This window comes from Balaenoptera physalus (assembly GCF_965194825.1).
Source record: "Balaenoptera physalus genome assembly, chromosome: 3".
In the NCBI taxonomy this organism is placed as follows: Eukaryota; Metazoa; Chordata; class Mammalia; order Artiodactyla; family Balaenopteridae; genus Balaenoptera; species Balaenoptera physalus.
The window spans coordinates 96,137,341-96,209,429 of NC_138890.1; the positions used below are offsets into that span (position 1 = coordinate 96,137,341).

Here is a 72,089-nt window from a genome sequence, read left to right on the forward strand (position 1 = left end):
TTTGTGTCCACCTAGAGGGGTGGGATAGGGCAGGTGGGAGGGAGACGCAAGAGGGAGGGGATATGGGGATATATGTATATATATAGCTGATTCACTTTGTTATACAGCAGCAGCTAACACAACAATGTAAAGCAATTATATTCCAATAAAGATGTTAAAAAAAAAGAAAAAACTCTCTGGGAAATAATGAGGTAAATGAGAGTAATGGAAAGAAGTATCAAGAAAGGATGAGTTTGAATCTCTGAAGATGCCTTTGGTTTGTGTGTATATTTAGAAAAAATTTAATATAGAAATTTCTGTTGTGAACTGTGTCTTAATATATTTAAAACAAAATTTAGAGGCCTTATGCAACTAAAAGTTACTGGATTCGATTTCTTTTAAAGCATTATATATAATCTAAGCTACTTGAGGGCTGGGCAAATAACTATCATTTTTATTTCCCAATGTATCAGGCCAGTGTGCTCCATGTAGTAAGTGATCATTAAATCATTGATGAATTGAATAGAATTTACTGAAGTTTCCAAAAGTAAAAGAGATTAAAAGCAATTATATAAATGTTAATAATGACAAGGTGAATTCAGGAAATCTTTCCTTTATTTGAGATAAATAATCTATTTTCTATTTGGTTTTTCTATATGGAAAGTGCCCTTTAAAAATTCTTGGGTTTTAGAAGATTTATCCTTGCTTTAATTTTTCCTGTGTCATTTAGTTACTTTTAAGATCTAAGAACAGTAGGAGTAGAAATGGGTATCTTTTTTTCAAAGTGAAGCATTTTAAAACCCAGCGTTTATAAATAATTAATGCATCTTGGCATAGAATTTAACTGATGCACACAAGAGCTGGCCTACCCAATGAGGCTGACTTTTTCCTAAGCTTTGAAGGCAATAATAGCTGTAAGCTTTTTGGGTAAAGAGAAAAAAGAAAGAAAAGCAAGCCTCCAAGTAGGGGACAGCTGTGTTTATGAACCCTGAAGCTCAGCCGATAGATACTTTTGCCTAAAACAAGGCCTGCTAACCGTGGACACATAAACCTAAATCATGTTAGCCCGCCAGCTTTGACGGTGAGACACAGCTGCAACGCAGAGCCTGATTCAAACAGCAGCCTTGGCGGGTTTTCGTGTTGCTTCAGCTCATATCCATGGGTATGCACTCTGCAAGGGAGCATGCTGAGGACAAAAAGCATGCTGCCTGGGTACAAAGACAAAAGAAAGAAATGAACAGAAAATAAAATCTAGGTCTCCACTAAGGAACACAGCTTGTTAAAGGTCCCTTCCTGATATCCGTCATATCAAATATCATCCCTCACTGTGTCTAATATTCTTTAACCCAAAATTTTGGACAACAGTATTTGTTTAATGGCAATGCATCGGTGACAAACTACAGTTAAGTCCAAGGTGATTTCTTTTTATACCATATCGTTTTTATGTCTACAAAAGATAAATATTTTGCATATATCCTATATATTATAGACTATATATCCTTTCATTTTTAGTATTCTCCCATGAAGTAACTAGTTATTCCCCACCATTATTAACTGAGATACCACGAAAATCTTAAGGAACTGCATTTCAGTAGTGATCTCTATTTTTTAATAGTTGAAACCTGTCTTTAAGCCCAACTTTTGTAACCTATAGAAGAAATAAGGTCTTGGGCCCTATGACCCATTTTTTAAAACCACATCCCATCATAAGATAAATATCAAAAGATGAACCAGAATTAATACCAGAAAGTCTACCAACCTCACAATCATAATTTCAAATATCTCACAACCTCAAAACATTTTCCATCTGGAAAGCTTGTTTTTAATATTCCCACCACTTCCACAATATTTTAATTTCTTTGAGATCACCAACGCATTGATCTCTTCACTTTCTCAGAGTCCATCAAGACTGTCATGTTTTCATTTCTCTCACTGTCCATCTTAGATCCCATTGTTATTCATTTTAATCTTCACTTGCAAATACTCCCAAATGCCTTGTCTTCCATTTTTTCTTTTGCATTCACTTGGCAAAACCTAAACCTAGTTATACCCAATTATAACATAAACAGCTTAGTGCCTACACAACAGTCATTCCCCATTCCCTTTCAAAAAGAAGTCTATTTATTATTACTCCTATTATTATTATCACCATACTATTCTTCATGAGCAGGTAATTTAGGAAAGGCTGACTCAATCCCAGATGTAGGTTCTGACTAGACTAAGCTACCATGTTTTCCCATTGCTCTTGCTGGGGAGTGGCTGAAGCTTGAAAATATGACAGAACTTCCGCCAATAAAAGAAAGTTTTCTAAGTGGTTTCCAGAAACTCTTACAAAGAGATAGTGGTGTTATGGTACATCTTTTTTTGCCTAGATGTCTGCATATGGCTCCTAAAACTGGGGCAGCCACTTTGTATCCATGAGGGAGCTAGTCTTAGAAAATGCCAACATTTGGAGACTAGCCAGGGAAGTTGAATGAACTTTGGTTAATATAAACCACTGATTTAATCGACCCTGGACCAATGCAATGTTGGGACTTTTTAATTGAGAAAATAAATCTTCCTTACTGGTTTATTTGGGATTTTGTCTTGTTTGTGGTCAAAAATATTCTGAGAAACCTGAAATAATAACTATTAAGTAATCACATACCTGGTTTCCCTTTCGAATTATGATCAATAACTTTGAATAGACATTACGTACCACTGAGCACTGAGCAATCCCATATCCTTCTTAGTAGTTTTGCTTTTCTACTGGCTCAAATTGCTATTTTATGCCATCTAGCCCGTGCCTTTTTAAAAAATATTTCCTTATCATTTTCTTAGCTCTGTTCTTACTGATTATGTTATCAAAATCAAATGTGCAATCTCTCATTTTTTCATGACTAATTTTTCAATCCTCTCAGTGTCTGCATTCAACTTCTCCTTCCCTCTTGTTGCATCTAAAGAAAATTTTGTGCTCCTATAAAATATCAAGCCTTCCCCATTGAATTCAAGGTCCCCATAATCCTTGCTTTCTAAAGGACTTCGTTTCCTTCTCTAGGTTCCATTTCTTCACTCTTGTTTTCTATATTGTAACTACTTGATCTCAAACTCAGGATTAAACTTACTTTTTCTGGCTTAAGTCTCCATCATTTAATTGATAGGAATCTAGTAAAGCCACCAATAAATTTCATGTTCCTAAACTCATTATATACTTCTGTCATGTTATTAAAATTTTCAGAAGTATCTGATTCAGTTAACCACTCCATCTCTCCTAAAATATTTTCCATTTTCCTTTCTCAGCCATTGTGTCACTAACTCATGGTTTTTCTCCTTTTTTAAAAAATTCTTTTGTGTATCCTTCTCCACTAAACCTTTGAAAGTTGAAGTTTCTCTGAGCTCAGTCTGGGGCCCTCTACTCTTCTAAATCTATACACTCTCCCTAGGTGACTGGTGACCCCAACCATCTCCAAGACTTTTTCAAAATCAAATATTACTTGCACAGAAACATACCTACACTTTTTCTGCAGTCTGTAATCTATGTCAAGAACATGCATAACAGAACTCTTTACAAACTCTGTACATTGAGGTTCCTTGGACTGTGATCTTATGACTTTTATTCTCTAAATCTATATAATCTCCCTAGGTAATTTCATTTTCCACCCCACAATAAATATTTTCTTTATGTCGATAATGCACAACATTTTTATCTCTAACCAAGATATGGATTTAGATATCATTGCATTTTGGCAATACTCAAATGCATATTTTACTACCTCTGTGTTCCTGACCCAGACCCAACTGTCTACTTGAGATCCTTACTTGCCCATCTCATTGACATCTTAAGGTCAACATGAGCAAAATGAAAATATTGATTTGGTCAATATTGGTCAGCTTCCCCTCCCCCACAAAATACTTACTTCAAACCTAATCTTCTGTTAATTTTCCCTATCTCAGTTAGAATACTACAATTGACCCAATTACTAAGGCAAAAAACCTGGGATTCATTTTGACTTCTCTCTTTTTCTTTATCTCCCCCTCCAATCTATCAATAGGTCCAGTTGGTTTATATGTCTAAATCGTATCAAGTATCCTTTACTTAATCCATTTCATTTCTCACCACCTTAGTCCCATACACCACCTACTTATTTCAAAAGCCTCCTAACTAGTTTCTCCAATTTTCTCTTAATTCACTCCAGTCTAGTTTCTATCTAACAGCCAGAGGGATCTTTTTAAACACAAATTAGATGAGACAACTTCTCTACTTTAAAAACCTTTCCATAGCTTCCTATTTGCATTGCAGTTATAATAAAACCCAAACTTCTTGCCAGGCCTTTATAGCTCTGCATAATCCAGCCCATGTTGGCTTTCTAACTTTGCACTAGTCTCTTCTAACTCGTTAAACCCCAGGCAGCCTGGTGTTCTCTCAGTTTCTATAATGGTTCGAATTAGTTTCCATTTAGGGAACTTGACATTGTAATTCCCTGGAATGCTTTCCCACCATTTTTTCACACATCTGTCTCTTTTCATTCCTTTAAGTCTCATTTTAAATGTACCCTCTTTGGGATGCATTTCTTAAATTCCATGCTAAGTAGCTTACCCTGCCCCTACCAACACTTGTCTAACATAGCAACTAGGTATTTGTTTCACAGGACTTACCAAAATCAGTAATCATTTTACCCATGTTTGTATACTGGTATATTGTCTGTCTCCCTTATTGGAATATAAACTCTATGTGAGTGGAGATCTTGTCAGTCTTTTCACCTTTAGGCAAAGTGACTAGCACATAGTAAGTACTTAACAAAATTTTGTGGAATTAGTGACTAAATATTGACTCAATAAAGTTATCCATGGCCCAAAGAGAAATGTGAGCTGATAAACTTGTTTACATAAGACCTTTATAGCTCTCCCTGAAAAATCCTGAGATACTTTCTAACTTCTAAGTCTTAAATTTTCATGCAACTTTTTTTTTGTTTGTTTGTTTTTTTAATTAATTTATTTTTGGCTGCGTTGGGTCTTCGTTGCTGTGCGTGGGCTTTCTTTTTAGTTGCGGTGAGCGGGGGCTACTCTTCATTGCCGTGCGCGGGCCTCTCATTGCGGTGGCCTCTCTCATCTTGGAGCACCGGCTCTAGGTGCAGGAGCTCTAGAGCGCAGGCTCAGTAGTTGTGGCGCACGGGCCTAGCTGCTCTGCAGCATGTGGGATCTTCCTGAACCAGGGCTTGAACCCGTGTCCCCTGTATTGGCAGGCAGATTCCTAACCACTGCGCCACCAGGGAAGCCCCATGCAACTTTAAAAATATTTTAATACTCAGAATTATTTATATTTAAGCCATGTCTCATTTCAAAAAGAAACTTCAAATCCCTGAAGTACCTTTTCAAAATAAATATAGACAAACTTCAAATTGAATAAAAACTTGGGAGATTGCTTCAAAGTGAAAATAATCTATAACAGCAATAAGTATTACTATTCTTGAGAATTATAACTATTAGTGAGAATTGGCTTCATGTAGATACTATGCAAATAACTACTACTTGCACTATGCTATATGGTTGTCACAGTAAGCTTATGATGTGGTATTATTATCCCAGTTTTTCAAAATAGGGATACTAAAGTTTATAAAAATTAAGTAATACCCAAGGGCACACAGCCAGTGGCATATGAACTCTGAGTGCTGAACCTACTATGTTGCATTTGGCACTCTGCTATGTTGCTTCTTAACCAGGAAGGAAAATACAATAAAAAACAGGTGTGGCAGGGCTTCCCTGGTGGCACAGTGGTTAAGAATCTGCCTGCCAATGTAGCGGACACGGGTTCCGGGAAGATCCCACATGCCACGAAGCAACTAAGCCCGTGTGCCACAACTACTGAGCCTGCGCTCTGGAGCCTGCGAGCCACAACTACTGAAGCCAGTGAGCCACAACTACTGAAGCCTGCGTGCCTAGAGCCGCTGCTCTGCAACAAGAGACGCCACTGCAATGAGAAGCCTGCGTGCAGCAACGAAGACCCAACACAGCCAAAAATAAAAAAAAAACAAAACAAACAGGTATGGCAGATTCTACACATCCACTTGCATCCTTTTTAGCTTGCTTTTCTGTAAAATAGAGGCTGTAAAGCTAAAAACTACAATCCCCAGACTGCTTTGCAATACCAAGCAGAAGTTTGGCAATAGAACGAAGCAAAAATGAGTCAGCCTCTGGGCAGGGAGATCTGATCTTCTGGCATGTATAATCAGAGGTATGTTTTTCTGGGGCAGCTGGAGCAGTTTCTGTTATCAAGTTCCTAGTGTTATAAGTGTTAGGTGACAAGCCATAGTAGCAGTAATGTTTCTCTGTGAACAGTTTTTTCTCTGGCTCTTCTGGGGATTTTATGAACTAACTATTGCTAATGAAATTATTTAAAATGCATTGTTCTGCACACAAGCACTGCGACTGATTCAGTAATTGTTACTACAAATAAGTAACAGGGACTAAAATATGGACTTGACTTAATGGAGAAAGTGGAAAGATGAAAAGTCAACTCTTAGATACTTGACACTGGAAAATAGGTCACACTTCAGATACAATGGAAAATATTTGGTCAAATTGTTATCTGATGAACTTTGTTGAAGCAAACTATACACTGACTGCGGCTGTACTGTTGGGAAGAGTGAGGACTGATTGGAATGTTGGCTAGTGCCAGCTCTATTGCCACCTTCAGGAAAATTCTACAAGAGCTAGATGTACCCAGGTGAGAGGTAGATAGCTTGGAAGCACAGATGGGAGGAAAGGCCACTTTCGTAAGAGAAACACTCTCTCCCTACAGTCTAACATCTATATTGCCAGAGAATCCCCTAATTTGGGGCCTAAAAACAAACAAACAAACAAACAAATTTCACACCCTAAATAGAAGCCATCGCAATGGCAGCAGAGCAGCAACCTTAGCAAGAGATAAAACTGGTAGGCAGCCAGGCAAATGCAACTAGTATGAAGGCAAAAATGCGATTAAGGATTTGGCCTTACCCCATATATATTATTTTAAATTACCTCAAGGCAATGACCATTAAGTTAAGGGAGGAGGAATGGGCAGAAGGTAAAGGCTATTCAGTAAACAGAATATTCAAGATTAAAAACCTTCACTAGGTAAGATCTTTAGCTACAGTTATATCTACAGGATACTGACTGGGCACAGGTAATCTACTAACTTTCGGACAAAACAGTAGGTGACCAAACACCCAGTCTGGATTGCAAAATCTTGTGACTGTCATTGCTCCACTAAAAAAGGTATGAAACAATTCCCAGTCTCCCCCAACACACAATAATAGGCAATTGCTTTTGAAAAGTACAACAGCCTGAAGGATCAGACATGTGCAGCATCTCAGCAGAGCCAGGGACCATAAAAATGGAATGAGTGCAAGACTGGCTGACCCAGAGCTTACTCTGCCACTAGTTCGGGGAGGCCTTGCTATTCTTATCAGCAGGATTTGAAAATGTCTATGGATGTTACTTCTCTGTATTTTCTTAATCCTATCTTTTTCCAAATGGAAGGTTTCATAATTGTTAATCTATATTTTCTCCAATATTGTGCATATTTTGGGGACAGTTTACCTTTTAGTTAATAAACTGCCAGACAGCCAGGAACTACACATGGCCCTACTGGTGAAATTACCTATCATCAAGATTACATATCTTAAACTTTGAGTTGGACTCAGCAACTAGAAGAGAATTTGAGATGTCTTCATTGGAAAAGAGGTGGCTCTATTCAAGATAGCAAATGTTGTTAGTTCCCTACCAAATACCCATTCCCTTCTTCCTCATTATAATTCCTATTTTTTGTGTGACTGATTTGACTGATAGGCTATAGCAGGAGTGACGGTCAGGAATTTTTGAAACCAGGTCATATGAAACCTTTTAGTTAGACAAAGTTTAGTAACGACATGCTCCAGTAATGTAGAAAATAGAAAATGGTCCTAATGAACTGATATATCAGGCAAAGGAGATTTCCAGGAAGAATGTTGAAAGTGCCAATTGTTTTCTGTTAGATGCATAGGATAAGATACAGATAGAGAAAGAATGAGCTAAAAAAGACAATATTCAGTGTTTTATAGAATTTAGAGGGAAAAGAAAAGAGATAGGATTTATTGGGCTCAAAAATAGAACTGTTTATCATCTCCAGTCTTTGTAGGCAGCAAGAGGTTTCTCAAAACAAGAATTGTCTTCAGGGCAAAACTCAAACCCAGAATATTTCTAATAACACGTACCAGGAGGATAAATTTCAGTTCAATGGTGCCTTTAGAGCACACTTTACTGACACCTCAGAAACATTTCTGGTAGGGCCTTAACCAACACAAAAAAGCTTCTATGACTATCACAAAGTGTCTTAACAGAAAATAGGGCTCCTAAGAATATTAAGGATATAATTCCACACTATTGAGGCTTTCAGCCTAAAATAAAAGAAAAAAAATTGTGGCGATGCTTTTGTCTAATAGAGTGAACCCCAGTAAAACTGGACTAAAAGGAATAGAGGCAATTCACAATAAAAAAGAGCCCTTGGGGACTCCAACCTTCTAAAAGCAGCAAGTAGGCTGAGAAAGCTACTCAGCAGCAAACATAGGCCAGTTCTAAATGAAAAGAAGGGAAGTGTTAGAGAGCATAGCCAGAAAAATAGAAGGCAGACCCAAGTGTCAGACTCATTCTCGGGAAGCAGGACTCAGCCCCAATCAAGGAACTGGTGACATGTGCTCAGCTAGATTTCAGACTTCTTGTGGATGAGTGACTGCTATGTGCCTCCTGTCAGACCCCGCTCCCTTTTAAAATCGGAGTTGTTGTTTGCTTTGCAAATTTCATACCCTTGTATCACCACTGTAATATTGAGTGTGTTGAGTAGATAACTTACTGAGTTTATTGAGCAGATAACTTGTCTCTTTAGTTCAAAGATCTCCCATTAGAGAAAAATCATGCTTGAGAAACTGCATTTGAGAAACTGGACCCTCATCATCCCCTGAACATCATTTAAATGATGAATGCTACACTTTAAACCAATGTCATAATGGAATACAACTTGGGGGGATATTGTAGAGGAATCAGTCTATTTTGCATGTGGAATGAACGAACATGAATACTGGTAGCAAGAGAACAGACTGTGGTAGATAGTCTTCAGAAATGGTCACCACTGATCCCTTGTCTCCATGCCCACACTTGACAAGGTAGGCTGTAATTTCCTCCCCTTGAATCTGAGGACACTTTAGTTATTTTCTTGACCAGAATATGTGTCAGAAGCAATATTCAAAAACACCTGAGACCAGGTCATTAAAAGTCTTGCAGCTTTCATTTTTAACACTTACTCTTGGGATGTTCTCTCTCAGAACCCAGCTGCCAGGCTATGAGAAGCCAAAGCTATATGTAGGCATTTTAGCTGAGTTCCTGGCCAACAGTCAGCATCAACTCAGCCACCTGAGTGAGTCACCTTGGACTCTGAGCCCAGTTAAGCCTTCAGATGCCTCCAGCACCAGCCACAGTCTGACTGCAATCACATGAGATATCCCAAGTCAGGACAGTCAGTTGAGCCTAGTCAGTACACAGAAGCATATGTGATGATGACAAATTGTTTTAAGCTACTAAGTTTTGAGGAGGTTTGATGTGAAATAATAGATGGTAGGAACACCTGTTATCAGGGCCAACCATGTTTCTTCTGGTCTTTTCCTCCTTCCTTTTGCAAACAAAGGCATGATGCCTACAGCTGGAACAATCATCTTAAGCCCACGAAGGAAATACCAAAACATTTTTAGAGACCTTGACCCTGAATTCCTTGAGCTATAAATGAAGCACTATCAACCACAAACTTCCTGACTTCAAGACATTAGGAAAAAGAATCTCCTATTTGGGTTTTTGGTTACACACAGCCATGTACACAAACTGATACTCCAGGGATGAGGTGAATACACAAAATGATACCATAACGTGTTGTACTTCGCTAAACAGAGGCTGCTGGCTCAGCTTTGAGTTTTGTGGGCAAAGAAAAAGAATCAGTCACACAGTTACAAAATTGCCAGAGTATATAAAATAAAAAATCAAACTAGCTGTTCAATGGGAACCCAAACATTTCTGATACTGAATTGAAGTAAATATCTCTCATAGATCCTTGTAATAAAAAAAGATAATGGTGTGATGCAGTATACAATTTACTCATTGTTAACAAGTTAAATATGACATATCTTTCACAGCTATATATTTTTATAACATCTCTCTCATAATGCCAGACAATCCAAAGCAATTCTACAAAATGAAAAACAATGAAGTCAAGTTTTACAGTTGTTGGTAGTCCAAATTAATCTAAGAATAAAATTCAGAATATAGAGAAAGTGGTGGCCAGTGATTTCTACTATCAATCTTTATAAAAACCTTCTTGCTACTAAGCTGTTGATAAACCAATCTGATAAAATCCAGCAGTATAAATATTGCATATAATTAAAGATAGACACAAATGCTGATGTGGAGATAGAGTTAGCATTTTCTTACAAAAACTGAAGAGCCTAATTAGGATATGTACCTAGATAGAAGACTCTAATTCAATCTGGAGATTGGCTGAGATAGTAACCAGTAACAAAATAAGGGTTTTCTCTTAGAACATTTCTGTTCATTTCACAACAAAAATGGCAAACTGATATACTAATGATCAAGCCCACAGAGTATATGTCCAATAATTTTAACTTGGAAAAAAATTAGATTGGGTACTGCCAAGTGTCCTCTTGGACTGTATGTATATATGAACATGGTGTTGATTTGGATACAGGAGGTGAGGGAAATGCTAAGGATGACTTTCCCTCTGGTCTCTGTACTAGCAACAGAGTGACACTGAGTGACATTTATGACACCTTTATAACAAATGTATGGAATTTCAGAGCATAGTTGTGAGGCAATAAAATCATAGTATGACCTTATTTTCCTACTGTTTGTTTCCCTATGCCTCAATTTCCTCAACTCCTCAAATTTATTTTATCTTTTTATTGTATATACATTTATAAACAACCTTATCCTTTCTTTGGAAACTGAGATTTACATTAGTAAAAATAAATTTCCTAAACCCATATTCAGTAGGCCATTCTGCTTCTTTATAGCTCTTTGATTTGGAGCAAATTCTTCAAATTTTCTGAGCCTCAGTATACTTGTCTGCAAAATGAAAATAATAATCTGAAAGAGCTATTGTGAGGACTGAATGAATTAACAAGTCTAAAGCATTTAGCACACTCGTGTTGTTAGTCTGAACTATTAGTTATATGTGGAGAATAAGAGACTGTGGAAAAAAAAATATGGAAGACAACTAAGTTGAGGAAAATGATGGAGCCAGAATCCAGTACAAATCTGTTAGTCTCTGAAGCTCTGTTCTTAATCATGATGTGGTTAATCTTCAGACTGGTAGAGGATCTCAATCTGAGATTACAACAGAATCTTTTATGGAGCTTTCTAATTGTACAGATACTTAGGCCACTCCCTATACTGATATAACATGAATTCTTGAGTGTGGGATCAGCACATGTATATAGTTTTTAAAATTTCCATAGGCTACGAACCATCATACTTTCTTTTTTTTTTTTCCATCAAACTTTCTGCAGAAAAGAAATCTTGCTCTTTAACACTTCTATAAAGAGTCTCTTTGGTCCTGCTAATAGTTTTGACTTTCAGGTCCCCAGATATATTTGTTTTTTTATACCGTGTACGTCATAAAGGAGTTAAAAGTAAATAAAACTGTGAACAGATATCCAGAGTGGGTTTTTTTCTAGGAATAATGTTAAGTACCTCGATAGGCAACTAATTCAGGAACAATAAACAGTGGACCTTTATGGATGCTAAAAATAAGTTTGATTGATCTACCCCTCAAAGTCTATTTTACCATAGAGAGTTGAAAAAAGAAAAAAACTCAAAACTATGGGATATTGTGAAATTAAATTCACTTATCCGTATCTTGAAAACAGAATATTGAAATCCATTAGAAAAGATGAGCCAGAGAATTGGGATGATTACTTTTTGGAGCCCAGCTTGCCATATTCCAAGAAAGAAATAATTATCAACAGAAATGATATAGAGGTTGTCTTCTCTGGAAGCCTACACCTATTGATTTTACCTTAGATCTTAGGATTTGTTAAATCCATAGCTCTGGGCATGGTGTAATGCAAATTTGACAAGCCAAGGGCATCTAATTAAAGGTCACATGTTTGTTGCTTAGAAACAAGTAAATCTGCAGGCTTCTTGGACCTCCTTGACTACACTGGTGCTTGTCTACCTAAAATTTAGGTCATTTGTCCACAAGAAGCTATTGGCCCACATGAAGCCTACTGGGTAAAATACAGTTGGAATTTTAGGGAGGGAGATTAGACCCTGCACAGATGAAGAGTAACAACAGAGTCAGTGGGAAATATACATAAAACAAAGGGATAAGAGCTAAAGTCTGAAGCTTAAAGATTGCCATCCTTCCTGTTTTGGAGATAAAGGATTAAAAAACAAAACAAAAAAAAACAGCCTAATCACCCTATGTAAAGAACTTTCTTCAGGCTAGGGGGTGAACAGAGTCAAAGGATAAAATAAATTCCTAATCCTTTTTAAGTAATTAAAATAGGTATGGGGCCAGGTTGCCCTAAAAAGGACCCTGACAGATTAAGAGGAATAACTATCAGAGATATTTGCTTACTTTGCTTCAAATGCCTATTTGAGAAAAACTCCCTGAGTAATTTTGCCTTATCCCTGATGACATATCATGAGTATTGAAGGAACCTGTATAATTAGAATGGAGAGAAATCCAAGTAAAAACACATATATTTAGAGTCAGATGAAAAATAGAGCCAGAAACCTGGCTAGAGATCCTATACTATGCTCTATAATAGGATCTTTTAATGAAATATGCAGCATCCATTGTTTCTCAACCAGCCAGACATGAAAGTTTTGGGGACGGTCCCTCTTCTATCTTCTTCCCTTCTGCCTTTACCTCTTGCCTTGTAACATGCTATTGATACAGGCAGGCAAAATATATTATAGACTGTGGATTTAAAAATGTTCAACTTCTGATGTAGGGACTGATGTGAAATTACAGGGACTATCAAACATCTATCTTAGTAAATCAAGCATAGCATCTGTACTGAGAATAATTTTTGCTGGATTCTTATAAGTCACTGAGGATAAAGCTGTTTATGAAAGCCATCCTTGAAAGTGCTGGGATAGGCTGAGGAGTATTGGGGAAATAAGTATTCCAATCACACATGTTTATGAAATGGATTATTTTAAATACACTCATCCCTTCAATAATTTTTCTTACAAGTTCTTTTACCTTCCAACATGAAACAATTTTTCCTTTATTGCTTCACTTTAAAAAGTAAATTAGGTAAAACTATATTGAATAAGCAAAAATGAATAAAACTAAAACTAAAATAGAAAAAAAAGAAAGAAAAAAAAAGAGGATAGTTGATAAAAGGTAATAGATTATATCCTTGGTAAACAACTAAACTCCAGAACCAGCAAGAAGCTGACAAGGTGTAGGTTGAGTACCCAACCCAAGGATTTGATTTCACAGTAGTAGTTACTTACCTAATAATTATGAGAAATTAGGCAGAAAGAAGTGACTTGATTTTCTAGCCACATGCAGTGGTTGGTCAGGCTTCCAGATCAAGTGTAGAACGGCTATATACTCCAAACCTATTCTTTCCCTCCATTTACTCCCCTCCTGAGCTATGAATGCAATTACACTAGTTTCCATTGATCTCTAATTCTTGGTTAGGCTCTTACTAATAAAACAGCCAAAAGGAGGTACAAAAGGGAAAGGAGAATAATTAACATGTTTTCAAACATCAAGATATCACCAGCTATTTTATAATGTATATTTAGCTTTGTAGGTGAAAATCCTAACCATTTTACCAGCATGCTTGTTACACATCTAATGAAAATTTATTTACATAGCTAAATAAAATTTTGTGTACTATCTGGCACTTTAATCAAAGTGTGACTTATGATGATGATTAAAATAGTAGATTTGCAGTTCAGGAATGACTATATGAAAGTAATGAAATAAGAGTGTTTTTAACCAACATGTCAGAATTTCATATTCAGTTAAAAGATATTCTTTTTAAAGTAGTAACCTAGAGAAACTGTATATTTCTTATAAAGTTGCTGCCACAGCTTAAAACATTGGGTAACATCCCCTTTTAAAGACAAGTTGGAGATCATGTATGAAAATTATCATTGCTTTACGTTATCTTAATAGTTAGTTTTCTTATTTTCTGACAGATTTGATTCTTACTTCCATTTAGTTTTAATGCAAAAGTCAGTTTATAAATAATAGCAACTGTTAAATGAATTACCACTACTTCTAAGATGCTATATGATTTTCAAATATCACAAAATGTTAGGTATGGGGCTAAATATACTCAAAAACTATGTTCTGTTTTAATAACATTTTTAAATGAGGAAACTTCCTATAAGAAATCTGGAGTCTTGGCTTCTCTTCGAAATTAAAACTAAAATATTAAGCAACACTGGGTAAATAGTTCCTCATAATAACTATTAGTGGGAGCTGAACAAAGGCTGATCCCTTTAGAAGAGGAAATGTATTTTCTCTTTAGTTCCTGCTTACACAATATACACAAGTACACTGACATCAGGGGGACTCGGCTCACTGTGGTAAGCCAGTTAGCATATACGTAAAACTAAGTTGGCATTTTAAGTGGCCAAATACTCCAACTTACCTCATTGCTAGAGGATTACCTAACCTTGCCTTGCTGAACTCTAGAGTGGCCCCAGGGTTTGTTTTGACCAATAAAATGTATATGGAAATGAAATATATCACTTTAGGGCAGAAGCTTGTGAACTAGCATGCAGTTCACCACATGTGGACATTTAGCTACGAGGCAGTATTCCAGGCAGAGGTTTCTCCATCAGCCTTGGCCCTGGAGAAAAGACAATGAAGAGCAGAATCACAGTCCGTAACAAATGGGCAGGGTAATGAGAAATAAATCTTTGCTGTTAGCCCACTGTGACTTGGGGACCATCTGTTACTACTATATGAACTAGCCTATCCGGACACACACATTTTAATTACCTCCATGGCCCCTCTTGGCAAAGGAGTTTGTGACCCATACTTTTCCTATAAGTTCTCCTCTAATTTTTAGAATGTGAAAAACTGAAGCTCAATAGGGTTAAATACATGTTCAGAAGATAATGAAGTCAGTCTCTGTATCTAGGTCTGTCTTACTCCAAGGTCTACGCGCATACTTTAATTCCTTACTCTCCTATGTCATAATGTGATGGGAATGTTTTCACCGTTACTTCTCTCTCTCACAATACTGTAAATATATTAAATGGCTTTGAAACTCACTGGTTTCCGAAATATCTAATCAAAGTGGTATCATAATTTAACAAGGAAGTTGCTAAAATACAACTCTTTTTGACAGATTTTTCTAGAAATCAAATAAAATACATATGTTAATATGTAATTCTATAGTGTTGCGTTTATCTTGTAAACACAGTCTGTACCACTTTAAAAGTATTTTAAATCATATTTATTGTTTTGCATACAACTCAGACATTTTTAATATTCAAAAAACCCAAATGCAAAGTAATAAATTTGGCTTCTTTTCCCCACAAAAATGGGAAATACATCTTGGTAAATAAATTTTTAAATTATTTTTACACACCAGTTGTTTGTTGGGATTTATAGTTCCAGGAAAAAACAAAAACAAAAAACCTTGACCGGCCAAAAAAAAAAAAAATTAACTGATTAGTATGTAAACAGTTTACAATAATAAGGTAAGCAAGAAAGAAAAACTGATCAGAAAATACTGTGCTTTAAAGTAATTTTCAGATTTCTGTTATGGTACAATTTATTCCCAACAACTCTGAGCCCATTAAAAGCACTTCTACACAGAGAAATACATAACAAAATGATACAGTATTTATTGCAACAAGAAATTAATTAAAGGTTATCATAATATATGTAACTTAAATACCCCCCATTGATAAAGTGGCTTTTATTCCTTAAACATAGAAATTCTGCTCTTCATTGTAGAAAGATGAAGTCCTCTCATCAAAAGGCACATTTTTATCTGCAAGGAAAAAAGAAATGCTATAAATGCCCATCCTGGAACAAATTTAAACACATTTAAAAATATTCCCAAAGATTTGAAATGACAGAAGATAATGAAAGTATTTAAGGAAATGATAATGAATGGCACCAATAAAACACATGATTACTTTGTCTATATTAATTATATCAGATACTATTCTTCAAATTATAATTCTAACTTTTTCAAAGGAATTTTATATATAATTATTGTGGGTAATTAAAGGCTATTTCATAGTCATACTAAAGTTATATCCTTATATAATATTCATAAACAACTTTAGTTGACTTAAGTATGCAATGTAGTTATTTATGTATAGTTTCTATAAACACAATTGTTAACTGATCCTATGTCTAAACCTTCAGAAATGAGGATTAATTGAAGCTGCAGGCCTGGAAGTATATTCAATGAAACGAATAAAAAATACTTTTAATATTTATAATACAGTTACAAAATTTATCCATACAGAAGATAAAGTTTTCTCTAAACTATCTAATGGCCAAGTTTGCCCATTTTCTTACCTTATTGACTAGTTTATGGTAATATGAGGTTATATTTTCATCACATATTTTTATAGACTTTAATTCTAATTATACATCAGGCTTTACTGCTACTTAATCCAATCCATAGATTCCAAGAAACTTCTGCTAATAAGAGCCATTACAACCAAAAGCACTTAGTCCAACCAAAGCCAAAGGTGTGCAGATTTTACTAACTTAATAAATCGTCCTTTATAATCATCATTAACATATAGAACTTCACTGGAGATACCTATGAGAATGAATAATACTCTCTTCCAACTTACTGTTTTGTCTGAATCTTTAGTAAGCGATCTGTAATAGATCTCTAGATGATTAGACTATTACAGGCTAATGAGATTCTAATAAATTTTAATTTGAGGGTAAATTTAAGCTTTTCAAAAATATATATTGAAGGTCATTAAAAAACCTGCTACTCATGAACAATAATTCCTCGGAATTCATGCCTACATTTAGTGACCCCCAACTCCAAACCCAACATTTCTCTTTTGCCAGTTGCCAAATTTAACCTTCAGAAAATACTCTGAATAGCCAGAGTGACATATTATAAGCTGTCTGCTCAATATTTATTATCTCCTTTTCGTTTGCTAACAAAAATACTGATTTTTTTGTGAGCAAAGCAGGGTGGCAGTCTGTTGGGGGGAAGGGGACCGTTCTGAGAAATTTTGATTTCCTGATAAAGAGACAGATGTGGCTTGGGTTCTTGCCTCTCACTATTTTGTTTTCTGGAATACAGATGTGATGGCTAAAATGGAAGCAGCCATATAACCACGATAAAACAAACATCAGAAAAGATTTGGGAAAACTGCATAGATGTAGAGATCCTGTAATCCAACTGCCATTGAATGGATGCCAGGAGACAACTCCTGCAGACTTCTTATGATAGGAGAAAGACTTTTGAGTCTCTGTAATTCTAGGTTCTCTACTACTTGTAGCAAGAAATAGACAATCTAACAGAAGCAGAAAGTAGAATGGTGGTTACCAGGGACTGAGGGGAAAGGGAAATGGGGAATTGCTACTCAAAGGGTATGAAGTTTCAATTATGCAAGATGAATAAGTTCTAGAGACCTGTTAAATAACATTGCACCTAAGGTTAACAATAGTGTATTACGTAACTAAAAATTTGAGAGGGTAGATCTCATGTTAAATATTTTTACCACATGTTTTTCTATGAGGTAAAGCAAGTCTGTAGTATTAATACATTTTATGGAAACCTCAGTTTGAGTATTTTTCAAGCTTCAAGAATGTTCTGTCTCTACACATTATGCAATGATACGATAAAAAAAGACATTTTCAAGGACAAACTAAGAGCTAACTGGGAAAATCTTAAACTATCAAAATGGCTATTAAACCAAATCAAGTTTGAAAGGAAAAACTGTCCTAGTGTAGTCAAGAGTATTGTTATTCTTTGTTCATTTAAATACATTTGCAAATATTAGATTACTGGAGGTTTTTTTCTCCCTGGTCCTCTTAAAGAAGAGATAATGTCTTTGGATTTTAAAGAATGAACACTATCCGAGAATGCTGGGAAAGGTTAATGCCTTAATAATTGTGTTTAGGACTTTTTCTGTCCATAAACTTGAGGTCCTTGTCCCTGTACTGTCCTGCAACCCCATTCACATAAATCAACCTTACAGGTGGCTGTGCTCTGCGTCCCACGCCCAGCTATCCCACTATATACCTCAGAGAGTCTGCAATCCAGACTGTCACGGCAGAATATAAATCCTGAACCAAAGCAGTAAGTAAACATTTTATTAAATAGATCAACTGCTATATGAACAGAAACTTGTGATTCAACTGTCCTGTAAGTTTCCATTTGACAGAATTAGTTTAGACAAGATCAGTCAAACACTTTTGCTCTAGGTCTGTACTGTCCAACACAATAGCAATCTGGCAATTTAAATTAAAATTTCAATTAGTTAAAACCCAATAAAATTAAACATTCAGTTCCTCAGTCACACTAGTCAAATTTCAAATGTTGAAGAGCCACATATGGCTAGCGGCTATCAAATTAGACAGGGCAACTCTAGACCATGTGCTGAGATGAGAAAACAGCATTACCAAACTGAATTTAATGTTACATATCATTTGTTGAAATAATATACAAATTATTCATGTTCTTAACCAATAACGACACTGTGATGATGAATGGAGCAAGGCAAATTTTCTTCTAAGGCTCAATGTCCACAAAAAAGTAAAATATACAAAACACCCCAAAACCCTACATGAAGGTTCTCTTTTATTACCTGTTTAAATAATGACAAAGACAGCATAGTTCCCTTTAAATGGGTAAACTACAGACTATCCTACTAGTAACACACACTGGACATCCTTAAATACCAATTTCTATCTAAAATAAGCATTAGTACTTTGACATATTCCTATACATATTCTATTTACTTTGAATAACCTTAGTGTTTATTCTGATAAAATGTTATGCTCCACATTGAAAGCAGTGATTTAGAAATTAGAACTATTTTCAAATTGATAACTGTTTGAATAAGATCTTCTTAATGAGAGTTTCTGGTTAACACACTTATATCAAATCTGCTTCCTGACTATGATATGCTGATGTTAATAACCAGAAAATACTTTGTGGCCAAGTAACATTGAGCACAAATGTAATGAACACATACAATACAATATTAAATTTAATGAAGCAGAATGGAAGGAGCTAAAAAGCAAATATAGAGTTTTTTAAATTACATACTTGGCAGAAATCACTAGAATAGCCTTAAAAGTGATAGCAGTACTAGCTTTTAGAAGCTGCTACCAAGATTGTCAAAATGTCCTTTAGCGTACATCAATATAAAATAATAACAGTAACTTTACTGTTCAGCAGAAATCAAACAGAATAACAAGGTATTTTTTCCACTTGTTTTGTGTTGTAAAGCACTGTTTTAAACTGCATTTTTAAGACTGCTTATGAGTATTTATTTCCAACATTTTTTTAAGAAAAATGAAGGTAATTTTTAGTTAATATACAGCTGTCTCTGATTACTCATCGGTTTTTCTATCTGAGAGAGCTAAAACGTCCTACACAATTGTTAAAGAATTGATATTTGGTTTTCAGTTTTATAATTCCTTTGCACAAAATGTTTCAGTAACCAAAGAAATTACCTCTAATATACAAAATTAGGATATCAATAGCAAATTCAAGAGAAGTCATATTAACTAAACTGCTTGAGCTATTTTTTTCTACATACCTACAAATTTTCCCAATTTGACTGTATTAACCTCAATGCTTAAATCTAGTGGTAAGGATGGTTAACTCCTCAATATCCATTCAACCCCAGATAATAATTCTGAACTAATCATGGTACTTCCATTTTTCTTGCAAGGGTTTAGTTCAGGAATGATCACATAACCAATGATATGAAAATCAAAAACAAGAACAAAACTCTGTTAAACAGAGTTTCTGGGGAAACTATTCTCATTCCTAAAAAGGAGACACAAGATAGCTGGTCCCTAACTTCCACTGAAAATTACTATTCTGGGCATGATTATAGGAACTGCTGGCACCATCCTATTATTGGCCTCAAAACGAAGCCCGCACATGAAGATGGTCAGAGTCAAGGGGATCACGAAGAACAGAAGCCAGAGCCCTGATGTACTGTGCCTGGAGTTGGCCCTGTTATATCTTATTACATGAAATAATAAACTTCCTTCAGGAAATTTAGGTTAAACCATATACTAGCAGTTTCATATGGTTCAATCTAATGCAAAGAAAAAGTTAAAAATAAGTACTCCAAATTCTAGCCACCAACAATTACTATTAAAATTTTTATGTACTAAAAGTCACATTAAAAACACCCCTCTCAGAAAGAGCTGACTACAAAAGGATAGTTTTATACTGTGATTAAATTGTAAGCAAGGAAATTAATTTACCTCTCTGGAAATGACTTGCTTCCCGTTATTTTGTGGATAGAATTTGGAAAATGAAGATGAACTAATTTTAGAAAGCACTTAAACAATGAAAGAACCATCAGTAAGACATGATCCAACAAGAATCACCAGCAGTTATACTGTAGACTAATATGATTCTGCACTGCAGTTGGCAAGGCAGGCAAATAATAATATTTATATTCCTAATTTTGGGGGTCCCCATTTGAAAAATGAACAACAGCGAGTGCTTGTATAGAAGACAGAATGAACAGACTTTAGAATTATTCTTTTTATGGGTATAAATCAAGTAAATATTTGAAAAATGAAATGAGATTGCAGCAGGAAGAGAAGCCTAGATTACTTAAACTCTCTGAGCCTCAGTTTTCCTATCTTTAAAGTGAGAGCAATAGAAACTACCCTGCAAGATGGTCTTGATGATTTCATTGTTAAGGAGCCTAGCACAGTGTCTGGTACATCCTGCACTAAGGCAGGTATTTACTATTAAGTGTTTATTATAATTACACCTATTATAGTTCTGCTACCCCACTGTGTCCAGGTTTCCCCCTGGCTCAGTGATAGGACCCCTGCCTGATTTTATCCCTCTAAAGACATTCTCTCTACCACTGTCATACATTCCCTTGCTTTTTTCTACCATTTATATGACTGCTCTGGGAAGCCCTTGCTGAAAATCCTCTTTCAGGGCCTACAAAGACCTTGTGATACACTCTCCATATAAGTATTGGTTTTTCCCTTTTATCGAGAGCAACTAATGGCATTAACCATGATTATCAGCTGTTATTAAAGTGAGTTACAATAGGATCTATACAGACAGTCCCCAACTTATGATGGTTTGACTTAACAATTTTTTTTTTTTGACTTTATCATGGTGTGAAAATAATATGCATTCAGTTGAAACCATATTTCAAGTTTTGAATTATGATCTTTTCTCAGGCTAGTATGATCTTTTCTCTTTTGTGACGCGGGGCAGTGGCAGGGAACCATGGTTCCCAATCAGCCATGCGATCACGAGGGTAAACAAATGATACACTTAAAACCATTTTGTACTCATACAACCAATCTGTTTTTCAATTTCAGTGCAGTACTCAATAAATTACATGAGATATTCAACACTTTATTATAAAATAGGCTTTGTGTTAGATGATTTTGCCCAAGTATAGGCTGATATAAGTGCTCTGAGCACATTTAAGGTAGGCCAGGCTAAGCTATGATGTTCAGTTAAGTTTGGTATATTAAATGCATTTCCGACTTACGATATCATCAATTTACACTGGCTTTATCAGGACATATCCCCATTGTAAGTCGAGGAAGATCTATGCATCTTTCCCACAAGATAAATTTGAAATGTTGAATAAATTGACGGCATAATGTATGTTTAATATCTAATACCAACACTAGAAGATCAGAGAAAGTCCTGCCCATTGAATCTACTTCAAATGAAGTAATAGAGTTTGGACTGTATATCTCAACAGAAAATAATCTCTAAGTTACAGAAGGTAATAGGAATACAAACACACCTCTATCCACACTTCTCTGAAACTTCTGTCCATTACTAGAAAAGAAATGAGTCCACCCTCCTCAAAGTGAGAGACAGAAAAAGAGGTCCATGTGTGCATAGACCTTGAAAAAAAAGCACAGTAGAGATCTAAAATCAGTGTAGGTGTTATTTAATGCTGTTTGAAGAAGAAAATAAAAGGGGAATAGAAAAACTGGTCTTTGCTTCTTGGCACCCTGAAATATCCATCTTACTGCTCATTTTAAAAGGTGCAAAAGTAGGTCGGGCTTAGAGAAGAGCACTACCTCTGGTTTTAGCAAGGTCAAAAAACTATAATCGGGAATCCTAAGTCTAGCTCAGACTTCTTTGTTCTGTATTTCTGGTCTATGTATGTATATCTATTGTTAACTACATGAGGCTGGGCATTTTGTCCATTTTTGTTCACCACTGTATCCCCAGAGCTTAGTAGAGTGCCTGGGGATACATGGCAGACAGTCTATCATTGCTCTTAGTGAAAAAATGAATCCATCCAATTTGCTATGTCCTCTGGGATATCATAGGCACCTCCAATATTCACGGTTAAAACTGACCTCACACACTTTGATAATAATCCCACTCCTATAAAGTTACCCTGAGCATACACCTCCAACAATACAAAAATATGTATGTGCAGGTTTATTCACTGCAGTATAATTTGTAATTGCAAAATCATTGAAAACTACCTAAACATCAGAGCATAGGCAATTAATTCAATAAATCATGATACATACACAACATGGAGTACTATGTAGCTGTGAAAAATAAAATCTCTATGAACTTATGTAGCATGACTTACAGGAGATACTATTAAGCGCAACCAAAAAAATATAAAAGAATATACACTATATTGCTACCTCTTGTATAAGAAAGAAGAAAAACATAAGAAATAACATATTCCAACCAACTTTTATCAAAAGAACCACAGGAGGACAAACCAGAAAATAATGAAGCCAATTATCTACAATGGGTGAGATGGGAAGAATGGAGTGGAAGGGATACGAGGGAGTGCTACTTCTCTGAGTGTACCAGAGAGTGAGTGGGTGTATATTCTTAAAATTTTTTGGTATAGTTTTTACTTTTGGAAGCATGTTAGTGTTTTTCATATTAAAAAAAAAAAACAATAAAAATGGGAAGGACAGAATAAATCTAAAACAGAAGTAAGCAAATGACTTAAATTATATTTCAAATGACTATTACAAACACATAGAAGAGGGGAGAAGAAAAAGAACTAAGCCAAATTACTTACTGTATCTGACTACCCTCAGTCCTGGGCAGGATGAGGCTCTGAGGAGAACACTGCAAACAAATCCTAAACTCTTCTTGGTAGGTTTGTTTATTGTAGTGTTCTAGGCAAAGCAATTCTGAAACTATATTAGTTTTATTATAAGATTGAGCAAAGAAGTAAACGTGTTGATGTTGCTGGGAGCCAGGATGTTGCCGGGAGACATTCTTAACACAATGAACAAGAAAAATGCCACTATGGAAAAGGAAGAAGGCAAGAAAGAACCCAGTGGGGATAGACTGGAATGGTAGAATGGGAGGTGTGAAGTAATAATATCTAAAGTATGCACATATATGCAAATATGCATGTATAAGTGTGCACAAGTGTGTGTGTGTGTGTGTGTGTGTGTGTGTGCGCTTATGTATACATTTCATAAGCTTGTCTGCTGACAGGGCCAAGAAGCAAGGATGCCCAGTAACAAAGAGCTCACCTAGTACCCAAAGGAACTAGGCCTCCTTGGAGAAATGGTTGATTTCATGGCTGTAGCAGGGTAGGTAGGTACAAAATGAGCCTGGAACACCTTGTTAGGCCAAAATGTAAGGAAGTGCTTAAAAAAAAAAAGGAGCAAGTCACAAGGGCACAGAAGCCAGCTTGAAGAGGCTCCCACTGGCAAGTACATCAGTGAATTATAAACCTTTGAAAAAAGAGAAAATCATGATTCCATAATGTCAGTAAGTAGACAGATAGGTAAGTAGATAGATAGATAGACAGATAGATAGGCACACAGATAGGTAGAAAAAGAAGAAATGAGGGTAAGCGCTTGCTTACAGTACAGTGTCCATGCTGAATGGTAAATATGGAGGCAATGTTGTGGTTGGAAAATCATTATTTTGCAGCTATCATAGTGAAGATTAGATCAGGCAAGAATCACGACAAATGGGTACTAAACCTAGGGGGAAATTTTGATGATACGCAAAATATTTTCATGATTTTAAAATGTCTCTTTATTAGTTGCAAAGGGGAAAAAAACAGTGCATACTAGAGAAATTAGACAAAACCTTGAAGAGGTACATCACAAATACCACTGCTACTGAAGAACAAATGGACACTGTGTGTCTCCAGATACAATATCCTGAGAAGGATGTAGAAAGATCTATGTAGTATTTCCACCAAGAATGCATACTCTGAATCTAATTATGAGGAAATACCAGAACATCACTTAAATATAAAATGAGAGGGATGCATTCTTCCGTATCTATATTATGAGAGTGAAAGAGAGAACACAAGAGAACAAATAAAGTAAAATGTTAAGGAAAGGTGATTCTAGATAAAAAGTTTAGTATACTCTTTGTACTATTTTTATTCCTATAACTTTTCTGTAGATTTGAAATTATTCCCAGACAAAAAGGTTTTTCTTTTTAAGTAATGTATGAACATATGCTCTTCGAAGAAAAAAAAATCAAATAACACAAAAGTATATCGAAGGAAAAGTAAAAATGAAAATGAACTGTCAACCCCCCAATCTCACCTCTTCCCCAATAGAAGCTAAGCTTCACAAAGTCAGGATTTAAAAAATTTTTCTTTTCTATTCTGTTGCTTTAATGTGCTCCAAGCACCTAGACTAGTGCCAGGCATTAAATAGTTGCTGTATAAACTAGCTGCTACATCATTCATTTATTGGATGAATGAATGAATGAATAGGTAAGTACACTTAACATTGTGCTGTTCTCCTTACTTAATCTAGACATGTGTACGTTAAAGTTTATTCTAAGTTTTTTAAGTAAATGGTATCATAATACTAAAAAATTCAAGCTGATTTCACTATCAATTATCATTGATAATTATCATTATCATTACTCCCAAAACTTGCTTCTCCATTATTACCATTTCTCTTTCACCCCCCCAAACACAATACCTAAATCTTGTTAATACCTTTCAAAGCCTCTTGAATAATTCACTCCTCTCTACTTCTCTTGCTGTCACCTAGCACAGGCCACCCCATGTACGTGTACCATCTAACGGGTCTTCTTCCTGGTCACCTTACTCCTTATCTTACTCTTCTCCAATTTATGCACAGTAATCTTCGAACTATAGCTTTGATTGTTTTCCCTGTCTTAAAATTTTCCAAGTGGCTCTTTGTAACCTGTAGAATAATTTCTAACTGATTAACATGGATCACAGCCTGCCTTCTGATTCTTTGTTCTGCCTTACCCTCTTCCTTTTGCATTCAAAGCTCAAAAATCATTCATCCACCCATTCATTTATTTCACACATATTAATATAGCATATATTTAACTTCTTTGAGTTTCTTGAATACACTATACTATACTCTTTTGCTTCTGGTACTTTGTGACTGCAGTTCTGTCTCCAACTCCTGCCCCTGTATCCACCTTTCATTTAGCTAATTTTTACTGATGTCTCAAGTCTCAGTTTACATGTCACTTCCAAGAGGCTTTTCTGGACCATTTGTTTTTGGTTAAACGTTCTGTGCCCCCACTATATGTTCTCACACCACCCTATTCTTATTCTTTCTCTGTTTATGTAACTCTGATTAATGTCTAGCTCTCTAATGGAATGCAAGATTCATGAGAAGCAGGGCATAAGAGAGGGATAAATATGGGAGAAAGGTCTGTGATGAAGCAAGATACAGAATAAAAGATGGCTACAGGTAACTATATCTCATGGAAACTGTCCCCTTCTTTATGCCCCTCCTACCTTCCCTAGTTCTGTCCCTCTTCATCACTCCTAGGCCACTTTCCCCACTACTACAACACAGATCTCGTTATCTGATTACATATACCCCAGTCAAGCAGCATCAATAGTTCTCCAATGATAGCAGGGCAATACCAAACTCCTTAAGAGACTACAAAACTCTTCCAATTTTCCTAAAAAAAAAAAAAAAAAAAAAAAAAAAAAAGACCTTGCCCATCCCCATGACTTGTCACAGCTGGTCCCCAGGTATAACACCTTGCACATATAAATACATGTGCACACACAACAGGCTGCATTCCAGACATTTTCTGCTGCCTGCATTCTGAACAACTATCATTTTTCACAACTACTAAGCTCTGGGTGGTTGCTGCTGACTGTCAAGCACACTTAAAATAGACAAACTGGGCTTCAAATTCAGTTCCTCTTCGGAAACAACCCCAACTTCCTAAGTCAACAGCTTCCCTTTTTGTGTTCCCTTTCTGTGTGTGTACAGAAGAGGTACCTCGTATGCATTTAGCTTTTCAAAATACTACAAATACCACACTTTTTAAATACTATAAAAACTTTGATGAAAATTAAAGGAAAATAATTATATAAAAAGTGAGACTTCACCCCCCCCATCGTCCTCAATGAGCACCTTCTGTAGGGTGAGCCCAAGATGAGAGAAATGGTGAGGTGTTCCCTCAGTCAGTCTCAGTTCCCAGCTGTATTTCACAATTATTCTTACTGTCCTTCTAGGGTGTAAAGATAAGTATCTATTACACACAGTGGCTCCTAAACGCATGCGAGCAACTTCATCTGGTTCACACCTAAAGAAGCAGTCAACAACTGGCAATATTAGACTTAATGGGCATTGTACAATACTTTATAGGCAATTTAAGGCCTTTCAGGGGGTATATTTGAATGTTCTAAATAAACTTTAGAATATTCTAAATAAAAACATTTTTATGTATTCTATTCATGTTTATTTTCACTAAGAGACTGAATCCCTAATGAACAAATACAATTGTTTTGTTCATGTTTATATATCAGGTCTCTAATACTATTTTATGGCATTTCATGAATGTATTTTTATTAAATGAATGAATTACCAGCAACTAAAAGCTCATATGTATTTGATTTAATAGCCCAATTTTTGTTGAGTCTTTTTTTTAACCCCCAGATTCCTGTACTCTTTCTATACGTACCTGATTCTGGACTCCAGTTTTCCTTCACCCAACTAATTCCTCCTCTATTCCAACATGTCTTTCCCTATTGAGTGGAACCTTTATTGCCTCCTTTCCTCATTCCATTTGCATTGAAACTAGTCTATATCCATATAACTTTGTTTATCCAAACCTTTTAGGAAAGGTCTTAACACTCAGTGAGAATAGATCTGAGAATAGACATTATAGCCACACTGTCAGACCACTGACCATTAGTCCCACAATTCTGCTGAAAACACTGTTTACAAATAGAATAACCCAGACTAAAACCAAAATATTTTCAGAATGCAAAAAGAAAATCAAGTTTACTAATCTCCCTCCCTCCCTCTCTCTCTCACACACACACACAATTATTATTATGCAGCAGTTAAAAGGACCAAGCTCTTCAAGGAGATCTACAATAATGATTTCCTTGGGGGATGATATTCTATTGTTTACATCTCTTTTAGCAAAGCAATGCGAATGTGAGCTATTGGTTGGGTAGCACAAAGAACTTCATTAAACAGAACTGAAAATAATCATTTAGGATACAAACTGTTAAATGAAATTCTACTTTATTTTTTGTTTACTTGTCAAAGTACCTCCTGACTCATGGAATTAAACTGCTCAACACTTACCTTCGAGGATGATTGGCATCAAACAATGTGTTATCATCATCCTCATCATCTTGTTCTAAAGGTGTCAATTCCATGTTTTCTATGTTAGTGTCCAACACTCCGTATCTCCTAGTCTTTCGGTTTCTTCTTCTCATCCTATTAAATAGAACATATTAATGAATAAAAATTATTTGAATATGGTAGAGATGATCTTTAAACTTACTTGTAAACTAAAAATAAATTATCCCAGTTTCTGACATTGGAGGCATTCAATATCAGAATGGTTACATTTCAGAAACGAAACCAATTTACCACCTAGGATTATTAATTAAACAAAAGCTTCTCCTGTATGTTTGTGTGCCATCCATTTCCTCTGTCTGACATACTTTCTTCTCTTTCTGTCCACTTATAATGTTGACAGATAATCCCTCAAGTCTTAGTTCTGGTACAATGTTTTTACTGAAGGATTATGTTCCAGCCTTTTTCCCATCTCCTCCATGCCTTCTTGCCACTGTGCAGCGTTAGGTACTTTCTGCCCCACTATGAAACTGTATGTATATATGCACGCAAATTCTAGACTAGGTAGTGTAGACTCCTGGTTGCATATCAGAATCACCTAGGGTATTTTAAAAAGCTCCTTTCTCGGGCCGTATCGCCATACAATTAAATGATAATTTCCAGGGATAGGAAGTAGGCATCAATAGCTTATTAACGTTCTACAAGTGTCTCCAATGTACTGAAAGCCACTATCCTAGATCAATGGTTCTTGATGTGTGGTTCTCTGGATCAGGAGAATGACAGTCATCTAGGGGCTTATTAGAAATGCAAATCCTCATGCCCACCCGGACCTAGTGAGTAAGAAACTTTGAATTTGGGGCCCAGAAGCCAGTGTTTGAACAACCACTCCTTGTGGGTTTGATGCAAACTAAAGTTTGAGAACTACTGCTCTAGAGGAGAGAAAATATTTTAATATTTAACTATTATCTGTATATATATGAAGGTGTCTAATGATTTAGAACCCTACAGTCTCCTTCTCTCTCAAATAACTTGTTCTTTTCCTTCAAATTATTTATCTCAACTTGCATTTATGTGTGCTATGTATGTATTTATTTGAGTGTTTATTTGCCTGTCTCTCCCACTAAGTTGCATGAGGGGAGAAGCCATGCCTATCATGTTCGCCACTGTATTGCTACTTTGTAACACAGTGTCTGATTAAGATTCTCCTTAAATATTTGTTGAGGGTCTGAGTGACATCATATTCTAGTTCAGTGATCCAAATCTGACCCTGAAATCAATGCCTAAATCACCTCCAACGTAACAACCTCAACTCTACACACAGAAAAATGTTTCACACAAGTATCTATGGGAGTTTAAAAACAAAACAGAAGATAGCAAGTAATAACAAATAAGTTTACTTAAATTCTGATTCACTTTGTATGACGTAATAAGTGTGATAAGAAATACTACAACTATAGCACCAAGTATAGAGCAATACGAGCCTCTGTAAAAATGATAGTGGGGACCCCTAGGAGACAAACTGTCCCATGTGTATATATATTTGAGTCTTACTAAGAAATATTTGAGTCTTACTAAGCATCAGGCATTGTGCTAGCTTCTGGGTATAAAGTACCTGGCTGATCAAAATTTACAAAATATTACTAACTTTAGGCAAAAACCGAGATAATTTCCACTAATCACTGCCTAAAAATCTATTCTATATGCCCACCCAAAGATGGTAGAAAAGGAAACCAAGTTAATTAAGTATAGTATTTAAAGCTACAAATAAAACCAGTGAAAGAGTTAATACTAATAACTGGCAAAAATGAGGTAGAACTGGTGATGGTATGAAGTATAAGCCTATCTTTATATAGTGAAAAATTACATGTGTTTAGGTTGTTAAATTTACAAGTATATATATGTGTGCATGTTTCTATGTATTGAATATGTGTGTATGCTCATAAACATACACATACACACGTACCTTATGTAGACCAGAAATCTAAACTTTTTTCTGTAAAGGATCAGACAGTAAATATTTTAGGCACTGTACATCACATATGGTCTCTGTCACACATTCATCTTAACTTCTTCAGTTATTATTTTGATTTTTTACAACGCTTTAAAAATGTAAGACACATTCTAAGGCTCATAGGCCTTAGAAAACCAGGTCAGCAGACTGGATATGGCTTATGGGTCAGTTTGCCAATCTCTGATTTAGACTGATGAAAGTAATTCACAGAAGAACTAAGAACAGAAATGATGGAAGTACTGACACTGGAAGTAGGAATAGAAAGGTACAGGGGAATTATAGTTCACTATTGGTCTTTTTGAACCACATGATTTAATAACATTTGCACGCACTGCTTTGATTTTAAAAAGTGAATACATAAGAATGAGTGAAGCCACCTGGCAGCTTAAGTTAAGAATATTCAGAGTCATAATTTCTTCTCTTCCCTTTTGCCAGTCTGTTGCTCAGTTTTCTAAACCATATGGCTTTCCAAACATTCTGGCATTTTTCAGTCATGTGAAATTATTTTTGGAAATAAACTAGATTCCTTCAGGTCACATATTACATATCAAATAGTCAATATGTTAATAACCAGGTCATTGTCAGTCACAGGATACCTTGCCAAGTCTTTAAAAAGGAAATGATATGAACATAGAGTTTAAGGACTTTTGACATTTATCTCAGCTGACACTCTTCTCCACTTCCAAGGTCATCATCATACCTTGAATGATTTTCCAATCTTTCAATGAGTGGCTAATCTAATCTGCCCAATAACACTGTTTTCTCTTTCTGTTTAAACATTTGATTGCATTGGTGTGAGCACTTTATTATTTATTTCAGCCTCTACTGTCTTTTAACGTGTATATAAATACCACCTTCTGAATCCAAACTCTTTAATAAGAACTTACTTCATATGCAAAGACTGTGCACCCTCAGGCACCAAATAAATAGGGGAATGCAGTTCAGTTAAAATGAATTTAGTATTTTAGTAAACGTCACTAATTCATACAAGAATAAGTCAAATTAAAAAACTATATATTGTTAAATAGAATTTAAACTTCAAATGCAACTTCCCTAAGAATGTCTTTCCTAAGTCCAAGGGTATAGGCGGTGATGGCTACATGGTCATGACAGCTTTATGGCCATAAAAACATCAAATATAATAAAACACATCCATATGCAGTGATTTTTCTCAGGGAAAGCCAGAAACACTTATAAAGCTTTAAAATTATTGGGCGGATTCAATGAACCGCCTACTTAAAATACTAATAAACATTAAGTGAAAAATACAATACACATAAGAATATACTGAAACTTTAAGTAAAAAGGCTACTTCCATTTTTTAATATGCAGTGTACATTATTTTTAAACAAAGGAGAGGAGGATTTAAAATTCATGCAATTTTAACAGCTATGGCTCTTTTCCTACAAATTAATGTTTTCATTAAGCTCATGATGCCCAATTTGTCCATGTATGTTAATAACTACATACATATAATCATAGATATGCACAGTTTTCTACCAGACATAGTAAACACATAAATGCAACCTGAAAAAATATTTTGTTGGCTCTTCAGTTAACAAAAAAATTGGGACTTTATCTATACATGTGTAGAGAGGAAAATATGGAAGCCTAAGAAGGCAAAAGAAAATAGCAATATGGTTTATTATTATATTGATTTATATTCATTCATCACATGGCAATCACAGGTAAATGATCTTGATCAGATACCTTCCAGGTATTCAAGTTATTATTCAAAGAGCTGTCTAAAATAGATGCAGATTCCTCTATGTTCCATTATACTCAGGTCGGTAAGAATTATTTCTGTTTAAATAACATGTAAAAGCTACAGTAGAAAAATAAAACTAAACTACTAAAGTAAGGTTGATAAAATTTTATGTAAAAATGTATGATGCCACATAAAATAAACACAACAGAATAAAACTCCCTTTCATTTTACTACTCTGTGAAAGGGAGAAAACCAATCAATGTAACCTGCTGTAACTCGCTGTACTGATCTGATTTTCTTGTCTTAACTGAATGCCTGTAGGGTATTATTAAGTAAGGAATTATACAAGTAATATTATTCCTTAATTTCTTCTATTACGCATTCAAAACTGACTGAGGAATATAGTATTTAGTGTATATTTTACAGACATACACTCTCCTATATGATTAGGCATCATGATAAAGAAGAGTAAATCTTAATAAAGGTACGAATAATGAAAAAGAATTTGTTTGCCTTGACTTTTTTTGGCAAGAAAAGTGAATTACTGATCAAGAATGGTTTTGGAACTCATTTTTTTTGCACTGAGACATAAATAAAAATTGGTGAGCCACAATTTTAGTTGTCTATGATTTTCATGAAGAAATTCAACCCAATATATAACACACAGTAAAAATTATTTTATCTGAAATCTCTCTCATCTTCATCTCCCATTCACCAAACCTAATCCATCACTGAAATGTCACGTTTTTCAAGAAGCAGACACCAATAAGAGACGAGTATGTTATGAGTTGAATTGTGTCCCCTGAAAATTCATATGTTGAAATCCTAATCCTTAGTTGCTCAGAATGTGATGTTGTTTGAAAATAGGGTCTTCACAGAATCAGTCAAGTTAAAATGAAGTCATTAGAATGAGCCCTACTCCAACATGACCAGTGTCCTTATAAAAAGATGAAATTTGGAGACAGATATGGATACAGAGAGAACACCAAGTGAACATGAAGATGACCCATCTAAAAGCCAGGGAGAGGGACCTGGAACAGAACCTTCTCTGTATTAGTCGGCTCAGTTTGTCATAACAAAATACCATAGTCTTGATGGCTTAAACAACAGAAATTTATTTATCACCATTCTTATGGCTGGGAAGTCCAAGATAAAGGTACCTGCAAGATAGGTTTCATTCTGAGGCGTCTTCCCTTGGCTTGTAGGCAGCTGTCATTTCACTGTGTGCTCACATGATCTCTTCTTTGGGTGTAAAGGAAGAGAAAGAGAGCAATCTGGAGTCTTTTCCTTTTCTTATAAGGGATCAGCCCTATTAGATGAGGGCACCTCCCCTATGACCTCATTTAACCTTTTTCGCCTCCTCACAGGCTTTATCTTCAAGTACAGTCACATATGAATTTTGGGGGGGGGGGACGTAAACATTCAGTTCAGAACACTCCCTCATAACTCTCAGAAGAAACCGACACTGCCAATACCTTGATTTCGAAAGTCTAGCCTCCAGAACTGTGACGTGATAAAATTTTAAGTTCACCTAGTTTGTGGTACTTTGTTATAGCAGCCCTGGCAAACTAATACAGTATGCAGAAGATTTATCAGGGGAAAGGCTTCTGAAGGATAAAGAGGGAGGGAGCTGGAGATGAGGAAGAAATCCTACAGAGGGAGATACAGGTGTGACACCTGTGAGAGTAGAAAGGAAGGATGACAGGATAGGAACAGCAGTACCAGTGCAATGCAATTCTGAGAAAGTTTTGACCAGACCAATGGTATGTCCTTAAGCAAAGGTTGCCTATTAGAGAAGGGAGTCCTCTGTCAGTCACGATGACCAGATTTGGCTACATTCAATCATTGGCTGGAAGCAGGTCTAGGAATCATGGCACTGGCATGAATGCTGTGACAGATCCAAAGCTGTGGAAGCTAGAGGCTATCCCCACAGCAGGGTCTCTTAAAGGGAGGTTTGATCAGTGTGCCTCCACGGCTGCCACAATCACAAAGTCCAATTGACTGAACTTCCTGAGAATCACTGAAGTTCACTTACAGTGCTTACCACTGCTACTATCTATTGCCTTAATTATTAAAGTAGCTTTATAACTGTCTACCTCTGTCTACTCTGGTCACTCACCAATCTCCCCTCTAAAATTACCACTGGTTTCCTACTGCTTGGCAGTAAATGATTCTGTAATAAGGCCTATAAAGTTCAACACAGGATGGCTCATATTTTTCTCTCTGGCCTTACCTTGCTCTTGACTCTACATTCTACTTCACTTTCTATACTCCATTGACAAAGCCTTCCCTCATTCCCTCATAATAGCTATGCTTTCTCTGACATTGGCCACCACAATATTGCTGTGGTACTGCCTATTCATTTTACAAGGAAGGCTTCCCTAATCTACCCAGCTAGGTCACAAGCACCTATTACTGGCTTCCATACCACCCATGCACATATCCTTTGAAGAACTTATCAAAGATGTACTTGCACACTTATTTTTGTAACTTTTTATCTTCCCTATTAGACCATTAATTTCATGGGAACAGGAAATAGATCTGTTCTTATCACTCTGCCTACAGCACACAAGGACTGGCATAAAGCATATGCCTAATAAATATCTGTTAAATTATTTAACTGAACTATTCAGATTCACAATAGATCTTGCATTTTCTCTGTATAACAAAGACACCTACAATTTTATATGCAAATCACCACCTCTGGTATAAGAGAAGCCTGAAAGAACACCATCTCCAGAACCATACCACAGCAAAACCTAAGGGATCTAGACACACACACACACACACACACACACACACACACACACACGCACGCACGCACGCACACACACACACACACGCACACGCACACACACACCCCTAGAATAATTAAGCATATTAAACATGCATTCAGGACCTCTAAGATACGCATTTGGGATGTTTTAGGTAGATTAGCCTATCTGTTTTAGCCCAGGTGATTCTCATATTCCATCTCAATTAGAACCACCAATATTCAACTTGTATCCTGTGCTGTGGAGTTTCATTTTTATCTTTTGGGTATGTAAATTTACCATATTGTAACATGTAGTTATTCTTCATTTACACACTAAATAATTGAAGTTTATCCTTTCAAAAGCCAAACTATTGTTTTTCTTTTAAAATCTCAGCATTCTACATGGAGCCATATCCAACACTAGAGCTATCCATGCCTTAATATATAGGATAAAATGAGCTAATTCTACTCTTTTTGATCTCTCAAGGATCACTGTAATTATACCACTTTAATGTAAAGCAATGGTGCTGTCATGAGTTATTGACCTCAAGTTGACAGACTACTGAGCTTTTGAATCTTTTTGGCTTCTTTTCATAATTATTCTTGGGTCCTCTCTATTGGCTTATAAGTTACCAGGCTCTGTCACTATCACAAGCTTGACCAAGTGCAGCACTAAATAGAAGATTCCCCAGCAAGGTATCCTGCCACTTTTCATCTCCCGTAACATGTTCACTGCTAATACCTAAAAGTTAAAAAAGAAAAGATCAAATGCATGTTTATCTATGTTTAGGTTATTGCAATGTTGCTTTCTCTGATAGACCCCTTTTCTAAACAAGCTCCTTGTAATTCAGCATGTACGATCAGTTCTTGTGTTTAGATTTGTCTCCCATTTGATGGTATTCTGGTGGATACCCCCAGGTGAAGTAAACCTTAAGTAAATGTCATATAGCTTAGCTATGAAGTATCCTACATGAAGGTGCACAGCACATAGCTCCCTTGTCATCTTTCCTCTTTGTCTTTATAAAGATTTCCTAGTGTTCTCTTTTAGGCCCTAGAATTTGGGATGTGAAGACTGATAATTCTCCTGACCTCCACCTCTAACAGTTCAGCATGGGTTTATTCCCCAACCGACTTTAAAGTCTTATTTACAAACCAGCGCCTCTAAGATTCATCCCGCCTCACCTTTGACTGGCTCTATGACCAACACTCTAGCAGATTTCTCTTACAACCTCCTTTTTTCCCCTTGCTCCCACCCCATCTCTAGCCTTGTCAGACCTAACCTCTTGTTGATTACAGTTTAAGAGGTCAGATACCACAGAGTGTGGTATGGGGGAAATACATTTTTTACAGAAAATACTGTAAAACCCCCCAAATATATTACAATAGCAATTCTAGATACAGAAAAATTTCACTAAGAATACTACTATTTACCGAGTGTGCACATATGTCAGGCATTGAGCTAAGCAGCTTGCAAGCATTACCTGATGTAATCCTCACAACAATCCTAATGATTCAAAGTAATTCTAACCAACGTCCAAAATTAGCTACCAAACAGTCGTCTTCTGATCCCTTACACAATGATCTTACATTATACCAGTCTGGATATATTGTTTTAAGTGAATTGCATTTTCTGGTTCGTCCTTTCATGGTAAAAAGTAATGACTTGGTAGCTACTTACAATAATAAGTACATTTATGATCTTCTGGTTAGGCCATCTCTTAGTTTTGATCACTGTAACAGTATCTGCTTTTTGTTTATCCTAAAGGAAACTCTCTTCTGCCTTAACAGTACCATGATTTTGGTTAGACAGCAATTGAGCCCAGCCCTAAGAGATACATAATGATCATAATAATTGGTGCAACCAATCATGAAAATATAATTTCCCTTTTGCCAGTCATTGTCTAGGGCTAAGTAGATGAAGCAGTTCAGACAAATGAGATAGAAGGGGTGAACTCAAGTAGTGGGGTTTCTGGGAAAGATTTTTCTCCTTGATAAAAAAAGAACATAGGAAGAGAAGGCCTCTTTTCAGGCCCCCTTCCCTCTTTCCTATTTGAGATACTATTGTGTGGGAACACAATGCTTAAAGCTGAGGTAGCCATCCCATGGTGAGACAAGGATAGAAAAAGCCAGATCCTTGATAATCTCACAAAGTCACTGAACTAAGCCTGAGCCTGCTCATATTCATGATAAGAAACAACTACAAAACATGTCCTTATGTTAAAGTCACGTTTAATTGGATATTCTATTACTCACAGGTAAAAACCTCCTAACTGATAAGGGCATTGAGCATCCTAGCTTCTCTGAGTTAGGTTACCAGTGTTCCATCACCTACTTGTATGTTTCCTTATGATTCTCTTCATTTTAAGAATCTGGATTTAAAGGTGGCCCATATGATAACTTGTCTTACTATTTCTTTACATAGTCCACATTCAGCACCATTCTATAAACACTTCCCAACCACTGTGTCATACACGCAAATGGTTTACTGATGTGCCAAAACAAAGATCTCCTTAGTCCTTTGGAATAGCTAACAGGGTCCAAGCTTGACAGAGATCAGGGCAAATAGTCTCAAGCATTTACCCTACATGAATATCAATTTCTAAGTGTGGCATGGCACGAAAAAGGTTGGGGAGCACTACCCTGGCCCAAATTCCCCCCCAAATTAACCTCATTACTTTTATCTCCCAGAACTGCACATGATAAATATTGCTTAAATACAGAAAACCCTATTATCATATGTAGAAGAACAGACTAAAGAGATAGCTTTAGAAGCACGAAATCATCTGTGTGAAACTTTTGAAAATTGTAAATCACTATAGAATTTAAGGAATCTTTCATTCAATTACAAATAAATAAATAAAAAGAAGCACTCTCAGAAGCCTAGATTTTGTCCTTATTATAAGAGAAAACGGAAAAGATCCATGGAAGAGATCAGAAAAGGGTGATAAGAAAAAATAATCATTATCACTAGTAAAATTCATTGAGCAGTTATTATGTGCCAGGAACTGTGCTAAGTACTTTGTATAGGTCCTTGAAACAATCCTTTCTGGTAAATACTACCATTTTCTCTATTTTACAAAACCTGAGCTGAACTTTAGAGCTGCTATGTAACTTACCCAAGAGTACACAGCTCTTGGGATTAGAACTCAGAAAGTCTGACTTCCCATAAGACTATACTGAAAAGGGGTTAAAATAGTAAAAAGGAACAGAAGCCAATAGAGGAAAATTACTCAAGAATTAAATGATTGGTAACAAATGCAGTAGAGCTATTCAGAATAAAGACCCTTCTGGTAGAATAAAGAACATTTGGTAGCTTGGAGGTGATTAGTGACCTTACAGACTGCTGGTCAAATTGCATGACACTTCTTGAGCCACTCATAGGGACTGGTGTTTTAAACTGCTAGGCTAAAAAATATCTAGCAAGGTGGGTATGAATAGTTTATATTCCTCCTTGATTCCTAGAGCAAAGATGGATCAGGGAGGTGTAAATATGTTGTTTTGGTGACGGTATTCCTTTCCTTTTTGCACCCATATTCCTTTATTGGTAGTATCTCTACCACAGTAAACAGTCTGGTGAGATGATAATTAAGATTCCCACCACCTCTGCCAATAGATAGACTTAACTTATTTCTCCTTCCATGGAATTTGATTCCTAAGCTGAGGGTCCAAGAGACTGAAAACTACTGCATATCTATACAATGGTATGTTCCTGCAAAGAAACCTGTGTGGCATTTTGATGTCTTGTCTCCTAAGCTGACTTAGTTTCTGCCTGTTCCCAGAACCGATTCTCCAGTTTCTCTTTGACTTTCTGAGATCTCAGCATTCTTCCAGTAAATCCCCATTAGTTTAAGTTAGCCAGGCTTGTTCTATGTGTTTAACTAAAATAGTAACTGACAGAAGCAGTAACCTAATATTCCTTTAATATTAGAATGAAGCATGAAAGGAAAAGTGTACAGGAGGAGAAAGATGGGGAATGTTATTTCTTTTGAAAAACGTAATAAAATAACTGTTTTCCCTACCCAAACATTTATTTTCTCAGTCTAATCAAACTTAGTTCATTTACTAAATGTCTGAGTGCAAACACTGTACTTAGCCTTGGATAAAAAATGGTAAGTAAATAACCTTTGTCCTCATGTTTTTGAGTCTTCCCCAGACTCACACTGATCCCCGACAAGAACTAAGAACACTCATTAATTAGGCAACTACTTACTCAGGGCCTACCCTATTTTGTACATAATATTCAGCACTGGGGATATAATAGAGAATGAGACAGACAATGAGCCTCTTCTCAGAAAGACTATGTATTAGTCTTAGGAAGCCTACTCTGTTCCTTCTCTCTATATATATTTCAATTTCTACAGAGAGAATCTAATTGTTCTTTGGAATATTTCCAGACTCAAAGGGGAAGTTATCTCTAGTTACACATTCATTATAACTGAATTAGATTAAAGTAAAACAATATGGACATTTCATGGAGTTCAAGTACTTTACAAGTAAAATATTCTCAGTGTTTTCACATATGATTTAATGAAATGATGATTTTGGCCCATTCTTCCCCCTTGGCACAAATAAATAATGCTGCGGTGTTGTCATGCCTATTTTGGAAGTTGGGGGGTCAAAATGGGCATTCACCAAAATGAATAGTTTTCATCCCATAATCTGGAAGCAAAAAGCATAAGTTCTGAACATTGCCCAGACATTGTTAGCATCAGTCAAGCTTTGGACATCAGGTGGCCAACTAAATTTAGGACTTGGACTAAATGAATGTACTAGATGCTGGTTAAAGAGTCCAGTTTTTCTTAGCCATAGGTTCAGAATTTGGCTGTTAACACACAATATTAGTGAGTCATCCAACAGAATCAGACTGAAAAGACTGTACCCTTCCGAGCTTTACAGAAATGAAGATAGAAAATCAATGGCGATAAACAATTATATATAAGATTATACATAAGGTGGAAGCAAAATGAAAAAAGATCATCCCCAAAAAGTTATCATCAGACCCATTATTTATATGTGTATGAAACATAATACTTAGGATACTCTGGATATTTATAGTAAATATACAGACAGCATTAACTAACAACTATATAGTGGGAAAAGTAATTACTGCTTCAGTTTTCTTCTAATATTTCTTTATATCAAGAAGAAAGTCTCAGTTTGGTGGTAATATGTCTGTAACACCTCATTTTCTAACTTCCTCTTTAACAGAATGTGGGCCTGGATTTGCTGGGTTTTGTGAACCAACAGTATATAACTCAAATAATATTGTTTCCACCAGTGGTTCTCAAATGTTTTGATCTTAAAATTCCTTTACGTTCTTAAAATTATTCAGGGCCCCAAAGAGCTTATAAATATGTGGATTATATATATATCAATTATGTGGATTATTAATATGCTAATTAAACCTAAGAAAACTTTAAAATATCATTTGCTTTTTAAAATTAGAATAAATCCACTACATATTAACATAGTTTTTTGTGAAAAATATACTATCAAAAAGAAAACAGAAAAAGGTGAAAATTGGCATAGATTTAGATTTTTTTAAATCTCTTTAATCTCTGGCTTAAATGGGTAGAACTAGATAGAAAATGAAAAGAGAGAAAATAGAAAACAGCTAGATTTTCATATCTGCTTCTGCCTTCAATCATTTGCAATGTGTTGTTTGGTTGAAGGATATAAAGAAAATCCAGGTTCATGTAGATATGAGCTTGGAAAAGCGAGGTGCATTTTAATAGCGTTTTCAGATACTGGTGTTTATGCTATTTTGATAGTACACCAAAACTCAACAAGAGGTAGTTTCTTAAAAGCTAGTTGCAATGTGCAATTTGAAACTGTATCAATGAACTTCTTGTGCCCTATAAACTTAGAATGTATTATTTTGAAAATAGTTTTGATCTTGCAGATCCCCTGAAGAGGTCTCAGAGAACCCTCCCACCCTCCAGGGTTCTCTGGACCACACGTCTACCACTGGCTTACATTGTACTTCTTCAATCAGTTATTTAAGCCAAGGGATGTTGGTTTTCTGTTCACAAAATAATAAATAGATATGTTTAAAAGGAAACTTTCAGTTTAAATAAATCCATTTAAAGAAATATATGAAATAGTAGAGGGTAGGCAGTTACAGGAAAAAATGTGAAATAGTTTAGAAAACAAACCAGTGCATTCCTATAAACCTACCCTCTACTGTATTTATACAGGAGGAAACTACACAGTGCTTCCTCAGCTGTTCTCTTGGCTGGCTCCTTCTAACAGTGAGGTCTTGGCTCTGCATGTCAGCTCTTCAGAGAGGTGGTCCCCAACTAACCCAGTTAAAGAGGCTTTATTATAGATTTTCCAAATCAGTCTTACTACATAGTTGAAATATTTTAATATCATGATTGATGCCATAAAATAACTTTACTTCAGTAACAATGGAATGTATCAAGTGGAAGTTACTTCCAACAGTAACAAATGTCACTAATTGAATTATATAATTCCTTTTCTACTTGATGAGGCATTAAGAGGAGTAGAAAAATAAGTGACAGTCTTCTACTTTTACTCATAACCTGGTACAACATAAAGACCTGGTCTACTTCATCAAAAGGTTGATCATAGATTAGGACACAGACATCATGTTAATGGGAAAAAAATTCAAACAAAGCAAACAATGGATTTTACAATCGTAGATGGTCATTAGACTCCATGGGACACAAATTAAACCACTTTACTCTTCTAGGTCAGTTTTATCATATGTAAAGTGAAAGATGTCATTTACATGTCCATATCTGTACCAAATCTGAAATTTAAGTAATTCTATAATCTAACATTCTGTAGTAAGAATAGGATCAAAAAACTATTCATTTGTAAGTTTAAACTTTTGAATGACTTAGATTTATAGATGAATTCACTTTGCAAAGGTTTTTTTGTGTGTAAGATATCAGATTTATCCATTTACTAGTTCAAATTTTTGTAAATTTAAAATCAGGATAGGATAGTTAGGATATTAAACATATGTACCAATATTAAAACAGGATCATATTTATGACGTTTCCCCCCCCCACCCCCGCATAGGTATCAGTTTTCCATCTTATCATGCAACCGGTAACACTTTGCATTGAAACATTTAGTGCCATGCAAAATGAATGCTAGATGTTTCTAATAGGGACTATGACAAAGATTGAATCATACAAAATTGTCAGTATTCCCGGTTAAAAAAGGTGGAATGTAAGAAATTTCATGTGGTACAACCGAATTACTAAGGTGGTGGGTTAAAAGTCAACACTAAGAAACTACTGCTAAAAGAACTTTTCTTCTTTTACATTTTATAAAATAAAGTATCCAGATAATAAGGTCATTCTGCATTATTATTAATTTACTCAAATAAAGATTGATTTAGAGGTTCGGTACTAATTTATAATTTATAAATGAAAGGGAGCAACTACTTGGTGGTTTAAATACTCCCAAAGGTACCACAGGCTTTTAAGACATTCATCCTCACAGTCTCTCACTCAGGCAGGCACCCATGATACTGGGGGTGGGAAGAGGGCAACGCCAGGTCAAAAGATAGCCCATTTCAGGCCTGCGAGGGAGGCTCATCGAGGCTTCGCCTCACCTGACCGTCCTGACGACGAAGTACACCAGCACCGCGCCACTCACCACCATCAACACGGTCAGGGCTCGTTGGGTCATGGGCTTGTCGTCGGGGTTGGGGCTCACAGCGAGGACGCCACCCACTGGGCCTTCTTCCCCTGCCTTCCCGCCTGGGTCTTCTGCTGCAAGCCCCGCCCCGGGAGTGCTGCTATTGACGCCCTCGGCGCCCCGTGGTCCCTCGGCTTCGGCCGGAGCGCGGCCCGGGGACTGGGCAGCTGTGGGGCCGGGCGGCAGAGGTGGCAGGGTTCGCGGCCCACGGTCCGGAGGCCTGGGATCCGGCACGGCCTCGGCCGCCTGCAGCAGTACCTCCAAGGGCCCTCTCAACTCAGGCAGCAGTAGCAACAGCAGGAGGGCGGAGGCGAGCAGGTGGCTGAGGCAGCAGCTACAGTGCGTCGCCTTCATTTTTCCCGGACCGCCCTCTCACCACGTGGGAGCTGCCGGGCCCGCCGCCCTGGCTCCAGGTGGGACCATGGGCGCAGTGAAGAACGAAGGGTGACCAAATCCCGGGCTAAGACCCGGCCACAGTAGGTGGCAGAAGCGTCAGCGGCTACAGCTGCCGGGAGAACCGGAAGTTCGTACATCTCAGCCGCCACTGCTACCAGGGACGCTTTCGGTTGCTAACATGACGGGGCTGGCGCGTTCCGTGACGTCAGGCGCGCAAGGCCATCCGCGCACGCGCCCTGCCAGAAGGCATGGGGAAGAGCTCCGTGGTTGGCTCACAAGTAAGAAAGTAAACAAAAAAAAGTTGTTTAAAGTGTGCAGCAGCTCTTTGCATGAAGAAACCATGAGAAATTGGAAGCTCATAATTTGAGTTCGTTGGTGCAGAACTGCAGAAACACAGCTAATCTTTTATTAAGACCGCCTTGACGTTTCCCTCAGCTCAGGTACAAATTTTAGACAGGTTTCTTCCTGCCTCTAGGTCCTTGACCTCTCTTTCCTTAGGGCATTTACGTTAGAAAACTTGTAACTGTACACTGATTCTCTGCATTTTTGAAATATAAATCTTTAAAAAAGTTCTTGCCGGTGTTAAAACCCAGGGCTGTCTTTCTTAAGGAACAAGGAGCCATCCTTTTGAAATGTCGTCAACAAAGAAGATAGCATCCCTATTCCCCCAGTCTCTTTGGAAGGGTAGGAACCTAACTTAGGCAGGCACCTTGTTTCAATTTGTAAAACTACCTCCTGCCACGAAGCTAAGAGAAAATTTTACTTTTTCTTTGGGTAAGGCTAATTAGTGAACAGAATTGGCCTAAGAGGCTCCCTACTCTTTAAATCTCATAAGCTTTTTGTTACTTTCTGGTGAGTTGAGCTCAGACAGAGTCCTGGCCCCTCTTCTCTATTGCAGTAATCTTGGATAAGTCTTCTTTGCCTGTTTAACTTTGACATCAGTAACATGGAACTTTGGTTTGAGCAGATACAAACAAACACCAGACCAGAAGTCAAAGTTAGTATTTGTTCTTTTAAAAACTTATTCATTCAACAAATTGTTTAGACTTTCTACTCCTTTCTTAGCACTGGGTCTGAGTATTGAATAGTAGGCAAGTAAGATACGATCCTTGCTCTCATAGCACTTAGATTCAAATGGAGGTAACAGAATAAACACTTGCATTCATTCTGATTCTGAAGTGTGTGTTATAAATGACAAGTACAGAGTCCACAGTAAAAATTGTGTAAAGGACTATTGTAGGTAAGGTGGAGAGGATAGTGTCTTCTAGCTGCTTGGGAGTAACAGAGAAATGCAGTTGCTCCTGCCACGTGGAATTGCAGGGACTAGGCCTCTTAATGCTGGGTTCCAGTGTGAGGAAGACCATTGGTGACACACCCTAATTTTAGCTTCCAACCTGGGCATTTATCAGTAATGAAGTGGCTCCTTGGGTATCTTCTCTCCCTTATTCACAACCTTATTCAGAGTCATACGTGGCAGAGAGTTAGTATGTAATGCCACTCCCTTCCACTCCTCAAAAAAGTCCAATATTCAACAATCAAAAAACAAAAAAAGTTCATCATCATCTTTCTGTCTTTACAGTATCTAATTTTTACCATTGTGTTCCTCGTCTTGATTAATGGCATTATTCTTCACTCAGGTGTTCAGGCATAAAATCTTGGAGTCATCCTTTACCCTTGGCTTTCCACTGGCATCAATGGTTGCCAGTAACTGCAAAGTGCTAAATAATTCTGAAATAACAGAGTTAAACTAATGATTCCAAATAATTAGAGCATATCATGTTCTAGTGTTTCTCCAAATGTGATTCTTAGCTACCTGAATCAGAATCAGAAATGGGATTTGTTAAAAATGCAGGTCCTAGGTCACTATTCCAGAAATTCTGAGCCAGAATTTTTGGGACTGGGGACATGGACTCTGTATGCATTTTTATTAAGCTCTCAGGGTAATTTTTATTTGCACTAAAGTTTAAGAATCTCTTCTGTCTCTCACCACCTATGTCCAAATGTTGTCAAATTTTCTCCATTTTCCTAATGTCTCTGTCACTAATCAACTCTTTTCTGTTCCCTGCCTCTGACAAGGGATTATTTTTATAGTGCTAGAGGTCTTAAACCTGCAGATTATTATGTTTTTTGCATAATACCGTATTATATGTAAAGTGTCATGAAACAATATTTTCAATTCAATCACAGGAACTAGGAGCAAGTTTCCTGTGAGAAAATATTTTATTTTGCTTGTATAATATAAAATGACAATTTGGGGGCACACATGTCTATTTAAAAGACAGATTGTCAAACTGAGTATAATTGGTGTTTCTGAATTTTTTCTGTTAATAATAATGCTATTTGTTCATTTACATGTTTTCATTTGTCTCTCAAACAAGTTGTGCCAATCACTAGAGATTTAAAAACATATAGGGGAGAAAAATTATTAGAACAAATAATTTATATCAATTTACTTAAATTAATCTGCATACTGGGAAAAGACCACCATTATTCTAATTTATCAGGGAACACTCCAGCTGACAGAACAACAGTCTTCCGTGGAAATCTGTAAAATACCACCGGCCTGATAAGTAAAATCTAACCCTCCCTCCCTGGTCTAGTATTGAATAATAATTTTGAATATTAATTAAGCGTCTATTGTGTACCAGATATCACGTTATCAAATGCTAAATGATTATCTTTGTTTAGTCCTTACCAGAAAAAAACAAACTAAAACTAAACCATTATTATTCCTATTTTACAATTAAGGAAACTGAGATCAAGGATAATCAAACTGGTAAAAATCAACATGAGTAAAAACAATAGAGCTGGGCAGTGAACCCAGGCAGTCTAGCATTAGAGGTGGGCTATTGCCTGCTACACTTTATCTTCTCCTAATTGTAGGTTTCCATGACTTGAGTATAGCTCATTGTCTCAATCAGCTATTGCTAGATTAATGCTGCATAGCCAGTAACTAAAAAGATATCAGTGGCATACAGCAAATAAACATTTATTTCTCCTGTGTTTTTGGTAAAGGTGGGATTGACTAATTTAAGTTGACCTTGTGAGTAAGTGGAAAGGGGGTGGGGAATGGGCATAAGGAGAAATGAGGAGCCATGTATGTCTTTTTTTTTTTTTTAAACAGTGAAAACAACTGGTTACCCGAAGTCCCACCTGATGCCCTTGACACACATCTCACTGGAGAGAGGTATGTCACATGGCCACTTCTAGCTTCTGGGAATCTGGGAATTTTAATGTTAAAATGGGCATATTCTAGTCCCTAACAAAATTTGTTTATGTTAGCAAGGAAAAAGAAGACAATTTATATTGATAGGCGTTTCATTTTCAGTTCTGTCTAATAGAGAACAAGGCTCAAATGAGTGTTCTCTGGTGTCAAAATTCCCTACCTTCCCTCTTCCCCTCCCATTAAGGAAGAGAGAAGGTAGGAGGTTGGCTCAACTGGAATGGTCATTCATAGCGACATCTGATAGACTGAGTCTCGTATACTTTAAGTGGCAGGATATTGCCACATCAGGTGGGACTGTCTATACCCTGAAGTCCAAAAAGAAAAAGAGTTCAATAGGAAAAGAGAATACGAACTGATCACAAAACCAGGAAGTCAAGAGAATGTACTAAAGAGCTCAAACGTGAAGGAAGAATTGGAATGTCAGAGGACAACTAAAGAGGAACAGTTCAAGAATAAGAAGGAACAGTGTTGTTGGGGTAGGTACCACATAACCAAGTAGGAATATGAATACATATTAGGGTTAAATATCTAAAAGAAAATAACCATATAAATGGACTATGGTTCCTGAGAGGAAAGAAACAAGGTGAGCCCCACAGTTTCCCTGGATCTCTGCCTGGGGAAAATTTCCCAGCTATAGTGCATCAACCTGGAGTTCAGTCAGAATGTGCAAGTCTCTCTTATCTGAAGAGGCAGAGATCAGAGTTCTGGGCTTTTGAAGTGGTTGGGATCTGTGGGCCAGGGCATTAAGAGAAGGAGTCTGTGGAGGTCATGAAGTTCATGTGGCAGTTTCCCACACACCCTTGACTGAGAGCTGGGCAGCACCACCAAACACAGCCACACAAAGTTAATAAGAGGCTGGCTGTTACAGAGGTAAGAGCAGAACAGAGAGATTAGACATTAAGCAGTGCTGGGGACTTGGAACTTAGGGTCCAGACTTCCTGAATAGACCCTCTAACACCTCCTAACAAAGTGGGAATCAAGCTGAATCACTGCTTTATGATAAAAGCCACACCCAGAGAAAGGCCCTCTTTATACCCACTTTAACAAAGCTTAAAACCAAGCCCTAACGAGATTCTTAGAGGAGACAGAGTTTTGAGATTGGATCTCACCAATTTACAGAGACTTGGAAAACAGATGAACAGAAATTATACAGTCTCAAGAACAGAGATCTAAAAAGATTCAAGAAAAAATGAACAAAACCCCTTGAACTTATGGACCAATATTACACAGTTTAATACATATGCATTGGAGCGCCAAAAGAAAAATCATTATAATGAGGCAATAAATATTTTTGAAAAATGATTGAAAAACTTTCACTTACAGTTCCAAGAAGGTCAGAGAGCAGTTAGCAAGATAAATACCAAGAAAACCGCATATAGGCATGTCAGAGTCACACAGAGAGTCACGGATATCAGAGTCCAAATTAGAACGTCTTGAAAGGAGCCATAGAAAAAAGATGCATTCATTACATACAGAAGAACAATAATATATATGAAGGCAGAGTTCTCATCAGAAACAATGAAGACCAGGAGTGGTAGCATCTTTAAGGTGCTAAAAAGAAATTAAAAAGTTATCAGTCTTGAATTATATATCCAGTAAAATTATCTTCCAAAAAAATATGGCAAAATAAAGATATTTTCAGGCAAGTGAAAGCTGAGGAAACTCACTTCAAACAGACGGCACTACAGGATGTTTTTCAGGCTGAGTGGAAGTGATACAAGATGGAAATTTCGATTTACAGGAAGGAGAGAATGGCAAGCGGAAATGGAAAATCACTGTGTAAATACAAAGACCAATTTTTAAATTCTCTTCTAAGTTTCTTAAAAAGAATTTAATGCTTTGCATAAGGCCACGTTTATGATGCGTGTACATGTAAAAACATGGCAATAGAGCATAAAGGTAAAGGACAAGGGAGGTGAACTAAATGGAAATACACTTTCCCATTTGTGAAGTGTGACATGTGACATGTGAAGTTTGAAATGTCAGATGTGAAGTGGGATTTATGAAGTAGGAAACTCCTAAGGTTAGAAGTGGAATGTTTATAAGTAGAATCATGCTGTTGTAAGGCTATAACATTTGTGAAGTATGAGGTGGGAAATGTCAGGTGTGAAGTGGGGTTTATGAAGTAGGAAGCTCCTAAGATTAGGAGTGAAAATTGAAGTGACACAATACTGATGCTAAATAGGCATTGTTAAAATAATAATAAGGAGAAATATCGTTAGACTTACAGCAACCAGCCAAAAATAATTAATAGAGTTATATCTATGGAAAGATAATATAAATATATAGCTACAAATAAAAATATATCTTTGTCAAGTATTTCTTACAGTGGATCATGAAGATGGCATTTTTCTAATAATAAAAGTGATACGTTGATACTATTGAAGTTTAAAGAAGCAATAATTCTACCACCCTGAGAATTTCCTTTATTCCAATATTATATATGTGCCTGTGTGTATGTGTATGTATATATATATATATATATATATAATTTTTTGCTTGTATATTTAGAACAATAGACTATATATAATTTATATTCTATTTTTATATTTATATCATAAATAATATTTTGTCTCAAATATCTTTGTAAACATGAATTTTAATGATTTATTATATGTAATCACTATGTTGGACAGTTTCCCTTTAGCTGGAGCACTGTTATGAAAAATATCACTGAAGTATTATTTTATTTAAATATTTTCTGCATCTCTGCCAGTGAATTATTTCTTAAGGGAATGTATGCCAGTGACCTCATTTTAGGGTTTTAGGTAGACAGATTCTCTCTGTCTTAAAGATTTAAAAAAGAAATTTGTTGTGTCAGTTGTTTGAAAAGCAGAAGTGGATAGAGCTGAGGCAATACTAAATGGTGAATGGTCTCATAGGCTGTAACTGAGCACCCAACCCAGTGAATAATAACTGTGGGAAGTAAACCCAAGACTGTGGTCTAAGTACAGGCAAGAATACAGGAGGGTGATGTCTGAGAGTGGAGCCAGTATGGAGTAGGGTGATAACACCTTTGCCTCCCATTCATTGCCATCATCACTTGGGAGAAGGTAAGGCCTCATGGAGGAGGGTTATATTAATTAACATTTCAGCCTATGCAGCAATTTAGTGTTCCTAAGGTGAGGGATAGTCTATTGGCAATGAACCTAGAAGGAGAAGTCAGTGTCAGGTTTGAGGGGAAAATGGAAAGAGATTATTTTGTGAGACAAGGCAGTTATGACTGGCTTTATATGTGCACAGTATAATCTTCCTTAGCACAAGTGTCACCAAGTGGGTAAAAAACTGCATTTATGGGGCAGTGGGAATTTACTGAGGCACGAAGAGTCATTGGGATCAAAGGGTCATGAAGTTTATAATCTGTAACAGATATGTCTGCAACTGTCTTCTCTAGGGCCTCTTCAGTGCAATATAGGGTGGTGGTTGATATTAGTAGGGCAGGGGAGGAGGTGCAGTTAATGTCTTAAAGCTGAGAAACAGGGCAGGCACCTCAGAAAATAACCAAATTCACCAAGGCATTAAATATGCAAGCCTTTGTGAACAGATCTTGCCATTCTTTGATAGAGCTGAAGCCAGATTTAGAATTTGTTGGAGACAATATACTTGTGTTTTTAATTCCAGAAAGAGCATATGATATTGGGATAGTAATCATTATATTTTAAAATGGCTTATTAATTTGGAAGGATATACTTGATGCCATATAAGAGAGAGAAGTGCTTCCTAATGATCAGTTGCTTCTGTATGATGAAAACCGACTAGTTTTTAAATATTTTTATTTAAATACTTTAAAAATATTTTTAAATTTTTAAGAAATATTTTAAAATTTTAAAATATTTTTATTTGAACAGATATTAAATTTATATGGTTCAAAATTCAAAATGTACAAAAGGATATTTACTGAAAAACTGTCTTCCATCCCTATTCACCAGATAAACAGTTCCTCTCTCAGAGCCTAAATATTTTCAGTTTCTCATGCATCTTCCAGAGATAAACATATGTATACAAGTTATATAAAAGTGTCCTTTTTAACACAAATGAAATGGTAGTATTCTTTACATACAGTTTGGTACTTTGCTTTTCCGTTGGTGTTATTTTTTAAAATACCTTGGAGATCATTTCATATCAGTACATCATGAGATTTGTCATACTGTTTTATTCAGGGCTGAATTGTGATTTTTGTGAGCCCTAGGTTCTTTTGCCTTCTTTGACCCCTTTCTCCATAAATAATAGTAATAGTAACAGTAATGGTAATAGTAATAATAATAATAAAGTTCTATTTTATGACTGTGTTGGTATAAAGATGAATATAATCAAGGTTGGATTCACTATTATTTATTATTATTATATTTATTTATTCTGATCTTAAAAGAAGTTTAAATTAGCACATTTTCATGGGTCCCTAAAAGTACTGGTGAGCCTTAGGCACTATGTCTATTGTGACTAATTGAAAGATAAATCAGTTCTGGTTTTATTATTACAAAGTTTTCCATAATAAGGACATTATTTTAATCAAGTCCTCGTTGATGAACAGTTAGGTTGTTTCCAAACTTTTTGATTTTTTTTTAATAGTAAGGAGTTTAAAAACTGTAAACTAAACAAAAAGATGCAGCCAAACATAGCATTTACATACTAATTTAGAATGGTACTACCTTGTAAACTAAAATTATTATTTTATTTTATTTTCCTGCATTTTTTAGCTGGTAGTAAACCAAATAGTCACCAAGTGCTAGCGGGGCATGTAAAATAGCACTTTTTGTTTCTCTGTCATGATTTTTATTTTCTTTTTCTTTCTACATACACCATCCCCTTCTCTTTGCCTCCTCCTCCTTTGATTCAGATAAATACTACTATTCTCTTTACAGTTCTTCCTTCTTTCCTATCAGTTCTTTAAGTTTGTCCTAAAGGCTTATTTATATTCAAACACTTTGGTAGAATTCAAAGATGAGGAAATGGCCAGTATTGTTAATATTTGAAATGTGCCTGCATAGAATTTCCCTGGGCTGAATTCATAGATAAATAGCCTAACACAAAAATTAATTTATATGCTGTGAAATGTCTTATAAACTAAATGATCAAATTGTCTTATATCCTTGATTCTCACCAGTTTATCAACGGTATTATGTCTTTCTATTTATCCCATCCTTTATGCCTATCTCTTGAAAAAATCATTTCTTAGGTATATATATTGGCTATCTTAGCATTAACATGAAACTCTTACAGCATACTTAGCTAGCTCAGTATGGCTTCTCTCAGTGAGATATTTTCCCAATTAATTTTATGTTTGTAGATCAGCGGTTAAAACTAAATGAGGCTGGGGGTGGGTAGGTAAATGCATATATAATCAACTAGGGAATGATGGTCCTGTCTAAAAGTAGATGTCATTTACTTTTAGTCAGTTTTCATCATACAAGACAAGAAAGCATAAGTTGATTTTTTTTCTCAAAATAAACCATAAATTCATATATTTATGTGACATCACTTTTTAATTAGCAAATAAAATAAATAAAAATATCAGAAAAACACTGTGCAGTCAACACTGCACACCAAATCAAATATATCTGTAAGCTGTAGAACTCATTGGACGGCAGTATGAAACTTTTGTGTAAACTCTTCAAGGACAGGAATTTGTCACTGCCTTTGTATTTAACAAGTATGCCTGCACGTGGTTGGTGTTCAGTAAATATACGTTAATATACAGAATGAATAAAAAAGTAAGATTTCTAATTTTGAATAGTAGTAATCATGTTTCTTTTATTCATATACCACAGCTCTCTAGATAGAAAGATATAGTGCAAATTCTTCAGGTTAATCAAATTCCTTTACTTGAAGGAAAAAAATTAACACTAAATAGATTTTCATATATCTGTAGAGTCTTAGAATTCTTACATACTATATAGAAGTAAATGTAATCCCCTAAATTTTGTTGAAGAGAAGAGGAATGTCTAGAGAGGTTCTAAAAATTTTTTAGTGGAAAAAAATACTGAAGGCATGACTAAGCTCAAACCTCCTGATTTTTAAAATTGGGCCCTTTTGCACCACACAATGTTTTCTACTCTGTCACTAGTGCTATCCCTCAGCAAACAGTTGGATAATAAAAAGGACTTACTTCCTACATCTATAAGGGGTTTAGATTTTTAAAAATTGAACCTTCTGTTAGTAAGGAAAAAAGTTTAAAATTAAAAGTAACTGTTTCTTCTTATTCTAAATGGAGTTAATGTAACTACCAGATTTATGCAGCAAAGTTTGATTTTATGAGTACGATACCATTAAAAATTATTTAAGCCATAATGAAATTTGTAACTGGTATGAAGACTACTTTTGCCATGGTTAATCATTCACAGCAGTGAATGATTCTTCCTGTTATATCAAGTAAACCCATCTAATTTAAAGTTGAAAATGATGTAGCATATCCATAACGCTCATCTCAAAGGATGACAAGAATCATTGAGCAAATATGTAAATTTGCAGCTTAAAAAAATTAGGAATTTTCCTTTAAAAATCATCATCAAATATATTTGCTATATAAATATTTTGTTGCAGTCCTGACAAGGATTCCTTATTATGCTAATAAAGATACCCGAGTAATTAATCAATTATTTATTAATCTTATAATTAGATACCCTAGTAAGGATATGCTAATCAGGCTTCCATGCTCATGATCACTACCAGTAATCAGCACAGGCATACTAAGAAGGGGAATATGGGAGATAGTCAAAGAAGTATTTCCTTCCCATGAACGCTATTGCAATTTCCAATTTTGATTTTGTAGGAAGGGTACAGTAAAATAAAACTCTGATGGCAACCTACCTGTAACCTCAGGAATGCCCCAGAATGTGTATAAATCTGCTGAGTGGGTCCTAAAGGTGGAGGAGGAGGAGATTAGCCTGTGCCTAAAACTTCTAAATGGAACCAGGTGGTACATCCACCCACCTTGGCATATCAAATAAATGATCACAAGCCACAAGCTCATGATGTAGTTCAGATATTTATCCAGCATCACTCTCCTGCTTATGCACTCTACTTATTCATTTACTTCTTGGCATGCTTCTTGGTTTGGTTTTACTTATGTTTCTATTGAAGACATTTACCTTACACTTGGCCTGCGTCCTGGCTTAGTGCACTGCAGCCTCAAGAAAAACCTCTGAAAAATTATAGAATATGTATAGAACTATTAATTAAAATTTTCATATATCTTATGGGGTGTGTGTGAGAAAACATCACTAAATTAGGTAAAGGCAGTTAAGGGAAGTAGAAACTAGGAATTCCATTATTTAATATCTGCACTGTTCCTGTGTTTTTTAAACAAACAACTCTGTTCAGTGTGCATCACTGGAGGATACTAATAAATATAGCAGTTCTAAAAACATACACTGAACATCCTGTCACGTGAAAACTACATATTCTCTCACAACAGAAGAAACAATGATGAAAAGCCAATTCTGTACTTTAAAGTCAAGGCAAATACAGCAGAGGGAAAAGGAAGGAAAACAAGTATCCAAGAATGATGTCAATCTCTGATGATGCTTTAATTATTATGTTGCTTATCACCAGGGGAAAAATACTTTCCATTCCTGGATATATCAGTCAGAGCTTATTGATGAGAACTTTTAAAATAGATTTTATGCTTTAGTGTGATTCATTCATTCATTCATCCTTTGAATTTATCAAACCTGTATGAGCACTGCGTGAACATCTTCAGTACCTCCTCTTTGGAAGATGCTTCACACTTCCACTCCCATGGTCATTGGGCAGTCTGACCCCACTTTTGATCCACATCTGGTAAGTTCTAGGTAGGCACCTGACCCAAGGTAGGCCATTCAGAATTCATTACAATGAATTTGGAACTGGCACTAAGATTGGTCTCATACCTGGGAATGTTTATTGAATGGTTAAAATGTAAAATCTCAGCCAAGCTTTCTGCTATGTGAACTAGGGTGTAGCCAAAGCTGATATGAATATTGAAAAACAGTGACATGATAGAAACAGACAAGATGAGGAGTGGATAGTGACTAAGTTTGTTTGCTTTTGTTCATTTTGTTGTTTTGTTGTTTTTATTTTGAAACCTTAACTTAACTTAAGCTGCATTTACTCTCACAGGCATTCTTGTGTGCATCTCATTGAAACAATTTATCTTTCAGTGTAAAACTCTTAAGAGCAGAGAATTTTAGAAACACAAAAATCTCGCTCATGCAATACTGTCCCGTTTTGTTAAACGTATTTTGTGAGGGCAATATTTTTGTGTAAAATGATCTAAAACTCTGATTTGCCAATACGTAATACAACTCAAACCCTCAAATTAGATAGTTCTGTAACACATCCAATCTAATATATTTCTAAGTAATTTTAAACTGTGCAAAAAAATCGATTCATATATTTAAGAGCAACTTTCTTTGAACTTTAAACAGATGTATTTCAGAAAAATATTTAATTAGATCTAAAGGACAGATTTTCAGTAAAAAAAAACAATAATTAATTGCATTAAGAATTTCATGTATGAGGTTAATATGATTGCTTTTTGAAAACCAATATTACAGGGTGGTGAATAGGTCTTACCTGTAACTGGGAATTGGTAACTAGGAACCAGAACTGAGGACAGGGAGGCTTAAATACTCTGTATTCTAGGGAGAGCTGAGGACAAATGAAGACTAGACACTTCTTTGGGTTTATTTAGAGGACACTATCACTCCTGTCCTACTGTGGACTCAAAGATGTCCTTAAGGAGAAAGGTAGAAAAAGAGGATAGTTGAAGGCAAGGAGCAGAAAAAAAAATAAAACCATTTCAAGTTTCTAACCCACTAAGTTTAAATTCAGTAAAATGGTTTGCTCTAACTGGAGAGTTTTCATTATCGTTTTTGGACTGCCTTCTATGAAAGCAGGATTCTCATCAGTGTAATGCTACATACCTACATGTTACGCTTCCATGTAAGAATGACTTACGTGCAGAATTCCTCTTTGAAAAATGGAAGTTGTATAGACTGTAGCTTTGAAGCTTCTGCCTCACATAGCTTAGAAACATAAAAAGTACATCATTAAGCAATGGGGCAGTAGTCACATCTAAAATATTTAATTATTATTAGCATTTTTAAAACTTTTAGCTATAAAATATAATATGCAGAGTTAAAGTGCAACACACAAATCCATATCATATGATCTGAAACTATCAATTACATAAATCAATTTATGGCTTAGCATTATTAGAATTATGTGATCTAATAGAACAAAAAACTACTATCCTATATCTCCCAAGGTGGTTTAATAAACTCTCAGTTAAGTTGTTCCAGGAGTAATCCTCATAAAAAATTCTCCAAAGCAATCACTTTATTGGGTTTATGTAATGCAGACAAATCAAAAGATAATAGCTCAAACTCTCCTTTGATTATTACAACATGTTTAACATTATCTTTCACTGGGACCTGTTAAGAAATGATGTGTTCGGGGTTTTATTTTTCAAGTGCTAAGAAAATTAAGAATATTTATAGAAAAACTTTAAGATCACTACAGAGGTTACTAATTTTATTTATAATTTACAAGTTTTCAGGTCAGAATAGTAACTTCCAATGTGAGTTTTTCAGCATTCTAGGATTTTTCTACTTAATTGGAGTGCCCCAAAGTTTCAAGCAGTTTTCTTTTAAAAAATCAATTTTAATTTATTTAAGTTAAATTAAAATAATTTTTACTGAATTGTTCATGCTGTTCTTACTGCTTAAATAACTTTATTTAAAAAGTGATATAACAGTTACCAGAAATATATTAATGTACTTTTTATAAATTAGGCATGTGTATAAATATCAACAGTAGGGCAGTTGTTTTCTTAGAGAATGAGGCCCATGGCATAAGCATCACATGGGGATGTGTTAGAAGTGAAAATTCTCAGGTACCAGTCCAAGCTATTGAGTCAGAAACTTTGGGCTGGACCCAGGAATCTGAGATTTTCCAAGCCCACTCTGTGATCTGGAAGCACACTGTGTTTTAAGAACCACTACAGTAGGGTATTGCTACTAGGAAAAGATTAAAACAGATTAACAATTGGTTGTTTTCTGTAAGTTGAATCTTCCAATTGTAAAACTAGTTTCAATCTTGGCTACACATTAGAACTGGGGAACTTTAAGAAATTCTCATGCCAGTGCCACAACTAAAACCAAGTAAGTGAGATTCTCTGGGGTTTGGGACTCAGGCATATTTTGTAAAGCACCCCAGGTTATTATAATGTGCAGTCAAATTTGGGAACCACTACATTTTGAAGTAAGCTCTTGTAAGAGTAGTGCCCTGCGAGAGCTATAAAGATATTTCCTAAATATTAATGCCACCTTTTGAGGGTGCTTAAATGCTGAGATACCACAGGTACCCTCTGCCTTGGGCATTCTGCATCCTTCAAACCATCTGGAATGGCCAAAGTTAATGGATCCCTAGATTTTTCTCCACCTCCCAGAATTTACTGGAAGAAAAAAAAAAAAAAACGAAATTGAAGAACACAGCTATAAAAGAAAGATAACACACTATGACCTAGAAAAACCAGAATTAATAGAGAAGCTAGTTCAATAATTTAAAATAAACATAATAAATATCCTCAGAAAACAGAGAATGTTGGTAGCATGAAGGAGGAACAAGAAATTATAAAGAAGACTCAAGCAGAAATACTAAGTATTAAAAAAAAGAACTCTTGCCTCATTCTCTCTTTCCCATCACTGCCTATATTCCTCTGGAAAGTTATAATGAATCAGTTTTAGTTCTACCTTATTTAGAAATTGCCTTCCTCCCTCCCTCCCTCTCTCCTTCCCTCCCTTTCTTCCTTCTTTCTATTTTCAATTTTGATGTTTGCTTTGTAGACACTAATAGATTTAATTAAATTAATCATTCGCCATTGCTTCTTATATATCTGTCTAATGTAATGCAGAAAAAAGAAAATAAAAGACAATATCTAATAGGCAGTATCTCTGCCCTTTAATCCTAGATGGCAATAGCAACCCCTCTCTCTGTACTGACAATAAAGAATGTCTCTGGAGATTGTCAGATGTCCCATGGGGGACAAAATCACCCCCAGTTGAGAACCACTGGTAAACACTATTCTGGCTTCTCTCACCATAGAATAATTTTGCCTGTTGCTAAATTTCACATGATTGGAATTAGATGGTATGCATTTTGGTCTACATTATCTAATCAACCCATCACTGTCCTTGAGTGTAGATCTATTTGTGCTGTTAGAGTGGATGTTTTAACCATAGTTCCGAGATTGATCTCTATTGTTGTGTTCGACTGAATTTTTTTTTTTTTATAAATGCAGCTTTCCATTGTACGAATATATTACAACTTATTTAACCCATTCTCTCATTGATGGGCATTTGGTTTCTAAATTTGACTATTATGAATAAAGCTGATGTGACCATTTTTGTACATGTCATGCTGTGGATATGCACTCGTTTCTGTTGATGTTGATGTTCTGTTGATGTTGCTGTTCATTAAATCTAAGAACTTCTATTATGAAAAGACACCACTGAGAGAGTGAAAAGGCACTCTGAGAGGAGATATTTCAATACATATTTTCATCAAGGAACTCATATCTAAATATATAGAGAGACCTCCTATAGATCTATAAGGAAAAGACAATCAAACTGGAAAAATGAGCAAAAAACTTGAACAAGCTCTTCACAAAAGAGAATATGCAATAAATGTATGAAAGGGAGCTCAATCCAATAGCCATAAAAGATATCCAAGTTAAAACAGTAATTGGATAACCCTACACAGCCACCAAAATGGCTAAACTTAGAGACTGACATTACAAAGTATTGGGAAGAATATAAAAAAAAAACTGGATCTTTCACATTGCTTACTCTATGAGACATTCTCACTATGAAATATACAAAATGTTCTGACATATGTTTGGGTTGTTCTTAATATTTTGTCATTAGAAACAATACGGTGATATTCTTGTGCTTTCGTCTTTGCACTTCATGTGAGAATTGGTTCTGGATTTCTAGAAGAATCTATCTCACTGTGACTTGTAGGACCTCTTAATATATCATGGATATTAACTCTTTAATGTTATATATGTTGAAAATATTTTTCTTCTTATATCACTTCTTTTAACTTTGTTTTTAAGCTCTGGTAATATATAGAACTTTAAAATTTTAATGTCATATCTATCACATTTCTTTTATGACATCTTGTTCATATCTTGGTTAGAAAAGTCTTTTATCTCAGGAATATTCAAAAATATTTTTCTAATACTATATTTTACATAAAATTCTTATTTGTTAAATCATTTATAGTTTATTTTTCATTATGGTATAAGGCTGGAGTTATCCTCATATTATTTATTTCCTGTTGAAGTGAAATTTTCTCTTTTCCACATACTAATTCCCCATATATGTATGTGTGCTTTTCTTAACTCCTCAGTTACTTTTTTCATCCATTTGTCCATTATTGCATAATATCACATTTATTTTTATTTTCTTCCTTTTCAAAAATGTCCTGGCTATTCTTGAGCATTTGCTCATCCAGATAAGCTGTTGAATAAATTTGTTTTTCTCCCCCTAACCCCATAAAAACCCTCGGAGAATTTGATTGAGTTTGGCATTTACCCTGAGTCATTTTATATTTTTATGATATGGAATCTTCTCATCTAAATGTACAGTATGTATTTCCCTTAACTTTTATATTTGTAACAAAAGATTTACAGTTATTTTCAGAGATCTTACACATTTCTTGTTTGGTTTATTCCTATGTCTTTTATAGTTTTTGCTGCTCTTGTGGATTTCAATTATTTTCTTATTTTCAAAACAATTTATTGATAGTTTATGAAAAAGACATTAATTTCAGTATATTGATATTGGGCCTGCCACTAGTTCCTAAGCGCTCCTAGAATATCTAATAGTATTTTTTTTTTAGTGTAATTTTATTTTTCCAATTTAGTATTGTATTCTTGGAAATAATGAAAATTTGCCTCATTTAAAAAAAGTTTTAATTCTTATTTATTTCAATTGAAATATTGCTTCAATCATGAACTCCAGTACAATGCCAAACTCTGGAATTCTCGTGGTGTTAATGGACATCATTGCTTCTGTCTTTTCCTTTTCTTTTCTTTTTTTCACTTAAGTGGTATTGGTTCTAGTGTACTACATATAAGTACACAGAGTTTTGCATTTGTTTTCTGGGTATGGGTTTATCATGATAAGTAAGTTTCCTTCAAGTGCAAAATTACTAAATGCTAAATCTTAACTAGTATGGTCAGTTCTTTCTGCCATTTCACTCAGTGCATACATCCTCCGAAATTAGCTTTATGAGGGAAGATAGGAATCTCTCTATTCAGATGAATTCAGTTCCTGTTTGCCTTTCATTGTGGAAGACTTTTCTAAGATAAATTTTTGTTCTGGTGTTTAAGTGTATGTATTTCTCAATGACCAGGGCCCCTAAATGCAAAGCAAATATTTAATAAGTTATAATCTGCTGTACATACGGAGATACAGTATTGAAAAGGTTTACAAACACAAAGCAACATATTATGTTGTTATGAGCATTTTAAGGGGTCTTCGGGGTAATTTCAAATATTAAAAAACAGATTTTACCTTAGAGACTGAGTTCAGAACCTAATCCTCCTGTAAAATGCAAAGGCACTGCACCTTTGTAAATCAAATGAGTCTATGATTTTCTATTTTTTTTCTGCTATGTTTGTTAGCATTAGGTGTCAGAGTTGAAATAGATTCCTAAAATAAATTGGAGAGCAATTATTTTTTATTTATGCTCTTAAATATTTTAAATAACTTGGAATAAGTAAAGGTAGATCATTTGTTAACTTTTCCATTTTATATGATTTGGTTTATTTACCTTTCCTACGGTTTTCAGTCAGCTCTGGTAGTTTATGTTACTATATATTTCTTATATAAATATTTCTAAATTTAACATCCTAATACAATTTTATTCCCATATAATTTTTAATCTTATTCTTATCTGTCATTATGTCCCTGTTATAATTGATAATGTTTACTTTTCACTTCTCTTTGATTTTTTTCTTTGCTCACTAAGAGTTTGTCTATTTTGTTGGTCATTTCAGAATTCCAGCTTAGTCTTATTAACCGTGCTTTTAAAAAAATGTGGTAAGAATACTTAACTTGAGATTTTTTATTTTAACAAATTTTAAGTGTACAATACACTGTTGTTGACTATAGGTACAGTGTTGTGCACAGCTCTCTAACATTTATTCATCTCACTTAACTGAAACTTTGTACCTATTGATTAATTACTCCCTATTTCCTACTCCCCTCAGCTCCTGGTAACCATCATTCCAATCTTTGATTTAACGCATTTGACCATTTTAGGTACCTCATGTAAGTAGAATCATGACATATTTATCTATGTCTGGCTTATTTCACTTAGCATAATTTCATCAAAGTCCATCAAAGTCATCACAAATTGCACAATTTCCTTCTTCTTTTATATTTTAAAGTTGAGTAGTATCCCATTGTGTGTATAATACCACATTTTCTTTACCCATTCATCTGTCCATGGACATTTAGTTTGTTTCCATACCTTACCTTTGTGAATAGTGCTGTAATGAATATGGGGGTGCTAATATCTCTTTGATATGTTGATTTCAATTCTTTTGGACATATATCCAGAGGTGGGGGTGCTAGATCATATGGTAGCTCTATTTTTTAATTTTTAGGAACTTTCTATTGTTTTCCATAGTGACTGCACCACTTTGCATTCCCACCAACAGTGTACAAGGGTTCCCATTGTTCCATATGCTCACCAGCACTTGTCTTTTTTTTTTTTTTTTTTTTTTGATAATAGCTATCCTGACAGATGTAAGGTGATATCTCACTGTGATTTTGACTTGCATTTCCCTGATGATTTCTCATATATCTGTTGGCCATTTGTATACTGTCTTCTTTGGAGAAATGTCTATTCAAGTCTTTAGCCCATTTTTAAATTGAATTATTAGTTTTGTGGTTGTTGAGTTATAAGTGTTCTTTATATATTTGGGAGATTAACCCCTCTCAGATATATGATTTGAAAATATTTTCTCCCAATCAGTAGGTACCTTTTCACTCCGTTGATTGTTTGCTTTGCAATGCAGAGATTTTTATGTTTGATGTAATCAAAGTCCCAAAGTCATTTTTTTTCAGAATTAGAAAGAAACAATTCTACAATTCATACGGAACCACAAAAGACTATGAATAACCAAATTGATCCTGAGAAATAACAAAGCTGTAGGTATCCTAGTTCCTAATTTCAAAATATATTATCAAGCTACAGTAATCAAAACAGTATGGTACTGGCATTAAAAACAGATTTATAGACCAATAGAACAGAATAGAGAATCAAGAAATAAATCCATGCATATATGGTCACTTGATCTTTGACAGGAACACCAAGAACACAGAAGGAGGGAAGGGTAGTCTCGTCAACAAATGGTTTGGGGAAAAATGGGTATTCACATGTAAAAGAATGAAACTGGACCCTTATTTTACATGATATGCAAAAATCAACTCAAAATGGATTAAATATTTAAAACCTGAAAATGTAACACTTCTTGAAGAAAATGTAGGGGAAAAGCTTCATGACATTGATCTTGGCAATGATTTTATGGATATGACATCAAAAGGACAGGCAACAAAACTGAAAATAAACAAGTGGACTGCACACTAACTTTTTTGAGGGGTTTTACTTTTAAAATCCACCTTAATATCATCCACCTAAATTCATCCAATATATTTTATTGCTTTTTATCTACCTTCTTAAGGGCATAATTCATTTATTTTCAACATCTCTTTCTAATTAAATGAGTTACTGTGCACATTTTTTACTACATTGAGCTTTGGCTGAATCCTATAGGTATTCCATATAAAGTTTTCATCAATATTAATTTCAAGCAGGTTTTTTAAAATTTAGTTTTCTCTTTTAGGAAAATTTATTTAGAGGATTGATTTTTTAAAAATTCTCTGTTTTATATTAATTTTAAAAATATGTTTTATTATATACATTGAAATAAGGGAATGTTGACTTTATAGTTATTACTTGGAAATTTTATTGAGATTTTTTGTGGCAAAAGACATAACTGATTTTATAAATATTTGTCAATTTTAAAAGACTATATATTCAGGGTATGATATAAAATTCTAGGGATATTAAGGATGATCCTTAAATTTCTTGTATCATTTGTCTCCTCAGCCTATTGAATTCTGAGGTAAATAAGTTATTGTCTCCTAACATGAATTCTTTTTGGACGGAGGGAGGAAGGGTGATAAACAGTCATTGTTTCTAATACTTTTGCTTTGTATATTTTGCTGCCATATTAAAAGAATTTATGTTTATAATATTGTAGCTTTTCCTATTTTGAAAGCTTCACATTTGTTCCATTACTGCAAAATAAAATTTTTTTCTTGAGTACTGTGTCATCTAATATAAAACTGCCATCTTACAATATTTTTTGTTTACCTTTATCTGTTTTTACCTATGTATTTTTTTACCTATGTATTTATTTATTTGCTCATTTTTTGTTTTTCTAGTATAAATTACATTTACCTAGATTTATAGATACTTTCCTCTTTTTCTTTAATAATATATAAAAGTTTAAAAATCTTATTTACACTTATTTTAATAACCTTTTATTTGTATTATTTATCCTAGTTGATTTTACATTTCATGTTTATTAGGCTTTCTTATGGGTTCTTGTCTTTTATTAATTTTGCTAAAATAAAATATTTTTCATTTTCTCTTTCATGATTTGAATGTTTTTGTGTCAAATTTGTATTTTCCTTGTGGTGTCTTTAATTTTTAGAAAACATAAATAGCTATAGATTTTGAGAAGTGTGATGCTTTTCTGATCTCCCATCCTTTGTGTATAATCTGTTTTTCTATATCTAAATTTTTTAAAGATCAATTTCACGTTATATGTGTTCTGAAATGTTACTGTATAGTACAATGGTGGGATTTTTGTGTATGTCATTGTCACATTGTAATTTATTAAAAAGGTAGTTATTACGATTATTCTCACTTTTATAGTCTTCCCGGGATCTCAAAACTTCATATATGAATGTTGAAAATTTCTCTTATTATCCCACTGTAGCTGTGAAACAATTATTTCAGTCTGAGCTTTCTTGTGCAAGAAGTTCTAGATGACGGGGTCTCCAGGGGAAAAAGAGGAGAGTTGTGAAAATGAGTACCTTACTCATGCCCTTGAAAACCTGTCAGTTTATTTTGGGAGATAGGCACGTAACCGACCGATTCAAATCCAAACGTATCAGTGATGAATAGTGATGAACTGGATTTCTAGTCAGGAAAGAAAATAAGGACAGAAGGAAGAGCATGAACAAAAGAATAAGGGAAGGTGTGAAAGTGACTGGCATATTCACATACCAAACAATGATGGGGTGAATGCAAAGCCAAAAAGGCATGGGACTGAGTGGCGAGGGGTACAACTAGAAATAATAATAGATACGTGAATGAGAGGATTGGGAGTATGGGCTTTATCCGGTCTGCAGTTAAAATAATTGAAAGATTTTGTTCAAGGAACTAATATGAAAAGGTTTACGTTAACGAATGATAATTCAGGAAGTGAGTAAAAGATGATTTAGAGAGAGCTGAGATTAGAAAGTGTTGAGCAAGTGGCACTAGAAGAGAAAATGGAAGCAGGGAGTTTATTTAAACACATTTTTGGCACCCATTTATCAAAAATCGTAAACAAATTGAATGTGGGTATTATTAGAGATGGAGTGGTCAGAGCAGTCTCTTAGATTTCAATTATGAGTGATTGGTGGATGCTGAAGTCATTACCTGAGTTTTAAACAAAGTGGAAAAACAGGTTTCATTGTATATAAAATTTGTTTGCGGAAGCAGTGTTATTTAGCAGTTAGATAAACTTGAATTATAATCACTGTACTTACCTTTACTGTTTTTTTTTTGACATTGTGCATGTTACTTAATCATCCTGATTGTTAGTTTTGTTCATGGTAAAACATGTAGAGTAATTCCTCTTAAGGGGTTTTTATGGAGATTAAAACAGCTAATGTATGTGAAATGGATTACTATTTCTATCGTGATATTATCATTACTATTCTTGCTGTTACTATTTTTGTCAATAATATACTTGAAATGTCTATTGGAGAACTATATAGATGTTCAGAATTTGGTAGGTGAATTAAAATGAGCTTTGCACTCAGGAGAAAGTTTAATATTGGAGAAATAATTTTTGTAGTTGCTATCATGGAAGGCACTGTAGAAAGACCATAACAGGAACAAAGATATTGTTCATCTCTGGGGAAGGGAGCAGATGAAAAACTAATGCTAAACCAGCCAGGTAAATAATAGTGATAAGAAGGAAAATCAAAATAGTACTGCCAGTTAAGCTAAAAGAAGAGAGAATGTCCAATAAGACAGATATGACAAAGAAAACAAGGCAGGTGAAAAATAAAGTCTATTTGATCATCCAGAGGTCAATTTCAGAGAGTTTCTCTGGAGTGCTAGAGGAAAAGAAATAACAGTGCAGTGGATTCAAGACACTGGAAGGCATAAGCATGAAAAAAATGGGTAAAGATTGCTCTTGAGAGTCTATATCAGAAGAGGAGGAAGAATGGAAACTGAAAAACATGAATTATTTCCTCCATTTTCTGAGTGGAAAGAACTGACCATGTTTGAAGGCCAAGGTGAGGGTGACAGTCAAGAGGCAGGTTAGGGATTCAAGGAGAGTAGTAAAGGTATAGTAAAAACCTGAGGAGAATGAGAAAGGAAGTCAATAAGAAAGTGTTGACTTACCTCATTCATATAAATGATTATGTCGTTATATGCTCAAGCCAAGAAAGAAAAAGGTTTGTAACCAATAATTTGAAAAAATCTTAACACATGGTTTTGCATCTTATATTTCCTCTAGTTCCTACTAGTGTGTCCTGTTATAAGATGTATGCATCTTTCTGAGGCTCTCATAAGTATGACAAAAACCATAGAATACTCTTGGATGTTTAGATTTTGTTTTAGCTTCTTCTCTCTTTTCATTTCTTATGCCTCACCCATCCTATATCTGACTATCCATGTTTCAAAAGCATGCACATTTCACAAAGGTTATATTTTTATTTTCTGCGACAGGCACATATTCTGTAGAATATGTTATAATTCAAATGCAACCTTTGGGAAAAAAGGAATCAGTAACTCCTGTAGGTCACAGAAACAGGTTAGAGAACAGTCAATGTAATTATCTGTTTTCGGCCGCTCAATACTGACAGAGTGGGCTAAATAACAATTAGTGTCCTTGAGAACATTGGGCTTGTCAAATGCAGCATCTAAAACAGAAAAAACATAAAGAAAATCAGTGTTTTCCTTGGTTTGTTTATTCAGCGGCCAATAGTTACGATATAGGATTAATTTCATTTTTGCGGTTCTTTTACCAAGTAGAATAAAAATCCCAGTGAATAAACATAGATAGATATTCATTTAGTACAGTGATGTTTGTGGAAGCTTCACTTAATTCTAGATAAGCAAAATTATTGTACCATATAGTATTAGGAGAGATCTAAACTGTGATTGTATTGTTGGACATTTTTATTATGATTTTGTCCTCGCTGGTCTCTACTGCTATCAGCAGAGCTAATTTGGATGGTATAAAACTGCATTTACCAATATTGAGCTATAATGATGTAACAATTTTCGATTCAGTGGTCATGTCATATTTGGTCAATAGCCAGCAATTGCCATTAGTGAGAATTGAAGTACCTACACAAAGTGCCAGGTCAGTAAGAGAAACAAATCAAAGGAAGATGAAGTGATCCATAATGAGCAGGGACAAATCAGTAAGATAAAAAAAGAGCCTATCTCTTAAAATGAATGAAGAAACTGGCTGATGTTTGAACTACATTTATTCCATGTAAGTAGTCACTCTGAGCAGTAAAGCTTAGCACAAAAATACTTCTTGCTTGCTCTATTTCTCCCTGATTGTGAGCCTATTCTAAAACTGTATATAGTGATTGTACCTGGTAATATATTGAAAAAATGTATGTCTTATTAAAAAATCATGTTTAAAGAAGCAAACTTAAAATAAGGTCTACACTATGCAAAACCTCTCTACAGTAGTAAGCCACACACCTGATTGTCATCCTAGACATCACTCCTAGTAGCTTAATTCAGATTGACTAAAGAACAGAGTGTGAATAGTGTGTAGGTTGGCCTTCAGGCTAACTTAATTCAATGTTCTGTATTGAAGCATGTAGAAAACTTCTCAGGAAAACATCAAAGAGGAATTCATGAGTCCTTGAAAAGCTAAACTATTTCGTGGATCCTAGGAGGATAAATGGGAACTTTGACAAGAATGGAGAATGTGGTACTTCAAAGGTGTAGGTACAATTGCTTTGCTACTCTGTTCAGCTTCTCCTGTTAAGAAAACTGCCTCAGCTTCTGATTAACAGTAGGCTTTTTCTAGTAAATCCATTGATTTAACTGGAGAATACACCAAAGCAAGGGAATTCAGGATTTTAGGGGGGCATTCAGTACATCACTTCACTGCTCAAATACACTATTGCTTCATGTCTCCCATGGATGAGACAAAATCAGGAGGATATTCAGTGCCTCTAAAATCAAAAGGCAAGGGGCATCTTTTCTAATCATGGAGCTTTTGGGAAGGATAAGGAAAGAGTGGGTTTTCATCTTCCTCTACTACCCAGATGACTTTATTAACTCAAATCTTTGGATTCCAAGTCAAGAGCTCTGTGGTAACTAGCCTTAAAAATTGCCCCGATGCCTCCTGATATCCAACCCCTTTCTGTTAATTGACTAGGGTTAGGTTATTTGATGAATCAGATATGGCAGAAGTGATAGGATGTCACTTCTGAGCTTAAGTTATAAGACATAGCTTCCAACTTGTATTCTCTCTCTCTCTCTCTCCTCTTCCCTCTCTCCCTCTCCCTCTCTCGCTTTCTCTCCCCTTTTCTGTCTCTTATCGCCTGATTTGGGGGAAGCCTTATGGACAGTCTCTCATGGTGAGGAACTAAAACCTCTTACTAATATACTAATAGCCGTGTGAGTGAGCTTGGAAAGAGACTCTCCAGGCCCCATGAATCCATAGAGATGCAGACCAGCCAGCCAACAGCTTGACTGCAACCTCGAGAGAGACCCTGAGCCAAAAACACATGGCTAAGGATTCCTGACCCTCAGAAACTATGACATAATAAGTTTTTTGTCTTAAGCCACTAAATTTTGCAGTAATCTGTTATGCAGCAATAGATAGTGTACACTATTTCCATCTACACTGGGGCATAACCTTTTCATTTGTGAAATGATTTTTTTAAAAAATAAGTGATGTCAAAAATTCTTTCACTTTATGAATGTCACTGATTGAGTAGAGCCACACCCTTTCAGTAACCATGATCCAGGAGATTTAAAAGAAAAGGTTCTCTTCTTGTTTTCAGAATTTTAGTTGTCTTATTTATTTAGTTCATGGTTTCTGGCATACATGGCAGGCACTAAAGTTAGGGAAAATCTCTATAAAAATGGTAAACGTCTACATTCTGCAATTATGCATATTTATTATCATTCTTCGAGTAATTCTTGCTTCTTGCACTAGTCTATATGTATAAGTTGAAGATAATAATAGTACTGGATTGTTGGAGAGATAAAATGAGTAAATATATGTAAATTACTTCAGTGTCTGAAATTTTTGTAATTACTATACATGTGCCCCTTCCTGTGTTATCTCCTTCTCTTCATCCTGACAAATAGGGATATTATTAGAGACACCTCAACCTGTCACTGTGATCTTCACTTCTAATCCAGAGTATATTGGCCCAGAATGTGTTCCCCTGAATGCCCATCATGATCATGATCGTGCTTCTTAAGATATTCAGCTGAACACCCAAGATTTTGGGCCTGTCCTTTGGCCAGGATCAATTTATTGGAAAATATTCAAATTTAAATATAGCCTACCTATTAACTAAGATCATTTAAAGAGCATTTTAACCACAGAAAGGAAATGTCAATAATTGTCAGTCCTTTTATGAGAAAAGGAAGCACTGGTTGATTTAAGATCTACAGTGTCGATTAACCTAAAAGAGTGATAGAAAAGAAACATTAGCAAACTAGGTTTGAATGTAGACTCTGCCATGTAAGAAAGAAGTCCAGAATGTACATTCAGTACACATTTTGGCTTAATATATATCCTTTTTTAAAAAAATAGATTTTTCTTATTGTAAAAATTACTTTAACAGTACTTTAACATTACAATAATTTAATCAGAAAGAATTAAGGAAGTAAAGTTATAAAGGAACTAAAAAGTCATACAAATCCCTATATTGAACTTGGAAATAATCTTCCTAGTGCTTGGTCTGTACATACATTATATTTCATCCAATCTAAGGTACCATCAATTGTAGGATGCTCCATTATGTTATGATCCATTAAGAAAGAAAAACATATACACTGCCAATTAAAACTATGATAAAATGCTTGCCTATGACATATTGTTTTTATTTTTATGTATTGAAAGGGCTTTTTTAGACATTTTAGCAAATACTTTAATCATATATCACACTTGTACATGCAGAAGAAAGAAAATATGAGCAAAACAAATTGGTTAAGATACTCCTAAACTGTCTTACATGAAATTGTACCTTTTATTTTTTTTTGTCTCAGAGTGGTCAATGTACATGTTTTTCCCCATAATATCTGCTGCAACTTCAAAAGTATAGATTATGCAGTGTTTCTTAAAACTTTTCTATTATCTTCTCTGAGATTTTACTTTAAGCATTCTGCAAAATTTGATGCACATACACAGGCAATTGTAAATAAGTCGGTTTTGCTATCTCATCAAAAAAATAACAAGATCCATTCTAATATCAGAGATTTTAGGACAAAAAAATAATGAATCAATTAGTGTCCAGTCAGGAGACAGAACTAATGCCAAGAAATTCAGTAGAAAGAATTTAATAGGGAACTGACCAAAATGGCAGAGTAGAAGGACGTGCTGTCACTCCCTCTTGTGAGAACACCAGAATCACAGCTAGCTGCTGGACAGTCATTGACAGGAAGACACTGGAACTTGCCAAAAAAGATACCCCACATCCAAAGACAAAGAAGAAGCCACAATGAGACGGTAGGAGGGGCACAATCACAGTAAAATCAAATTCCATAACTGCTGGGTGTGTGACTCACAGACTGGAGAAAACTTATAAGACAGAAGTCCACCCACTGGAGTGAAGGTTCTGAGCCCCACGTCAGGCTTCCGAACCTGGGGGTCCGGCAACTGAAGGAGGAATTCCTAGAGAATCAGACTTTGAAGGCTAGTGGGATTTGATTGCAGGACTTTCATAGGACTGGGGGAAACAGAGACTCCTCTCTTGGAGGGCACACACAAAGTAGAGTGTGCATCGGAACCCAGGGGAAGGAGCAGTGACCCCAGGGGAGACTGAACCAGACCTACCTGCTAGTGTTGGAGGATCTCTTGCAGAGGCGGGGGGTGGCTGTAGCTCACCGTGGGGACAAGGACACTGGCAGCAGAAGTTCTGGGAAGTACTCCTTGGCGTGAGCCCTCCCGGAGTCTGCCATTAGCCCCAACAAAGAGCCCAGGTAGGCTCCAGTATTGGGTTGCCTCAGGCCAAACAACCAACAGGAAGAGAACCAAGGCCTACCCATCAGCAGTCAAGCAGATTAAAGTTTTACTGAGCTCTGCCCACCAGAGCAACAGTCAGCTCTAATCAGCACCAGTCCCTCCCATCAGGAAACTTGCACAGGCCTCTTAGATAGCCTCATCCACCAGAGGGCAGACAGCAGAAGCAAGAAGAACTACAATCCTGCAGCCTGTGGAACAAAAACCACATTCACAGAAAGACAAGATGAAAAGGCAGAGGACTATGTACCAGATGAAGGAACCAGATAAAGCCCCAGAAAAACAACTAAATGAGGTGGAGATAGGCAACCTTCCAGAAAAAGAATTCAAAATAATGATAGTGAAGATGATCCAGGACCTCGGAAAAAGAATGGAGGCAAAAATCGAGAAGATGCAAGAAATGTTTAACAAAGACCTAAAGAATTAAAGAACAAGCAGAGATGAACAATACAATAACCGAAATGAAAACTACACTAGAAGGAATCAATAGCAGAATAACTGAGGCAGAAGAACGGATAAGTGACCTGGAAAAGAGAATGGTGGAAGTCACTGCTGTGGAACAGAATAAAGAAAAAAGAAAGAAAAGAAATGAAGACAGCCTAAGAGACCTCTGGGACAACATTAAACACAACAACATTCACATTATAGGGGTCCCAGAAGGAGAAGAGAGAGAGAAAGGACCAGAGAAAATATTTGAAGAGATTATAGTCGAAAACTTCCCTAACCTGGGAAAGGAAATAGCCACCCAAGTCCAGGAAGCGCAGTGAGTTCCATACAGGATAAACCCAAGGAGAAACACGCCGAGACACATAGTAATCAAATTGGCAAAAATTAAAGACAAAGAAAAATTATTGAAAGCAGCAAGGGAAAAACGACAAATAACATACAAGGGAACTCCCATAAGGTTAACAGCTGATTTCTCAGCAGAAACTCTACAAGCCAGAAGGGAGTGGCATGATATACTTAAAGTGATAAAAGGGAAGAACCTACAACCAAAATTACTCTACCCGGCAAGGATCTCATTCAGGTTCGACGGAGAAATCGAAAGCTTTACAGACAAGCAAAAGCTAAGAGAATTCAGCACCACCAAACCAGCTCTACAGCAAATGCTGAAAGAACTTCTCTAAGTGGGAAAAACAAGAGAAGAAAAGGGCCTACAAAAACAAACCCAAAACAATTAAGAAAATGGTCATAGGAACATACGTATCGATAATTACCTTAAACGTGAATGGATTAAATGCTCCAACCAAAAGACACAGGCTTGCTGAATGGATACAAAAACAAGACCCATATATATGCTGTCTACAAGAGACCCACTTCAGACCTAGGGACACATACAGACTGAAAGTGAGGGGATGGAAAAAGATATTCCATGCAAATGGAAATCAAAAGAAAGCTGTAGTAGCAATGCTCATATTAGATAAAATAGACTTTAAAATAAAGAATTTTACAATAGACAAGCACACTGCATAATGATCAAGGGATCAATCCAAGAAGAAGATATAACAATTATAAGTATACATGCACCAGACATAGGAGCACCTCAATACATAGGGCAACTGCAAACAGCTATAAAAGAGGAAATGGACAGTAACACAATAATAGGGGGGGGACTTTAACACCTCACTTACACCAATGGACAGACCATCCAAAATGAAAATAAATAAATAAACAGACGCTTTAAATGACACAATAGACCAGATAGATTTAATTGATATTTATAGGACATTCCATCCAGAAACAGCAGATTACACTTTCTGCTCAAGTGCGCATGGAACATTCTCCAGGATAGATCACATCTTGGGTCACAGATCAAGCCTCAGTAAATTTAAGAAAATTGAAATCATATCAAGCATCTTTTCTGACTACAACGCTATGAGATTAGAAATGAATTACAGAGGAAAAAACATAAAAAACACAAACACATGGAGGCTAAACAATACGTTACTCAGTAACCAAGAGATCACTAAAGAAACCAAAGAGGAAATGAAAAAATACCTAGAGACAAATGACAATGAAAACACGACGATCCAAAACCTATGGGATGCAGCAAAAGCAGTTCTAAGAGGGAAGTTTATAGCTATACAAGTCTACCTCAAGAAACAAAAAAAAATCTCAAATAAATAATCTAACCTTACACCTAAAGGAAATAGAGAAAGAAGAACAAACAAAACCCAAAGTTAGCAGAAGGAAAGAGATCATAAAGATCACAGCAGAAATAAATAGAAACAAAGAAGACAAGAGCAAAGATCAATAAAAGTAAAAGCTGGTTCTTTAAGAAGATAAATAAAATTGATAAACCATTAGCCAGACTCATCAAGAAAAAGAGGGAGAGGACTCAAATCAATAAAATTAGAAATGAAAAAGGAGAAGTTACAACGGACACCACAGAAATACAAAGCATACAAAGAGACTACTACAAGCAACTCTATGCCAATAAAATGGACAACCTGGAAGAAATGGACAAATTCTTAGAAAGGTATAACCTTCCAAGACTGAACCAGGAAGAAACAGAAAATATGAACAGACCAATCACAAGTAATGAAATTGAAACTGTGATTAAAAGTCTTCCAACAAACAAAAGTCCAGGACCATATGGCTTCACAGGTGAATTCTATCAAACATTTAGAGAAGAGCTAACACCCATCCTTCTCAAACTCTTCCAAAAAATTGCAGAAGAAGAACACTCCCAAACTCATTCTATGAGGCCACCATCACCCTGATACCAAAAGCAGACAAAGATACTACAAAAAAACAAAATTACAGACCAATATCACTGATGAATATAGATGCAAAAATCCTCAACAAAATACTAGCAAACAGAATCCAACAACACATTAAAAGGATCATACACCATGATCAAGTGGGATTTATCCCAGGGATGCAAGGATTCTTCAATATACGCAAATCAGTCAATGTGAGGCATCATATTAACACATTGAAGAAGAAAAACCATATAATCATCTCAGTAG

At 35.6% G+C, this 72,089-nt stretch overlaps 1 protein-coding gene across 3 annotated transcripts; it reads right to left on the bottom strand.

Moving 5' to 3' along the window:
• Positions 1 to 15,458: 15,458 nt before the first annotated feature.
• Positions 15,459 to 42,412, bottom strand: FAM174A (family with sequence similarity 174 member A; the record flags this gene model as incomplete). Of its 3 annotated transcripts, none has more annotated exons than XM_082458276.1 (3): positions 41,829 to 42,412; positions 27,767 to 27,901; positions 15,459 to 16,016 (listed from the first exon to the last, which is right to left on the bottom strand). In XM_082458276.1, the coding sequence occupies exons 1-3, from the start codon at positions 42,266 to 42,268 to the stop codon at positions 16,013 to 16,015; spliced, it is 579 nt and encodes a 192-aa protein (XP_082314402.1). In that variant the 5' UTR covers positions 42,269 to 42,412. The 3 variants fall into 3 exon arrangements, with proteins under 3 accessions (XP_082314402.1, XP_082314401.1, XP_082314403.1); XM_082458275.1 differs by lacking the exon at positions 15,459 to 16,016 and adding an exon at positions 21,949 to 22,096; XM_082458277.1 differs by lacking the exon at positions 15,459 to 16,016 and having other exon boundaries at positions 27,763 to 27,901.
• Positions 42,413 to 72,089: the final 29,677 nt, after the last annotated feature.